Consider the following 60,948-nt stretch of genomic DNA (forward strand, 5'->3'; position numbering starts at 1 on the left):
CTTAGTATATGATCTACCAAAACCATTAACAATGGTTGTCACTGCGTGAGTAGAGTGTTTTGTTTGTTTTGTTGGTGTGGGGTTTGTGCAGGGTTTTGTTTGCTTTGGGGGCCACACCAGAGATACTCAGTGATTTGGCTCTGCACTCAGGAATTAATCCTGGTGGTACTCGGGAGACCATATGAGATGTCAGGGACCAAACCCAGGTCGGCAGGGGCAAGGCAAGTGTCTTTCCTGCTGTGCTATCACTCCGGCCTGTGCATGAATATATGCATAGTTTTTTTCCTTCCTGCTTATTTGTATTTGAATTGTTTTAGCAGTGACCATGTGTGATGAGTATATTAAAAATCAGAATAAAAGAAAAGATAAAAATTTGTGGGCCAAAACAAGAAAGAGTACTAAGTGAATCTGCCCGATAGAAAACAGAATAAAAAAGGAATAAGCTGGTTGTGGGCATTTTTTTTTCTCCCCAAATTAAAAGGAGCTTCAATTTCATTTTTAAAACAGTGATAAAATTTACCATTTCAAGTGTACAGTTCGGTGGCATTTCATGCATTCAGATTATTGTGCTGCCGCCACCACATCCATCTCAGAACGTTTTATCCTCCCAAACTGAACCTCTGGCCCCATTAATAACTCCTCTAGCAATCTCCATTTTACTTCCCATCTCTGTGAATTTGCCTGTTCTTTCTGCTACATCTAAATGGGATCATATATTAGGTTTCCTTTTATGTCTGGTTTATTTCACTTAGCCTGATGTCTTTCAAAGTGTGTCCATGTTATAGTGTAAACCCAATTTATTCCTTTTTTTTTTTTTTTTGCAGGGAGTGATGTTAGTTGTTGCATCACATGTACACATTGCTTGGGCAACTGTGCAGTACCTGGGATGGTACCTGGGGCTCCTACATGCAAAGCAGATGCTCTAGCCCTTTGAATCATCTCCCTGGCCCTTCATCCCCTCTTAAGGCTGGTTAACGTGCTGTTGTATGTCTGCATCATATTTTTTTGCACATTCATCTGTGGTGGGCATTTGGATTTTTTCCATCTTTTTCTCTTGTGACTAGTACTTCTACAGCCTTGGTATTTTATTCACCTTTTCTTCTCTTTCTTTCTTTATTTTTTGTTGTTGTTTTGTGGGGGCTCACACCTGCAGGGCTCCAGTGGTGCTCAGGAGACCATGTGGTACCAGAGATCGAACCAAGGGCTCCTGGCATTCAAAGTACACACTCCAGCCCTTTGAGTCATCTTCCTGACCTTTATCTGAGTTTGGTTTTGGTTTAGTTTGGTTTTGGTTTTGGGACCACACTCGGTGGGGTTCAAGGTTCACTCCTGGCTTAACCCTAGCTCTTCACTCAGGTATCACCCCTAGCAGACTTGGGGGACCATTTGGGATGCCAGGGATAGAACCCAGATTGGCCACGTGCAAGGCAAGCACCCTGCCAGCTGTATTATTCCTCAGTGACACACACACCCGCCCTCCACGACTCAATAGTCAATGAGTAGTTTTGAGCTCCCAGAATGAGGCTAAGTACTTTCAAGACATTTTTTTATGTGAAAACAACCTATAAGTGAAGTAGGTACAAGTGTCCCCATTTTACCAATCATACTTAGACAAGTCATGGAATTATCAGAGGCAGAATGGGATAAGTATTCTTTAATAGCAAATGACCCAAAATCTCAGAAACTACTTTTTACTCCATTGAGGAACATTTATTCCTCACTTAGGTTTTGTAGTTTCCTCCAGGCTGAACAATCCTCTTAAGGCTACTTCTAGATGCAAGGTAGAGAGCAAAAAAGAAGATAATGGGGACCAGAGTGATAGTACAGTGGGGAGGGCGTTTACCTTGCATGCGGCGAACCTGAATTCAATCCCTGGCATCCTATATGGCCCCCCAAGCACCGCCAGGAGTAAGTCCTGGGTGCAGAGCCAGGAGTAACCCCTGAGCATCACTGGGTGTGACCCAAAAAAGCAAAAATAAGTAAAAAAAAAAAAAGAAGATAACAATTCACATCTGGCCTCTAAAACAGGGGTTAAGGCGATGGTGTGCAAGCAGCCACTGCCTTAACCACAGGACCCCACCCCGTACCACAGACACCTGGGCAGCACCAGGTGTAGCCTGGGAGGGCCCCAGCACGACGGGGTGTGTCCCAGTGGTTCCTGAGCACCACGGGGTGACTGCAAGGCCCAAGCAGCACCTCAGGCCCAACCTTTGAACCACCCATCTATGTGGTCGAGAATTGCCCAGGGAGGGGCCCTGGGCCCCCTGAACACCATTTTAGAGATTTTCCCAAAAAAAGTGAATCTTAGAGATTTTAAATACCAGATTATTGTATCTTAACCTTTAAAATTAATAATGAGTTCTTTTTAAATTGTTCTTTTTTCTCTGTTGAAAAAAATTAGGACTCTTCGGGTTTTCTATTTTATCTTGGGTAAGTTCTGGTAGTTCGGAGATTTCAAGGAATAGGCTTATCTTGTCCAAGGTTTTAAATGGTGTCCTTGGTGCTTCCTTGTGATCCATCTAATATGGGGGCAGGGGGGAGTCTATAATAAAAATTCTTTCATTTTAACTTCTCGTTCTGATATTTTGTCTCATCTCTCTTTTTCCCTTTTTCAGCATGAGTTCAGTTTTCAGTTAGAGATTTATCAAGTTTATTGACCTTCAAAAATCTTGTTTTCATTGATCTTGTTATTGTTTTTCTGTTTTCAGTGTTGTAGATTTCTGCTCTTACATGCCCCATTTCATGATTCTGCTGAAGTGGAGTTTATTGTACTTTTCATTTTCTAGATTATTTACTTTATTAAGAAACATGAATGAAGACAGACAGATAGTATGTTCCTCAAAATAAAGGAAGAGAAATTATGCTTCCTCAAGCTGGGATGTGGCTAACTCCAGAATAGAGTGCACCAAGAATATTCTTTTCTTAAAAAATAAAAAGGCCCTCCCGTTGATCGTCGATTTGCTCGAGTGGGCCCAGTAACGTCTCCATTGGAGACTTTGTTGTTACTGTGTCTGGCATATCGAATACTCTCGGTAGCTTGCCGGGCTCTCCGAGAGGGGCGGAGGAATCAAACTCGGGTCGGCCATGTTGGCCGCTTGTAAGGCGAACGCCCTACCGGCTGTGCTATAAAAGTATTTATGGGGTTGGGGAGAGAGCTCAAAGGACTGGAACACATACTTTGCATGCAAAAGACCCTGGTGCAATTTCCAGCACTGCATGGTCCCCTGAGCACTGCCATGAGTGACACAAAACAAAAAGCAAATATTTAATTTTTAAATATTTAATACAAATATTTAATACTATCACAATAATAGTAGTAATATCTGGGTTTGTATATTTAATAATTTTAATACTTGGTTTTATAGTATTTAGTTCAGTAGTTAAAGATAAATTTTAATTAAACATTTAATACTATGTATTTTGTTTCTAAACATTTTGTTCCAAATATTTTCTAATTCTAAATTTGGGGGACCTTGGGGTTTGGTCTATTGTAATGTTACAATAATACAAATAGACAAAACGCCATACATAGTCAAGGGACTGTGAAGTGCCAGGGATTGTATCAGGGATTGAACTGGGGTGAGCTGCATGCGAAATAAATGCTTTAATTCCTGTTTCCTCTATATTTTAAGCCCTTTAAACTCCGTCATTCCCCGTCCCCGGATTCAGGGATCAAACCCAGGCTTCATGCAGGCAAGACATGAATTTTGCTGTTGAGTTATATCCCTGACAACTTAATGAACAATTTTTCTTCTTTTGCCCATGGGATAGAAGTGTATTCTGTCTTGGGCCAGAGCAATAGTACAGCACGTAGAGCGCTTGCCTTGTGTGTAGTCAACCCAGGTTTGGTTCTCAGCACCCCTTATACTCCCCCAAGTCCGGCCAGGAGTAAGCTCTAAAACAAACAGGCAAAAGTATATTATTTCATTAAGAAGCAGTCAAAAAATTGTGTGGTATTTTTCTGTTATAGAATTACAGTTTAATTCTATTATGACTAAAGAATATACTTCTTATGAATTAACTTCAGAAAAATGGGGCAAGGGAAATTGCTCAAAGGGAATGACTGAGTTTATGATTTGCATGTGGGTGTCCTGGGTTCAATTTCCAGCACCACGTAGGCTTGATCACACATGGAGCTGTCCTCTGAGCACTGATTCAGGAATAACCCTCTCGCTCCCCAGCAATGGCCCCAAAACCAAACAAATTGGGACCTTTGGGGACATAGAGGCTTTTGTGTCTCTCCCAGAGAGGTCTCCTGAGGGACCCTGCAATCACAAGGCTCTGGGTGTGTCTGAAACCCGAAGGTGGGAGAACTGGGCCCCACCAACTCCTGTCATGTAGAAAAGGCAAGTCGGTGTGTGCCGGGCATGTCACTGACAAAAACCAGGATGGCCTTGCATTGCTCAGCCTGTTTCACAGAGGGAAATGGGAGGGAGGTCAGCAGGGAGAATGTTCGTCCATCGATTCATCCATCTTCACAGTTACATTTACACACTTTATACATACATACTCATGTTCTATCTCTACATTTGTGAATTGCATATGTATAATTTATAAATATTTATATACAATTTCTTTCCCTGCATATGTATACATATGCAAATATAGGTTTAGTTTTCAAGCCTTACTCAGCTATGCTCAGGGCTTACTACTGGCTCTACACTCAGGGATCACCTGGCAGGGCTCAGAGGACATATAGGATGCAGAGGCTTGAACCCAGGTCTGCTGCATGCAAGGCAAACACCTTACTTCCTCCTGTACTCCCTCTCTGGCCCCTTTGCCTGCCTATATGTTATAGAAATATATATGATATAGGTATGTTATATATCACATGTAAATATATGCTATCTTACATGTGTGTATAAATATATATTTATATGTTATTTTAGGCATGTATATACATGTATGTGTGTCATTATATATAAAATGTGGGCAGACAAGATCACAGAAAGATCAAAAGTATTCTTTTTCTGGTGAATCATAAATGTTTTATTTTTTTCAGTGATTTTTCTGATCTGCACCAGCATGTATCAATATATAATTAAGAAAAAATTATTAAAAATTAAAGCAATCAAGGTTGCAGAGAGATGGCTCAAAGGGCTCATGCATATGCTTTGCATGCAGAGAGCGGGTTTGATCCCTAATTCCACACAAGCCCCCAGCACCAAGCTGGGAGAAGCCCCCAGGCACTGCCAACCATGGCCCCTAGACAGACAAAAATCTTTTTTAAACAATCTTATAAAATTCGTGGCTGTGAGGCTGCCACACAAGAATCCATCTTTCTGGGATTTTCAGGCCAGGCGCCATGCAGGAGTCGGGCTTGGTCACGGGGTAGCAGCCACAGCCCCAGTGGCTGGAGGAGCAGACACGGACATGTCCTCACGGGGCTCAGATGGGCAGGAAGAATATGAATGAGGGAATTCCAGAAAGTGCTATGAGAGTAGTTAAGAGCTTTTCTCAGAATTGCCCAGTGGCCAGGGGTCTATACATCAAACACGGTGTTCAAGAGCAATGGCTTCAGACATGAGTTCAGAATCCTCATTCTCCTCAGTTGTGTGGCCTCCTCCACTCCACCAGCAAATTCTTCAGGCCTCCTGACTCAGTTTTCCTCTGGTAAAATGGGCTTTTGTAAGATTAACTGGGATAACACATAGAGAATCCTGAGCTTGGGTGCTGGAGATAGAGTGAGTTGCTAATATTTGCTCATACCAAGTTGCTGATATCCAGACTCCCAAATCTGTGCTCACTGCTCCCCACCGCCCTGTCTGACTCCACCACGAGGGGCTCCCTGCCCTGGTGATAAGGCCATTGTGACAGAATAATGACTGGCAAGAAACAGACTAGAGAGAAAGCTCCAAGGGTAGGGGATGGGGAGTTGCATAAGGTTTCCAAACTGTTGGTCAAAATCATTTGTTCAATACTGCAAAAATGAACATTTTTTTTCAGGGGTGTGTGCTCAGAGTTCACTCCTGGCTTTGAACTCAGGAATCACTCCTGGTGTGCTTGGGGAACCTCACAGTGTGCTAAGGCTCAAACCCAGGTCATTCATCTTCAAGACAAGAAAAGCCTGACCTGCTGTACTGTTTCTCGGGCACCATGAAATGATTTTAGTCATTTGAGTTATGAACAATAATTCCCTCACTGGGGAGCTCTTTTTCCCTCAAAGTTTAGTCTAAGGAATGAAGTTCCAATGAATTCGTGAATCACAATGTCTAGGATGAGGACCAAAGGGTCTGCTCAGCTCACTCCTAATTAGCTCCTGTGCAATTCCCTCTCTTCTTAAGTTCTGGGGATCACACTCAAGGCTTCATACACTCAAGGTCCGCACCCTCCCTCTGAGTCATATCCCAGACCTCCAGGAATTTCTAGAGAGTATTCAGTGGGGGAAATTGTTTTAGTTTTGTGTTTGAGCGATACCTGATCATGCTTGAGGGCTACTCCTTGCACAGTGCTCATGACTCAGCCCCCTTCCTGGTAATTATTGAACCCTTTGGCATATCTGTTACTGAGAAATGTTATCTTCCTCCAGTCTAATTCACCAAGCTCCTACTAACAGCTGGATGGGCCGAGAAAATCCACCTGTAACTTTGTCCTGATTTACTGTGCGAGAGGCAGTTATTCAACCTGTCATTTCAGTGTCCTGCCAACACCAGTAGCACATCCTGCCCAACTGGTTAAATACATCATGAAACATTGAGGGTTTTTTTTTCACAATATTTGATTACATTTAATATTCAAATACCAATCCCACCACCATTACACCTTCCCACCATGATATTTCAGGTGTTTCCATCCTGAACCCCAAACCCTGCCCCAAAGCAGAACCAGAATAACATAATATTTCCCTCTAAGATTGGTTGCCTCCTACTTTGAATCCCATCAAATGTGGTGCGGTGCTCTCGGAGTGTGGATAGGATGTGTCCTGTTGTGGGGCCGAGAAAGCCACCAGATGGTCCAGGGAAAGGTTCACTCGTGGGTGAGGCTTGACCTGAGCATGAGGAGAGTGGCCATGGGCATGGTGGTGGTTGAATCCTGGAGGTTTTCAGCTGCCAGGGCTGGGTCCCTTGGGGCAGGAGGGGTCTCACCTGCCCTCCTCTGGGGCGCCCCGAGTGAAACAGCCTGGAGTGGGGTCTGGTGACATGATTATGTCAACATTGATTTTTTAAAATAAAAAAATGAGCAGAATCTTTCATTCTGCACTGAATGGTAAGACCTGGAAAGTGGAAACGTTGAGGTGTCCAATAATGTGTCCAATAATGTGTCTATTAGTACTTATGTAAAAAGTGCTACACACACACACACAAATATACACATACACAGCACACAAATATACACATACACAGAGAGAGAAAGAGAGAGAGAGCGCGCACTACCTGCATCTGTGCAGATCTCGGCATATGTAAATGTCTGGAAGAATATACAAGGAATGGGGGTGGGGAGTTATTGTTGTGTTTGGGGAGAGGAAGTTGGTGATTCAGAGCACAGGTAAAGGGAATATTTTCAAGTCCTGTATACCCAACCCAGTTCTTGAATTTTGAGCCATCTGAATTCACTTTTTTTTTTTCCAGAAATAAATCAAGCCCAAACATAAGAGCGCACTGCCGGGGAGAGCTTGTCTGAATGCGCTGGCCTCTTTCTCGGCTCTTCCCTGTGGTGCCCCCTTCCTTGGGCTGTCTTTTTATCTAAGACTCTCCTGCCACGGAGTCAATCACTGACCTTGTCTGTCCACAGCTTATTTTGATCAGACTGTTAAGTCAGACAACTCCACCGGCACTTAACATTCTGGTCAGAGCAGCAGAGGCACACTGGCGAAGGATTCCAGGTTTGAGACTTTGGCAAGAAGCAAGAGGTCAGGACGCTTATGTAAGCAGACACTGCTGCTCCAGGGGGATGTGCTCGGAAGGGGTGGGAGAGGGGGCTGGCGGCCTCCTGCAGCTACGACATTTGCACAGCACCAGAGGCAGCACCTAGGGCGCCCGATGAGAGGGATGTGAAGCTCAGTCCTGCAGAGGGACCCGGACCACATCGATTAGCTTCCACAGAAAGGAAAAGCAGATGATTAAGAATAACAGAAGGAGGACATATGACCCAGCCATTCCTCTCCCAACTATTTACCTAAGAGAAAAAGAAATATTATGCCTCGACCAAGGCTTATTCAAGAATGTCCATAGCAGCTTTATTTGCAATAATCCCAAAGCTGGAAACGGCCCATCAGCCCAAACAACCACATGTCCATCAAAAGAGAATACACAAAGAATGGTATATATCCATCCAGCAGAGCACTGCCCCGCCCAAAACACAAGCAAACCGGATCCCTGCAAGATCAAATAAATAGACCAAGTGGGAAAAACAACCCCTCCAAACCTAAAACCAGGACACCCACTGTATGACTCCACTTGTAGAAATCTCTAGAACATATAGGTTCGTCTGTGGATTAACAAAGTGGATTAACGGTTTCCCAGGAACTGGAGCAGACAGGACAGACTCCCAAGGGTCAGGAGGAACCCTTTGGGGGTGGAACAGTTGTTCGGTATCTCAGTTGTGGCCATGGTTTCATGAATACACATGAGGCCCTGAACACAGAGTTATTTCTATGTTAGACACCCCCCCCCCAAAAAAAATGTTTCCACTTCCCCAAAATCCTAGAGCATCGTGTGGCCCTATAAGACACAGGCTCTGTGTTTGCATGTGAAGAAAAAAACACATTTTTTGTTTTGTTTTGGTTAGACAGTTTAACATGTTTGTTAAAGCTCATCAGACTGCACACTTGAAATCAGTGATTTTTGCTGCCTCTAAGTTATGCCTCAATGGAATTGATTTTTAACAAATGGGACCGATTCCTGGGGACACATACACTCACAGGGAGTAGGCTGGCAGCTGGATCCTGGGAACCTGCAGCTCTGCAGATGTTCTTCTCTCTCCCTGTCTCCTTCCCTGGAGACCAACGTCACCCTCCCTTCGAGTCTCAGGCCCAAAAGGCTGAATGCTTAGCTGCCTCTGCTTTTGGGGAGAGCCACACCCAGCGGTGCTCAGAGCTTGCTCCTGGCTTCATGCTAAGGTAGCATTCCTGGCTGACTCAGGGAACCATATAGGAAGCCAGGGATCAACCCTGGATGCAGAGCTGAGCTCTCCTGAGTTCCTCTTGGGAAACACCTCCCCCCGAACCTTCCCACCCCCAAATACTCTACCCGCTGTGCTATCGCTCCAGCACCCAGCTGCCTCTACTACCTGAGCTTTGTGAGTGTGTTTTGTTTTTGGCTTTTTGGGTCATACCTGGCGATGCACAGGGGTTACTCCTGACTTTGCTCTCAGGAATTACTCCGGGCAGTGTTCAGGGAACCATATGGGATGTTGGGAATCAAACCCAGGTTGGCTACGTGCAAGTCAAGCGCCCTATCTGCTGTACTCTCTCTCCAACCCCTAACCCCTATGTTAACGCTATAGCCTCCCCCCAAAAAAGGAACTTCTCGGACACCGGAGCAGTAGTACAGTACAGTGGGTAAAGTGCTTATATTGCACTCCATACGGTCCCCAGAGCACCACCAGGAGTAATTCCTGAATGCAGAGCCAGAAGTAAACCCTGAAATTAAAGGGTATGACTGGAAACACAGCAAAACAACAACCAAACAAACTAAAAATGAGGGGGAAGGAACTTCTCTCTGAGTCAAGTTGCAATATTCATAAGGAAGTATCTGGATTGATTTGTTTGGGGGTGTCTGGTGGACTTCCATTCACATATTCAAAAAATAAATATTGACCAGGGACCAGAGATGTCGCTCAGTGTCTAACACATGCTTCCCAAGGATGAGGTGCTGAGTAGATAAAGGGATATACACGATTACCTGCCAGCACTTGCATTGCAAACCATAATGCCAAGAAGGAGGGAGGGGGAGAGAGAGAGAGAGAGAGAGAGAGAGAGAGAGAGAGAGAGAGAGTAAAAGAGGAGGGAGAAAGTGCGCGCAGCATTTGCAGGCTTTATGTGCACCGCAGGACCTGGTGGAGAATGAGACCAGCGCTATCTCTGTCCTGATGCAGTTTACAGCCTAGTGAGGGACAGTGATGGAGCAGACAAATCCCTACTTCAAATAGCGGCGACTATTGTAAAGCACAAAAACTAGAGTGGAGGGATAGAGAGTGGGCGGGCAGGGGCTGTTTTAAAGAAGCTGGCCAGGTCCGCTTGAATATGCATGAAGGTCGGGTCCCGCTCTCCAGACAAGGGCTAATGAGGGAAAGGCGGTCCGGGCAGCAGGAGGGCAGGCGTGGGGCCTGTGTGACTCAGCACACAGAGGCGGAGAGGAGGCAGCACGTGGCAGGGGAGGTCAGCAAGGGGATTGTGCACATTGTTCCCAGTGTCTTGGGAGGCCTCTGGTACTGAGGAGGAGAAGGATTGGCTTGAAAGGGCTTTAAAAAGGAAACAAACAAAACAACTCCTTTGGGCAAGAGACAGAGCACAGGGGTTAAGGCGCATGCAACCAACCCCCATTCAATCTCTGGAACCATATGGCCCCCCAAGCAGCATTGTGGGGTGCACCCTGGAGGCCGGATATCTCTGCACCCAGCACCGCAGACTCCAGTCCTCACATTGAACTACTGGTTGTCTGACTCTCTGGGGAAGGGTGGCAGCTCTCCTGAGCCCCTCTTGGGAGACATCTCCCCCCGTACCCACCCCCCAAATACAAATCTCCTTTGGCTTCACTTGGAAGAGGGTGAAGGGGAACAAACCAGGGAGCAGGCACCCAGGATGCCCCAACAGTGGTCCGTGTTGAAGGTCCTGCCAACTTACCAGGGGACTGGGAGTCGGGGGAGGAGAGGAGAGGAAAGTGGACCATGTGAGGGCAGAAGCAGGGGCCCACTGGGTGAGACTGAACAGGGTGCTCACTAACTGGGCCTGCTGCAGGGTGCGACCTGCATGATCAAGCAGACAAAGAGAGGTTGCAGTGCACAAGGGGACGATTCCCCTGAGCCCCAGTCTCCTGGTCTGGAAAAGGAGATGGACTCACAGGGTAAATGGTGACATTTCAGAGAGGGGCAGGGATTCTAGATATCAGAAGCAGACAGGCCATCCCCGCGGAAAAGGAGGGCGGGGACCGCATCCAAAGTCCCCGCTGCATGATAGGAGGTGAAAAGCCTGTAAAGTTCTCTGAGTCTGGAACCAAACTCTATTTTAGGTTATTTTATTGCGGGGATGTGTGGAGAGCACACTTGGTGATGCTCAGGGCTTACTTTCTCCAGGCTCTGTACTTAGGGATCACTCCTAGCAGGGCCCAGGGGGCCATGTGGAGGGCCAGGGATCAAATCCAGGTCAGCTGCATGCAAGGCAAACACCCTACCCACTGCAGAGTTTGTGCCATCTCTGCAGCCTCAAACTCCATTTTATATACAAACATGGCTTTAAAACGTTTGTTTCTTGGGGGTTAGAGAAATAGTACAGTGGGTGGGGCATTTGCCTTGCATGCAGCTGACATGGGTTCTATCCTCGGCATCCCATATGGTCCCCCAAACATCTCCAGGCATAATTCCTGAGTGCACAGCCAGGAGTACCACTTGGGCATTGCCAGGTGTTACCCAAAATAAATAAATAAATAAAATATATGTCTTAGAGAGGACATTGAAATGATAAGTAATTTGATCTGTTTTTGTTTGGTTGTTTGTTTGGGGACCGCACCCAGCAATGCTCAGGGGTTACTCCTGGCTCTGTGCTCAGGGATCATTCCTAGTGCTGCTCAAGGGACCATATAGGATGTTGGGGATTGAACCCAGATCAGGTGCACGCAAGGCAAGCATCTCACCCAATGTACTGTCACTCTGCTCCCCTGATTTGATGTTTTGAGAGTTGCCAAAAAATTGATTTTGGAAAAACACATCACTAATAACAACTCAGCGTTGTTGAGAACAACAACCCCTTATTAGCCTTTATTTCTAGCTGCAGCATCTGGGATAATTCTATGCACTGGTATAAATATCTATTTCAGTTTCTTCTTGTGTAATCATCCCTAAGAGTTAGAATTTCTAATTTATAAATTTGGTGGTGAGTGGATACTTCTGGTGGTGTTCAGGCAGAGTTCAGGGCCACCAGGACCACACCTGGCAGTGCTAGGCATAGGAACCTGTGGTATTGGGGGCCAAATCTAGGGTCTTACACGTATGACACAGGTGCTTTACCACCTGAGTCACATCTCAACATCCCTAGTATTTCTATATTTCAAATGTATACATTGTAAATTACTTTTCTTTTTCCCCCCAATTGAGATTATAATCCTACAGTTCACATATATAAACTCATTTAAACCTCAAAGCAAGTCTATGGCATTAGGCATTGCCATTGGCCTCATTTTAGTGATGAAGAAACTGAGGTGCAGAGTGGTATCCAGTTCACATAGGTACAAAGCAGAACAGGAATTCACACTCAGGGCGATCACTCCAATCTCCGTATTGTCTGAAGATCTACATTTTTTCCTATAGGTTCCTCGTGACTGTCTATCCCTCCAAGACAGTGAGACTGTTACCGAGTGTTGTTCAGATCGGATGTTCAGACTCAATGCTTCAGTGCTCTCTTGGTCTCCCAGTCCTAAATTCCCTTTTCTCTGGCCGTTTCTCACCCAGCACTTCTCATTCCATTTAACCTTAGGATCAAAGGAAAGCATGAGAAATATCCCCAAAGAGGACAAGTATTGTGTCAAATTAGGAAAGTTTTTTTGTGGTTGGTTTTTTCACTTCCAAAACCAAGTCTAATAAAGACTCAACATGGACTCTCTCAAAGATATCCAGTGATTGCCCACATCAGGGGACTCTGACTTCACTTCAGAACATCTTTCCTGGGAAAACATATTTCAACGTTGGTGAAATACAAATAAGGTTACAATTTACCATCTTAACCATTTTCACTATGAGCATCATTTATTACATTCATCACATTTATTTCGGGGGTGGGTATTTTGGGGGGATGGGGGCTTGGGGGACACACCTGGCCATACTCAGGGCTTCCTCCTGGCTCTGCACTCAGGAATCGCTCCTGGTGTTGCTCAGGGTACCATATGGGATGTTGGAGATAGATCAGCCGCATGCCAGGCAAATGCCCTCCCTTCTGTACTCCAGTCCTCGTTCTTTACATTAATTACATTTATCACATTCACTCTGTGTGAGCCTTCATAACCCTCTAGTTTTAGGACATTTCACTGCCCCGAAAAGAACCCGTGTGTCCATCCCGTGGTCCTGCTGAGTGCCCCCTAATCTGCTCCGTAAATTTGTTTCTGCTGCATAATTTATAGAAATACAATCAAACAACATGTGAGCTTCTAGGTCTGACTGCTTTCACTTCGATAATAGGTTTCTGATTCACTCATGTTGAGACATGTGACTCCTTGTTTCTTCATTCCTCTTTTTACTTTGATTTTCTCATTGAGACAAAGTTCAGATAACATAGAGCGAAGCATTTTCAAGTGTGCAATTCAGCAACACTTAGTACATTCACCATCCTGTGCAGCTACCACTGTAATTCCCAAGCGGGTCATCTCCAAATCAAATCCTCAACCGCTAAGTACCCCTGTGTCTGCCCTGCCCTGGCAGATACCCATCTGCCTCTGTCTCCAAGGCGCATCTGTTGTGGATATTGCCTCTCCATGGAGTCCTACACTAGTGACTTTTGGTGTCTGACTATTTTTCACTTCAGGTTCTCCCACCGTGTAGTATGTGTACCTTTTTGTGGCTGAGTAATGCACCAACTGTATGGATATCCCAGTTTCTGGCTATGCTTTGATCTGCTAATGGATATTGGCTTATTCTCACTTTGTACCGCTTGTGAAGAGCTCAGCTCTGGGAGTCACGTTCAAACTGCTCACTTAACACCCATTTTCAGTTCTTTGGACTCTGTCTAAAAGTAGAATTTCTGGGTCATCTGGCATATTCACCTTGTTTGAAATGTAGCTTTCTTTTGACCCCTTCCCTCTGTGGTTATGATAACAGGGGCAGGGGATTACATACACATCTGGTGCTCACCAGGGGTCGCAGATACAACTGCTGTGCTGGAATCCTTGGCTGTGTGCTTGCGGGGAAGGAAGGTGAGAAGGAAGGAAATAAGGGAGAGAAGGAGGGAGGGAGGGAGGAAGGAAGGAAGGAAGGAAGGAAGGAAGGAAGGAAGGAAGGAAGGAAGGAAAGAAAGGAGGGAGGGAGGGAGGGAAGAAGGAAGGGAGGGAGGGAGAAAGGAAGGAAGGAAGGGAGGGAGGGAGAAAGGAAGGAAGAAAGGGAGGGAGGGAGGAAAAGGAGAGAGGGAGGGAGGGAGGAAGGGAGGGAGGAAAGGAAGGAGAGAGGGAGAGTGGGAGGGAGGGAGGGAGGGAGGGAAGATAGCATCAACAGAGGACAAGGGAGAAAACAATCAATTTGACAAAGATACAAGAGTTGATGTTCTTAAAAAAGTTCCCCGTAGCTGAAGAGATAGCACAGTGGGGAGGGCATTTGCCTTGCACGTGGCCGACCCGGGTTCAATTCCCAGAATCCCATATTGTCCCCTGAGCACCACCAGGGGTGATTCCTGAGTGCAGAGCCAGGAGTAACCCCTGAGCATCGCCAGGTGTGACCCAAAAAGAAAAAAAAAGCTCCCAATTGCTGAATGCAAGGGGAATGTAGACCAGGGACATGATCACGGTCTCTGGCAGGCAGTTCAGGTCAGAATTCTGCCTCTGGGGACTGGAGAGATAGTACAATACTTAAGGCACTTGCTTTGCACTCGGGTTCGATTCCCTGCACCCTATCTGGTCCCCCAAGTCCCTCCAGGAGTGACCCCTGAGCATAAAGCCAATAGTAAATCCTGAGTACCACCAGTGCACCCCCCAAACAAACAAAACTCTCATCTTCTTATCCTCTCTGAGCTTTCATATCCTAAGCTATAAAATGGAGGAATATACCACTCAAAGAGTAAAGTGATTAAAATACTAAGTCAAGGGGCCGGAGCAACAGCACAGCGGGTAGGGCATTTGCTTTGCATGCAGCCAACCCGGGTTCAATCCCCGGCATCCCATATGGTCCCCCAAGCACCGCCAGGAGTAATTCCTGAGTGCAAAGCCAAGAGTAACCCCTGAACATTGCTGGGTGTGATCAAAAAAGCAAAAAAAAAAAATTCAAGTTGCATGGAATGTACTAAACTTTCGATCAATTGCAAGTCATTGTGGCTAATAAGAAAAAAGGTAAGATGCATAACTTATGTGATATATAACTATATACTTATATATTAAATTATAATCACATTGGGACTGAGCTGGGAGGTGATCTAAGTTAGTAGCAGTTGTCCCTGAAAGGAAAGACTATTTTTCCTTCACGTCCTCTGTATCCTCCAAAACTGCTGCAATTAGCATTTTTATAATTTACAATTTTCACTTTAATTTTGGAAATATATACACTACTTAAGGAAAGGAGAATACATAGAAGAAAAATATTTATTTAAAAGGCCAAGGGGCCGGAGCGATAGCACAGCGGGTAGGGCGTGTTTGCCTTGCATGTGGTCGACCTGAGTTCAATCCCCAGCATCCCATATGATCCCACAAGCACCACCAGGAGTAATTCCTGAGTGCAGAGCCAGGAGTAACCCCTGAGCATCACCGATGACCCAAAAAGCAAAAGAAAAGAAAAGAAAAAACTAAGGACCAGAGATAGTACTGCAGGTAGGAGGCTTGCCTTGTACACAGCTGATTCAGGTTTGATCCCCAGTTCCCCATACGGTCACGCCATGCACCAGCAGGAGTGATCCTTGAGTGCAGAGCCAGAAGTAAGCCCTGAACACTGCCAATTGCATATGGTTTGAACCCTGCCATTGCATGTGGTACCCCAAGCACCACCCAGAGTGGTTCCTGAGTAGAGGCAGGAGTAAGCCCTAACACAGTTGGGTGTGGTCCCTACCCCACCACCAAATTGTTATAGTCAGGAGCCAAAGAGATAGCACAGGACTTAAAGTGCTTGCCTTGCATGTGGCTGACCCAGTTCAATCCCCCTGAACCATAAAGTCACCCAAGAAAAGATCCAGGAATAGCCCCCAAGTATTGCCGGGTATGGTCCCAAGAACCAAAAGACTTCTCACTTATTTTCCGCCTCATTCTATGGTTTTTAGATTTCAAACAAACTTGAAAAAATGAATAAGCATGCTATAAATTTGAATGGGATCCCAATATTTACGTATTCATTAAAGTTTTACCTGTTATCAATCTCAGGGCTTCAGGTGTTAATGGCAACTCTAAACTTAATCATTTGCATAAAAGCACTAGATAATTAATTTGTATTTTCGTGTAGTTGTGATCTATTCTGCAGTTCTAGAGCTGGAAATTTTTTTTTTATTAAAAACAATTCCCTATGCTAATCCCACGAAATTGTAGAACAGCCTCATTTTCCATACAGTCAGCAATATGTACAACATTTTTATTACTGGGATCACATTTCATATTTCCTGATTTTAAAATGCATTACAATTGTGCATTCCCCCAAATTAGACTGATTTACACCCCAGTCCTTATAGATCGTGTTTTGTTCCAACAGAAAGATAGAGGTTAAACCAACTTATATTAACAAATTCCCATTTGTGTGCGTTAGCATGACTTGGAGGAATATATTCCAATTTCATGGGGCCTATACTTTAGGTATCTTAAAATAAGTTACAGGACAGAGGTAGAAAAACGTTTTCAGAAAAGTGATTTATTTTTGCTGACTAAAAGCTAAAGCACAGGCAGCTCAGATCCAGTTACGATAGCTAAAGCATGTCCAGACTGGTTATCTAAGGCCTCTGCAGGAATTTAGGCCACGCATTAATGCACTGAAGATAAAATCAATTTGAAAATTTTTAAAATCAAATACCAATCCTGGAGTAATATCCTATGTAGAGGAGAACCAGCCAAGAGTAATAGAAAGCCAATTATAAACTAAAAACCGCTCTGCTCAAATATCCTGGACTCTAACTGGTACCTGTATGTACACACACATACATGTACAAGGTAACATCCTGAATATAACTGGCATGTATACACACACAAATATTCTAAATATAAACACCTTTCCATGGTACTACAGAAAATACGGGGCTTTGGTGTGTGTGTGTGTGTGTGTGTGTGTGTGTGTGTGTGTGTGTGTGTGTGTGTGGAGAGAGAGAGAGAGAGAGAGAGAGAGTGTGTACAGCAGGTAGGGTGCTTGCCTCACATGCAGCAGACCCAAGTTCAATCCCCAGTAGCACATGTGGTCCCCAAACCCCGCCAGGAGTGATCCCTGAGCACAGAGCCAAGAATAAGCTCTGAACACCGCTGAGTGTGCCCCCCACCCCCCAAAGAAAGGGAAAAAAAAACACAGATGATAGTGGGTCAGAGCAATAGCACAGAGGGAAGGGCATTTGCCTTGCATATGGCTGACCTAAGTTCGATTCCCAGCATCCTATATGGTTTCAAGCACTATCAGGAGTGATTCCTGAGAGCAGAGCCAGGAATAACCTCTAAGCATCGCTGCAAGTGATCCAAAAAGCCAAAAAAAGAAAAAGAAAAAAGAAAACACAGGTGGTACACTTTAGGACTTCCATCCATGTTAGTGATGTATTCCAGAGCTCAACTTCAATGTAAAGGGAAACAAATGCCAACAATAAATAAGACACAGTAAGATGGGGTTAGCAATGAGTTAGCCTGCGATCACATTCTGAGCATACCCACACCCGGCAAGCTACTGAGAATATCTTGCCCACATGGCAAAGCCAGGCAAGCTCCCCGTGACGTATTCGATATGCCAAACACTGTAACAACAAGCCTCACAATGGAGACATTACTGGGCCCGCTCAAGCAAATAGATGAACAACGGGAGGACAGTTCTATAGTGCTACCCACACTTACGAGATGCTGGCTCTTTTCCTCTCGACCCTCCACTTTGATGACTGCCCGGACCAAAATAACAAAGGGAAAAAAAGAAAGTGGTTTTTGCACTGCTGTCTTAAGAGATCTCAGACTCATAGGGTTGCAGTTCCAAATGAGGTACAATTGCTTTCATTTACATGATCTACTAAGAAAATCAGAGGTGAGGGGCCTGATAATACAGTGGGTAGAGCACTTGTCTTGCATGCAGCTGACACAGGTTTGATTGCCGGCACCCCATACGGTCCCCTGAGCACCACCAGGAGTAATTTCTAAGTGCAAAGCCAGGAGTAACCCCTGAACACTGCCAGATGTGGCCAAAAACAAACAACGATAACAGAAAAAAAAAAGGTCAGAAATAGGACAGCTTCATAAATCTTCCCCATGACCACATCCACTTGATGTAAATTTCTTGAAATACAAATGCACATAATACTAGTCATTTTTTCTTTTACCCAGTTCCTCTAATGTTTAATATGTATATAATCAAATGTCTGTGATCAACCATCAAGCCACCATCCATAAATGATCTCTCAGCTTCTACTTTCCAAATCATTAAGTCAACTGATACTCAGTGCATTTATAGTCTTAAGTCTTAAGCACTGTCCTCCCGTTGTTCATCGATTTCCTCGAGTGGGCCCAGTAACGTCTCCATCGTGAGACTCGTTGTTACTGTGTTTGGCATATCGAATACTTCACAGGTCGCTTGCCAGGCTTTGCTGTGCGGGCGAGATACTCTCGATAGCTTGCCGGGATTTTATAGTAGTATTTTCATTGACAGGTGTAGATTTAGTTGAAGGAACTTCTTAAATAACCTATTTAAACAGATCTAACTATGTAACTACTATGTATTTACCAAGTATGTTTCCCCTTAAACAAATTACCAGCTTGAAATGATAAGGGTGGTGCCTGGACATGGGCTGGTTTTTTGCTTGTTATTTTGGGCCACATCCAGCGTGGATATTACTCCTCGTTTTGTACTCAGGGTTCATGCATTAGCAGGCTCAGACCACATAGGGTGTTGGTCATGTGCAAAGCAAACATCCGACCCGCTGTACTTTCTCTTGGGCCCTTTTAAGTTTATAATTGTTTTCAAGGAGACAGAAAAATGTGGACGTCTCCTCTGATGGCAATAGGTCCACTTGAGGTGATGATTTTAAGCAGGAGCCAAGTAATGGGCATACTCAGTTGCGTGAGTATGGAGTAGGTAGCAATGAACTTAACCAAACGTGGAGTTTTGTCAGGCAAATATAATGAAGCGATAAGGTAGTCAATAGCAATTTATGATGTAGTCAGGAGAGACTGAAACTAGCTCAGAAGCTAAACTGGGTTATGAAACAAACAGGTGGGAAATTCAAGACAAATGAAAGGATCAATGAATTCTAAGTCACACACAATTATAACCAGTTTCTATGTCCACACATCTAACTCCTTCTATACGGAGATCCTCTGAAGTGGGAAGTTTCTTTTTTTCATTCGTAGTGCCTAAAGCACGTAAACTTGTGACCTCAATGAATACATGCTGACCCATGGCTTGAGAAATCTCTACTCAATTTCTTATATGTAATCCTCCTACATTCCTTCCACTGTTCTTTAGGGTCTAAATAAAAAGTTGCAAAAAAAAAAGTTGAAATGCTTCATCAAAACCTACAGCCTACAACCCTCTGCAGTGAAATCAGTCAGGAGGAGGACAGACACAGAATGACGAGGTCTGCACTCATTTGTGGGATATAAAAAAAAAAATAGTATCTAATATCCAAGGCCAGATAAAACAGGGGCCAAGAGAACTGGTCAATGGTTGGAAGCTTGCCACAACTGTCTGTGGGGCAAAGGACAGTTAGGATAGACAAGGGACCAGTACGACAATAATAGAAATGATCACTAACAAGAACTGAGTGTTGAAAGGAGGTAAAAAGATACACATAACTTTATCTCTCAGTATCTGAACTGCAAACCATAATGCCCAAAAACTGTGGGCAGGAGATGGTGGGGGAGAGAGGGAGAGTAGGGGGAAGGAGGAGGGAGAGAGAGAGAGAGAGAGAGAGAGAGAGAGAGAGAGAGAGAGAGAGAGAGAGAGAGAGAGAGAGAGAGGAGGGAAAAGAAAGAGGGAGAGAACTGGCCTGCCATGGAAGGAGGGGAAGGAAAGTAGGAACATTTGATTGGTGGTGGTGGTGGTGGTATGGAAAATGTACCCTGGTAAAGGGATGGGTATTGAAACATTGAATAACTGAAACCCAGTCATGAACAACCTGGAATTGTGTATCTCACTGTAATTCAACTTTTAAAAAAGAAAAAACAAAACCGTTTTCAGAGTAGAGAGATACCTCCCAAGCACAGCTTGGAGCATGCAGGAGGCCCAGGTTAGCCCCCAGCATCACACAGTCCCCTGAAGATTCCCAGGAGCAGCTCCTGAGCACTACAAGGTATAAGTGCTCCCCCACAAAAACTAAATAGTATGATTTTTTAAAAGACAAACAAGTTAATAAATAAATGCACAGACTAAGAGCATGTAAAATATGTTTTATTGTTCTTTAAAAGGGTTTGGGGTTTGGTTTTAAATCAGGCTGCACACCTTTCATCAGTCTGACATCTCTCACCATGTCAAACTGGCTTCAGCTAGCAATACTTCATTATATCCAAAAGAAAAAGAACTTTTAATTTTGAGGAAAAAAATCCAGTTCTAAGAATAATTATTAACATTAGTCTGCAATTTAAAACAAAATGAGGGCTAATGGTTCATGTTGCTTTATACAACCTTCTCATACAGAACCAGGAATGTAATTTTCCTAACGCAGGCAGGCACTGATATTGGTGGATGCTATGTGCAGATGCAAACACACAAGACACAAACACACGCAGACACACACTCTCATTCCCTCCCAGTGAGCAACAATAATAAGAGTTTGACAAGGAAAAGGTTCGTTATGGAACTGATCAAAACCCTTGGAGTCAACAGTCTAACTGATCTTAGAAGATAAGCTGTTTTGATCTTTGGGCCTATGTTAATGGAATCTACTGTCATGTTCTAAAATAAAGAACTTTGGATAGTACCATCATTTTTTATTTTAAAACCTAGAAACAATTTCAAAAAGCATTATTTTGTTTTCTGGGATGAGGGAGGAGAGAATCTATAGGTATTATTTAGTTAAAAATCAAAACTACTCCAGCATAGGAAATAGGCAGTTCACAAAGCCAGCCAATGTCTGAGGTATCATCAGTGTGAGACAAGGTCCTGGTCCAATTCTTACTCGCCTACCTGATCCTAACAAAATGGAAAGTTTATGGCTCTGCATACTTAATCCAGCAGGACAAGCCTTTATTCAAATCAGAGAACTATGTAATAGGTGAATGAAGAATGCAAGAGCCCCTAATCTGCTTAGTCAATACGGCCTATTCACAACTGCCAAGGAGCAGACAACAGCTTTACAAGACTGAACCCAGCAAAGAGTCTGCAAGGATAGTCTACCACTTCACTAGAAAGGCAGTCCCTCTGCTAGTCAGGTCGCTCTGATTCGCTTCTACCCTGTGATGGCCTGTGGACACATACTCACTAGGCATTGTTGGTTTTGAACCAGTGATTTTTCTTTTTAAAATCTCACATAGAACCTAGTATGAAAATAACAAGGCAATCAGTGGTTAAACTGAACTGTACATATAGGGGGGAGTTTGGAAAATACCCATCATAGGCATTTCTCAAGTCCAAAATAGTCTTTGCTGCTACACCTCTGAATGCTACCGAAAATTCAAAATACAAGACCTAACAAAAATTTTTAACTACCAGCATTCTCTTACATTATTAGAAAATCAGAGTAATGCTACAGCACACAATTCTACAAGGTATAGAAAGTGTACTAATTTCTGCCTAGATGCATCCTTAGTGATGAGCTGGTATGGCCCCTACCCTGGCCTGGGAAAATGTTTCTGGGCTATCCATTTAACTTCATTGGTTGGAAAAAGAGAAGAACTCGACTCCCAGCTAAGTTCAATGAGAAAAGAGACTCCTCTGAAAATGCTATTTCCCTCGCTAATTTACCAAAACAAAAGGCTCTTGGCTACTTCGCCTAATGTTGACTAAAAACTAACATGACAATTCCATCATCGGTAAAGTCTAAAAAAACAACCTGGATGATATATATGCCACAGCTTTTTGAGTCCCCCCCCCCACCCCTACCCTTAAAAGTGCCCACATGGGCTTAAGGCTGCCAGACTGTCCTCTCATCTACAGTAACAAGGGCTTCTCCTAGACCTACTTATTCCAGCAACAAGGGGGTCTCCTATTCCACCTTCCACCTACAACTTGTATTGGGGGGGAGGGGAGAGTCAGGAAAATAATAAAAATATGCACCCTCCCCCCTCAAAAAAAGAAAGAAAAAGGAAATCCCCCAACAGAGGGGGTCTATGTGCCAGGCATAATGGAAGACTGTGCTCCCCAAACAGATGGTTTTGCACAGGCTAATGTTCTGCTGGTTTTCCTTAGAGACCTACTTTGAAAATCTAACACAACAGGAGACTTTGAAATAATTCAATCTGGCAAAACTTCACACTCCCAACTCTAGGAGAAAATGATCCTTCACTAAATTAATCCCTTTTTTTCTTTCTCTTTTTCTTTTCTTAAACATTTTATTTGTGTTATTCAAGGATTTTTTTGTTTGTTTGCATCCAATCATTAGAAAAGTGATTGAGGAGTATTGAATCCATCACTACTTAGATGACACAGTAAAGATTCCAGATTCACATTTCCAGGTACCAAGAGTTCCCTCTAAATGCCACAATCAAGTCAGCCTTCGTTTATATTCTTTCTACTGAACACAGCAATGCCCATTGGTATCTCTGAAGCGCAATCGCATCTTAGGTCTGTATTTCTCCAGGTAAAGCAGCTGTTTGGAATTGAATGCTCCCCTTCTTTTTCTGAAAATACAAAAATGACAAACTATCATGTAAAAAAAGTATATGACTCACTAGAGTGCATAACTTATAGTATTACATTCCTCTGACATCAAACAATTGAAAACCAGCATATTTCCTATACAGAGCTATTTCTTTTTAATTTTTTTTCTTTTTGGTCACACCTGGCACCAGGGGTTACTCCTGACTCTGCACTCAGGAATTACTCCTGGAAGCGCATAGGGATCCATATAGGATGCCAGGAATCCTACCCAGGTTGGCCACATGCAAGGGAAATGCCCTACCCACTGTATTATCACTCCAGTCCCCAGAGTTACTGGACTTAATGGAAGGACTGAGTTTAAACAAATTTTTATGACTTCCTAGAACAAATTTTGATTCTTATTATTAATCATTTAATAAAGATCAGAATGATTTGTCCAGAAATATGACTTCCCACTTTGATTCATATATTCTTCGGAGCAGAATTGGTACCCATTTAGAATGAATGACCAAGTATTTAAAAGGAGCAGCAGACACAGACAGCACTCCTTGAAATATGTCACCTTCCCATTCTTCCAAACTATGCCAACTTTCTGTCAAGACACTACCATCTTGATCTTGTGCCTGTTACACAACAGACCTAGGTGATTCACTGCTCCACTAGATTCTTTCTTACCTCCTGGTCATAAAGTTGCATTTGGAAGGTATTTTAGACATCTGCTAAAAGAGACACTACATCAATAAGACTCTACTGCCTTGCTATTCATTTAAAATGTTCCTAAATAAGCTAGAATATCTTTCTACCTGGGAGCCAATAGTATAAGTCTCTCTAGCATATGCTCTTTTTCTTAAACAATACTTTAAGTCAAATTAAGCATATATTTCATTGTCAAAGGGATTTTTTTCTTCATATAGTCTTGGAGGTATTTTGTTATTTATTTTTAGCTTATTCTCTGTGATTTACAAATCTGTTGATAACAGTTCTGGGAAATCAATGTTCTACCTCCAAACCCATGACTATTGTCCGTGTTCTTTCACCAAAGAATGACCCAAAATTCTATCCCTCTTCCCCACCCAACCTCCTCTTAATATAATACTGTCTTTTATATGTTTCTGAAAATAAACCTTTATACTCACTGTCTTATAAACTGAACTGCATCTTCATACTTCATTCCACATTCAATTAAAGCAAGTGCAACAAGCACAGGTGCCCTGCATAGAAAAACTCACTTATTAAATTATTTACAAGACTCCAGGATTAATTTGTTTGGGGACCACACCCAAGGTGCTCAGGGATCACTCTAACTTTTGTGTGCTCAGGGGATCATGTCCTGTGCCCAGAACAGGGGTCAAGGAGCATGCAAGGTAACCAGAGGGCTCTCTGTTGGACATCAAAAAAAGATTATTTTACTCCAAATTACTTATTACCAAAGCAAAACAATGCTTAAGTTTTGTGAGATAAAATATCTAATATTTTTATATTAGATAAAAATATCTGCAAGGTGAATGGGAAAGGATATTCACCAACTACACATCTGATAAGTGGTTAATTTCAAGGATATACAAAATACTGGTTCAACTCCACAAAAAGAAAACATTCAATCCCATCAAAAAATGGGGAGATGAAATGAATAGAAACTTTGACAAAGAAGAAATCCGAATGGCTAAAAGACACATGAGAAAATGTTCCACATCATTAATCATCAGGGAGATGCAGATCAAAACCACAATGAGATATCACTTCACACCACAGAGACTGGCCCACATCCACAAGAACAAAAGCAATCGGTGCTGGCGCGGATGTGGTGAGAAAGGGACACTCCTTCACTGTTGGTGGGAATGCCAACTGGTTCAACCCTTTTGGAAAACAGTATGGATGATTCTCAAAAAATTAGAAATTGAGGCTCCCATTTGACCCAGCAATACCACTCCTGGGAATATATCCCAGAGAGGAAAAAAAGTATAGCCGAAGTGACATCTGCAATTGTCTGTTTATTGCAGCACTCTTTACAATAGCCAGAATCTGGAAAAAACCTGAGTGCCCGAGAACAGATGACTGGTTAAAGAAACTCTGGTACATTTACACAATGGAGTACTATGTAGCTGTTAGAAAAGACGAAGTCATGAAATTTACATACAAGTGGTACTACATGGAAAGTATCATGTTAAGCGAAATGACTCTGAAAGAAAGGGATAGACATAGAAAGATTGCATTCATCTGGGGAACATAAAGTAACAAAATAGGAAACTAACACCCAAGAATGGCAGAGATTAGTACCAGGAATTTTACTCAATGACCTGGAGGCCAACCACACATGTTAGGGGAAAAGGGAGCTCAGAAAGAGAAGGGAACACCAAATAAAGGGTGTTGGGAGGATCCTCCCAGGATGGGAGAAGCATGCTGAAAATAGACTATTGACCAAACATGATTGCCACTCAATGCCTCTTTTGCAAACCACAGCACTCAAAAGGAGAGAGAGGGAAATACCCTGCCACAGAGGCAGGGTGGGATGGGGGCTGGGGGGTGGGAGGGATACTGGGATCCGTGGTGGTGGGAAATGCGCACTGGTGGAGGGATGGGTGTTTGGTCATTGTATAATTGAAACCCAAGCACAAAAACGTGTAAGTCTGGAAAAAAAATAAATAAAATGTTTTTTAGTGGGAAAAAAAATATCTGCAAGGTAAAATATCTAATATTTTTCTATAAAGTTTCTTTAGTACTACTGATTACAATTTATTTAAAAAACAAGAAAAAAACATGGACAGCAGAGATGGCTCTAAGGTCCGGAGCACACACAAAGCTTATGGGAGCCCTGAGTTTATTTGTCAGCATGGCATGATCCCCTGAGCTTCACATCAGTAGGAGTCCCAAGCACTGCTGGGTAAAGTTCCAAAAGAAACAACAGTACAACTTATTGTCTACCTAGCACACTAAACCTTAAACATTTTTTTGGCCACACACACCAGTGCTCAAGTTTTACCGCTGACTCTGTACTCAGGAATCACTCTTGGTGGGTTTAGATGACCATATGGGGTGCGAAGAATCGAACTCAGGTTGGCCATGTGCAAGGCAAGCTCCTGACTCACTGTATTATCCCTCTGTTCCCCAATTTTAAATCTTTATCAAGAAAGCTTTACTCTTTGAAACATCTTTACACTATCAAATTTTTACACCAGAATTCTTCTTTTTTAAAAATTTAAATTTATTTATTTTGAATACCCATCCCTCCACCAGTAACCATTTCCCTCCACCACGGATCCTAGTAACCCTCCCATCCCGCACCCCCCCATCCCACCCTGCCTCTGTGTCAGGGCATTCCCTTTTGTTCTCTCTTTCCTAAAAATATGGAACGCTTCACAAATCTGCGTGTCATCCTTGCGCAGGGGCCATGCTAATCTTCTCTGTATATGTGCTGCCAAAGCAAGCACTACACCAGAATTCTTCATTGAGCACCTACCTTTCAAACATGTGGTCCCAAATTCAATCCCCAGCATCACCCCTAATATGCCTCCAGCAGTACTGCCCTTTGGTATCTCCAACCACAGTTAAGTGAGCAATGTACAGAACACTGGAGCTAAACATGTGCAAGCCCCAGCAAGCATTGCGACAAAGTAGGTCACCCCCAGCAAGAAGCTGCAATAAAAGAGTGAGCAGGTTGCAGCAATAGTACAGTGGGGAAGGCACTTGCCTTGCACGGAGCCAACCCAGGTTCAATCCTGTCATCCCATGTAGTCCCTCAACCCTTCCTGACAGGAGTGATCCTGAGTGCAGACCAAGGAGTAAACCCCAAGCATTGCTGGGTGGCCCCCAATTTTGGGTGCCCCAAAATAACCAATGTGAGTACTAAGTAACAGTCACAACAAAACGGAAGGAAAAGGGGAAATAAATGCTATGGAGATTTTAAAAAGATATTTTCATAAATCTTAAACCATTACTATAGTAAAATTAATAACATTAATTGTATTAGTAAAATGTATTCTTTTGAGTGCCTTAGAATTTTTACTTCAAATTGATTTTTTTTTAAATTTTTATTAGTGAGACATCATGAGGTACAGTTGTAGACTTACAAATTTTTGTGCTTGGGTTTCAATTATACAATGATCAAATACCCATCCCTCCACCAGTGCCTATTTCCCACCACCACGGATCCCAGTATCCCTCCCGCCCACCATCCCCTCAAATTGATTTTAACATCACATTTCATAAATTCTAAAATAGGTGAAAGAATTCAAGAAAATCATTTTCCTAAGCTAGGAGAACTGATATTTAGGAACAGTTCTCTAAATACAATTTTTTTTTCATCTAACAAAGAAAACATGTTTTTGTTTAGAGTCACACCTGGCAGTGTTTGGAGCTTTCTCCTGGTGCTCAGGGATCACTTTTGAGAGGGTTCAAGGACCATTTGTGCTGTTCTGGATAGAACCTGGGTTAGCTGCATGCAAGGCAAGTGCCCTACACGCTGTAACGATCTCTCCAGGCCCAGAAAACTTTTTAAATTACATTACATGTTGGGGCTAACGAGATATTTCAATGGAAGAGAGTACCTGCTTTACAAAGTTCAATCCCTGACACTGCACGGTCCCCTGAGCATTGAATCAGGAGTAGACCCCCACACACAAAAGTGTGAAACAGAATAGTCCGTTACCTTGGGCCAGGGAGATAGCTCAAAGTGTATATGCCTGAAAATGTTGAGGCTCCAGGTTCAATCCCCATATACCTCATGGCCCTCCTAAGTACTTCCAGGTGTAACACTAGTGTCTGAGCACTTAACAATAGAGCCTATTTGGCAAAGTATACAGGAATGGGAGGCCTTCTACCCCTAAGATCAAGTTCATCACAGGACACCAACTTTGAACTATCTAACAATTAATTACTGCACCAGATCAAATTAGAGTAATTTGGGGACAGAATAAGTTGTGGGCAGAGAGATAGTACAGGGATAAAGGTGCTTGATCCCTTTCAGGTCTAAGAGAAACTACCCTAAAGCGTAAAAAAGAAAATTATGAGCCAAAGGCATGAGCAAATGTTAACAGTCTTGAGTCACTAGCACGAGGCTCTGAGAGCAGCCTGTATATACTGATGTTGAGTGAAATGCAGATTATAAATTGGCATTTAATCTTCTGATGATGTTTGCAACACCATTCCAAGTAACACTTGAGGAATAAAATCAAAGTCAATTTTCATTCTTCACAGATATCCTTTCAGCCATCTGCTCTCCATCTATTAACTTCCCATTCACTGCAAGTCAAAATTAACCACGTATAGAGTCTTAAAATTTTAAATATTGTAATTTTAATTTTGTTGTCTATTTCAGGGCTTGAATCTGTGATTACTTGAAATGGAGAGAAAAAGAAAATAAACTGAAATAAGACTATTTTTAGCTCAAAGATAAATTATATTAAATCAACTTCAAAACAACTTCTGAATCATCACCCAGAGGCTAGTATAGTCTCAGATCTAGACAACCAATGACACTAAAAAACCACTGAGAAATCAATAACCAGTTTCACTCTCATTTTTTCCCCTTCTGAAATTTAATATTTGCTGTAATAAATGCAAATTTCTACCAAAGTAAAATTTTCAACTTGCTTACTTAAGACAAAAGGTAGGAACTTACCTTCCCAATCCTGCAACACAATGCACTGCAACACAGCAACCTGGCTCTTCACGAAATTTGGTTTTTAATAGGTTTAGCCAATCATCAACTATCTGATTAGGGGGTGGTGCTCCATCATCAAAAGGCCAATCCTGAAAAGGCAATATATTTTAAACTGATAACCTTCTCCATAACTAACATTCTAATGCAAATAGCTGCATAGGAAGTACACAGGACCGGTACAACTGAACTAAATATACGTAACTTATTTATAATATCACGATTCTGATATTATTGAAAAATGATCCAAGATGACTTGGCCATCTCAATGAAGTATAATCAGTGCTGTGTCTAATTTTATTTTATGGAAATCAGCTGCTATATGCTTTTACTCTTACTTAATCAGAGGACAATCATGATGTCTTAATTAAAAATAAAAATATATAATTAAAAAAGAATAAAAATGGGCCAGAGAAATAGTACAGTGGGTAGGGCTTTTGCCTTGCATGCAGCTGTCCTGGGTTCGATCCCATTTGGTCCCCAAGCAACACCAGGAGTAATTCCTGAGTGCAGAGTCAGGAGTAATCCCTAAGCATTGCCAAGTGTGACCCAAAAAAGCCAAAAAATTTTAAAAATAAAAATATGAACGAAAGCTTGGTATTACTAAAAGAAAAGAAATCCAATTAAAATATTAAGAATGGTTGTGCTCATTGTCAAAATGGCAATACTCCCCAAAGCATTGTACAGATTCAATGTGATCCCTATAAGGATACCTATGACATTCTTCAAAGAAATGGAGCACACACTCCTGAAATTCATATGGAACAGTAAGCCCATTTAGAATTACTAAAACAATCCTTGAGAAAAAGAAGATGGGTATCACCTTCCCCAACCTCAAACTCTACTACAAAGCGGTAATAATTAAAACCGCATGGTACTGGAACTAAGGCAGAGCCACAGACCAATGGAACAGGGTTAAATATCCTGACACACACCCTCAAAAATATGATCATCTAAATCTTTGATAATGGAGCAAGAAATGTGAAGTGGAGCAAGGAAAGCCTCTATAATGAATGGTGCTGGCAAAACTGGACAGCTACATGCAAAAAAATGGGCTCAGATCTCTACCTAACACCGTGTACAAAAATCAGATCAAAATGGATTAAAGACCTCAACATCAGACCAGAATCCATAAAATACACTGAAGATAAGGTTAGAAAAACACTCCACGACATTGAAGCTAACGGTATCTTCAAAGATGACACGCCACTGGCCAAGTAAGTTGAAAGAGAGATAAACAAATGGGACTATCTTAAACTAAGAAGCTTCTGCACCTAAAAAAGAAAAAGTGACCAAAACACAAAGACAGTCTACAGAATGGGAAAGGATATTTATTCAATTGGGCTGGAACGATAGCACAGTGGGTAAGGCATTTGCCTTGCATGCAGTCAACATGGCCTACCTGAGTTTGATTCTTCTGCCCCTCTCAGAGAGCCCGGCAAGCTACCGAGAGTATCTCGCCCGCATGGCAAAGCCTAGCAAGCTACCTGTGACGTATTCAATATGCCGAACACAGTTAACAGTCTCTCAATGTCACTGGGCCCGCTCGATCAAATCAATGAACAGGAGGACAGTGACAGTGACATTGACCCATTGGAAAAGGGGTTGATACCAAGGATATACAAGACACTGGTTGAACTCTACAAAAATAAGACATCCAATCCCATCAGAAAATGGGGTGATGAAATAACAAACTTTCTCAAAGAAGATATCTGAATAGCCAAAAGGCACATGAAAAAAATGTTCTTTATCACTAATCATTAGGGAGATGCAGCTCAAAATAACAATGAGATATTATCTCACACCACAAAGACTGGCCCACATCCAAAAGAACAAAAGCAACATGGGTGTTGGCGCGGATGTGGGGAGAAAGGGACTCTCCTTCACTGCTGGTGGTCAGCCCTTTTGGAAAACAGTATGGACGATTCTCAAAAAATTAGAAATTGAGCTCCCAATTAACCCAACAATACCACTTCTGAGAATATATCCTGGAGGCGAAAGAGTATAGTGGAAATCTGCACTTGTATGTTCATTGCTGCACTGTTTACAACAGCCAAAGTCTGGAAAAAAGCTCTATTGCCCAAGAACAGATGACTGGTTAAAGAAACTTTGGTACATCTACACAATGGAATACTATGCAGCTGTTAGAAAAGATGAAGTCATGAAATTTGCATATAGGTGGATCAACATGGAAAGTATCATGTTAAGTAAAATGAGTAAGAAAGAGAGGGACAGGCATACAAAGACTGCAGTCATCTATGGAATATAAAGTAACAGAATGGGAGATTAACACCCAAGAATAGTAGAGATAAGGACCAGGAGGTTTACTCTATGGCTTGGAAGCCAGCCTCAAATGCTGGGGCAGCTCAAATAGAGAAGGGAACACCAAATAAAGGGTGTTTGGAGGACCCGCTAGGGTTGGGAGATGCATACTAAAGATTGAAAACAATGGCTATTCAAAGCCTCTCTTGCAAACTACACCATCCAAAAGGAAAGAGAGAACAAAAGGGAATGGGATGGGGTGGTGTGAGGGATACTGGGATCATTGGTGGTGGAGAATGGGCACTGGTGGAGGGATGGGTACTTGATCATTATATGAATGAAACGCAAGCACGAAAGTTTCTAAGTATGTAACTGTACCTCACGGTGATTCACACACACACAAAAAAAGAATGGTTATGCTGCACACCATAAAATTAAAGTCTAAATATTAAATGCTTTGTTTCAAATGGTTAAAAGTAAATAAATGGCAGTAAAATCAGAAAGTATCCTAGTCAAGAGCTTACTTCACCTAGTATTCCCTGAAATGTACCTAGTTAAGAAATATAAAACATATTTCACTTATTAACTGGGTTTTTTTTTTTTTAATTTTTGGTTTGGGGCCATACCTGGGGATGCTCAGGCTTACTCCTGCCTTTGAACTGTACTCTCTTCAGTCCTTCACTAAGCATTTTCTATCAAAACTCACTGAATTAAACTTCAACCTGACAGAGCTGATTGAATTTACTTATCCTTTTCTAATGTGGGCTGGAGCGACAGCATAGTGGATCGGGCATTTATTTGCCTTGTACGCAGCTGAACGGGTTCGGTTCCTCTGCCCCTCTTGGAGAGCCCCGCATGGAAAGCCTGGCAAGATACCCGTGACGTATTCGATATGCCAAAAACAGTAACAAGTCTCACAATGGATATTTTACTGGTGCCTGCTCGAACAAATCGATGAACAACGGGAGGACAGTGCTACAGTGCTTTCTAATGTGCCTTGTAAGAGCACTGTTTCACAAGATTAAAAGGTCTTACTTAGGGATAACTGCTTAGAAAGCATTCCCAAACCAACTTAGTAAATTATCCATATTAAAATTGCTGGGGGGGGAGGGGCTGGAGCGATAGCACAGAGGGTAGGGCATTTGCCTTGCACGCAGCCGACCTGGGTTCGATCCCATATGGTCCCCCAAGCACCACCAGGAGTAATTCCTGAGTGCAAGCCAGTAATAATCCCTGAGCATCGCTGGGCGTGACCCAAAAAGCAAAAATAAATAAATAAAATTGCTGGGGGCCGGAACAATATATATAGCAGTATAGCAGGCAGGGTAACTTGCTTTCCAAGTGGCTGACCTGAGTTCAATCTCCAGGATCCCATATGGAGTGATCCCTGAGCACCATCGGGTATAGCCAGAAAAAGAAAAAACTTGCTGTGTCTATGAAAAGAAATCCCAAGCTTGGGCCAGAGAGTATGGTAAGGCGCTTACCTTGCACATGTGAGGGTGGAGGAAGAGAAGAGGATAGAGAGGAAAGGAGAGAGAAACCCCAAGCCTAATTCTAAATGTCTTTCCCACTTTTTTTTGGTGCCAGATACTGAACCTAGGTTTCCTGCATCCAAAGCATCTATCTACTCTGCTACTGAGCCACATCCCTCAACCTTATATTGTTTTTTTTCAGGCTTAAATTAGACCTTTATCTGATCAAAGCTACTTAATTTTGTAATCTGGGGCCACACCCAGTTGTGCTCAGGGCTTACTCCTGGCTCTTCTCGGGAATCATTCCTGGTAGTGCTCAGGGAACCATATGGGGTACCAGGCATTCAAACCAGGCTGACCGTGTACAAGACAAGCAACCTACCCGCTATTCTACTGCTCTGGCCAGTCAACACAGCTGTTTAAAACAAAAACAAAATTAACAAAACCCTAGGTTTAAAGACATGTAATAAATCTCAGACCTACTTTTATCTTTGACAACTAGTCAAATCTAGTTCCTTTGTATTTTGTGAACATGTTTACCAACAATACAGATACAAACTTGGTCAATCCAGTTCATTTTCTCACTCTGGTACATGTCAAAACAAATGACTTCTCATCTACACACTAAAAAACATATTCACAATACAGAGGGTGTATTCAGCCTACTTTCCAAAATTAAATTTTTGCCTTTTTTAAAAAATACATGGCTACAATTTAGACATTTTACACCTATTTTCAGAGATCTCCAGGCAAAAGACATTAAAAGTTATTTGCAAATGGAAAGGCAAACTATTATAAAATACAATAAAACATTTTCAAAATGTTTTTGATTTAGTTCTTCATGTTTTCACTAAAACAGAAGGAAAAAAATTGGATTGTATGAGACAACTCTTACCAACAAGACATTTTTCTTTTGGTTTTGGGGTCACATCTGGCAATACTAAGGGCTTACTCCTGGCTCTGCACTTCCCTGAGTGCAGGCAAGCTTAGAGGACCACATGAGTGCATTCCAGGGATCAAACCCAAGTCAGCCACTCATAAGACAAGCACCTTACCTTCTGCACAATCTGTCTGGCCCAGTTTATTTATTTTCTTGCATGAAATGCATCTTAACTACTGACCAAGGCAATAAGGATTATGGAATTTCCTCCTAATAGGAAGTAGGAAAATATCCTTATACCATTATCTTCACTATTACTTTCTTCATACAAAATTACATAAAAAAAAAAAAAGCGGACCAATGACTAGTTTAGCAGTACATTGTCTGCTTTGCAAGCCTGAGGCCAGTGAGGCCATGATACTGATCCATGGCACATATCCACATGTAATCCCAGCAGTTCTGCTGTTTGGACTCTTCCAGTGCCACAACAAAGTGTGTGATCTCCACCACACTACAAAAAAAGAGTGTGCAACCACCACAACTAAATGTGCAATTTCCATCAAGTACTACAGCCAAACCACCCACCACCCACCCCAGTCATCATAGAGAATAATCACGACAAAGGATGAAAATTTTTTTTAATCCAATTGTTTTCTTACTACACTGTCTTACCACAATCACATCAAATAACTAAGTCATTTCATTACATACTGTCTTGTGACTTATCCAACTATTCAGAGAAGAAAATATAAAATTTTACCTAACCAGACTGTCCTGTATCTAATAACAAAATAGCAGATTTAGGGGTTAAGAAGGAAATTTAGCTTAACTCCAATTACTTTATGCTCAAACTGAACTTAAGTCTAATCAAGGGGGTGGGGGGCAGGCAGAGAGATAGTACAGCGGGTAAAGTGCTGGACTTGCACACAGCTGACCCAGGTTCAATTCTCGATATCATATATGGTCCTCTGGGCACCGCCAAGAGGAAATCCCCTTAGCATCACCAGGTGTGGCCCAAATCCACCACTCCCGCCTCCAAAGAAAGAAAGAAAGGTGATTACTGCAGAAATAATGGGAATGAATGATGCTTGAAGAGCCCATTCAGGATGGGAGATGTGTGCTGAAAGTAGACTATAGACCAAACATGTTGGCCACTTAATATCAATACACGTTTGTGTCTTGGAAACCACAAACCCAAAAGAGGAGAGAGAGAGCAAAAGGGAATGCGCCTGCCACTGGTGGAGGGATGGATACTCAGTCATTGTATGACTGAAACATAAGCACGAAAGTTTGTAAGTCTGTAACTGTACCTCACGGTGATATATCAAAAAATAAATTAAATAAAGAAAAAAAAGAAATAATGGGAATGCATGAAATGGAAGGCCCAACAAATGCTACCAAAAAGGAAAAGCCCAACAAATGCTACCATGGCAAAACTAAACAGTCTACAATGTTTTCCTGTATGCTACTGGCATTATTGTAAACAAACCAGGGCAAGATTCTGGTAAGAGAATTAATGTTTGTATTAAAGTCCATTAAGCACTTCGTGAAATAACTTTCTGAAGTATGTGAAAGGACGGAGAGAGGGGAAAAGTCAGAGAACGGTACTTAGGTTCAACTAAATTATCAGTTTGCTCCACCCAGAAAAGCTCACTGTTTGAGAACCAATGGAAAGGAGCCGAACCCATTCCCTATGAATTCAAGGCATAAGGAGGAAATTATAATCAAGCCAGTAGCCTAGAAACAAAAGATAAATATTTTATTAATTTTCTAAACAAACAAAACGCAAATTACCATTTTCTTGAAGTAGATGCCTTACGGTTTACTTTCTATTTGCTGAAAATGCTCTGCATGTGTAAACTTAAAGGTCACAAATTGCCAACCCAAAGGAATCTTAAAAAATTACTATAAACACTGTATATCTATTACAAGCTTCTGATGCAACATGGTGTTGCTAGTGAAAACTAAAAACACAACACACTCACTAGGACATAGATTCCTTCCTTTTCCACTGGAGCTTTATCATATGTAGCATCACAAACTCGAACCAAAGTTGTCACTCCATACTTCTTAAGTTCCTTTAAAGAAAATCAAAGAAATTTGCTTTTAGAATCTGTATCCAAAGCACATTTAAGAATGTACTATATAGAGTTGGAGATGTTGGTCAGTGGTAAAATGCATCCCTTACATATGTCAAGTTCAGAGTTTGGTCCTTAGCATCACAAAAACAGTAAAAATAGAATAATTAAGTCATAATTCTTAGATAAAAAATCAAAATCATTCTCATTATAGCATCTTATATAATAACCGTTCCTATACTCTCAGAAGAAGCATCATTCTCCTTTTATAAAGGGTAGTCTGATAGTGTAAAAAACTTTAAGAGGGCAAATACATCTTTTTCTAGAAATTCTACTCCTGGGAATTTACGTTAACAAAATTATAGACACAAAGATTTAAATATACACAACCTCAGCACAGACTGTCAGAATGGTGAGTAGTTGAAACATTAATGGCTTGAACCAGGAGCCAGAGAAAGCCCTGAGCTCCAGCCAAGATTGATCTCTGAAAACAGAACAGGAAGTAAGCCCTCAGCACAGAGCAGGAAGTAAACCCTGAGTATCACTGGCTATGGCCCAAAAACAGGAGAGGGGGAGGGGGGATTAAGAGGGGAGTTCCATTCAGCGGACAAGGAGACAGTTCAGCAGTCAAGAGTGCATGTTTGAATGTTGGCACCACATGGCTCCCCAAGCACATCTGGTATATATAATCCCAGAGGCACTACCTTAGTAGTTTCCAAACATCACTAGAATCACCCTGGTGGAGGATGAGGAGCATCCTTAGAATTGGACGATTCAGCCCAGTTGGACAAGTCATCACTGGAAGTGGCCCCTGAGACCCGAGCAATGTGTGGGAATGTGTGAGAAGGAGCATCACCCCCCAAATAAAGAGCTATGTTTTTTTTCATGTTTGTTGAATGAGTTTTTCTACCAGTACAAAAAGGAGAAAAAGAGGGCTCTGACATGAAAATACTACCAATAGGACTGGGAGACAACTCAAAATGTCAAACATTTCTTTTTATGTGGGAAGTTTGGGTTTAATCCCCAGCACCACAGTCTCTTCCCTCACCCTCCAACACTGCCACTATGGCCCAAAGCAAAAACAAAAAGAAAAAGATAGGGAGATCAGACAGCAGGTAGAGTGCTTGCCCTGCAAGCAGCCAAGCCAGGTTCGATCCCTAGCATCCTGTAAGCATCCTCCAAGCCCACCAGGAGTGATACCTGAGTGTAGAGCCAGGAGTAAGCCTTGAGCACCACCAGGTGTGGCCCCAAAACAAACAAAAAGATAATATATAGAATCCTTTTCTTAATGGATATGTTTTAGGTGATTACTATTGCTAACAGTTCAAGCATCTTTTCAATAAAAACTGTTAGAATGTTTGAAGTAGATAAGGGTTTTAATGTCAGAGACAGTTCTAACTGTATTATGTACCATCAGGCAAATTATTAATCACTGTATCCCTGTCATGCAGTTGTTCATCAATTTACTCGAGCAGGTGCCAGTAACGTCTCCATTTGTCCCAGCCCTGAGATTTTAGCAGCCTCTCCTTACTTGTCTTTCCCAATGCTGCCATATTAAAGGCTCTTTCTGAATCAGGGAAATGAGACCTGACAGTTACTGTTTTTGGCATATCAAATACGCCATGGGTAGCTTGCGAGGCTCTGATCTAAAATTCCTCTTCCTCATCTGTAAGTAAATATGGTACCTACGTTTCACAGAGATGTTTGTGAGGAATAAATGATATAAAGCATGAAAGTTTTTTGTAATGCTGGGTACTGAAATGTTCAATACTAGTTCACTTTTATTATTAGAAATATGACAAAAGACCTACTGTTAAGTATAAGAACGGTTCTAATCTACATGGTCTCCTCAAATTCCATAAACGTGCTTTTAAAATTCTATTGCTGCTAATTTAATCAAAGAATGGTAAGATGATCATCCCTATACAAATTAAAGAAATAAAATGGCTTTGTGATCAGACATTTCTTTCTAATGGTATGAATTTTTACAGTATTCTACCTCTACAGAAAAAAATCAATCCCAAATCTAGATCATGATATACTCTTACCTCTGTGAACTTGTTGAGGGTTGCATTGGTAGGATTGTGAGTTATCAGAAAACGCATATTCTCATAGGAGATCTCCACAGGGGCTGGACGGTTCATTATGGCAAAAAAAAAAAGTGAGCGTGCGTGTGTGTGTGTGTGATGGGGAAAATGAAAAATAAAAATTAATAAATCTTGAAATGTTTCACAGCAGAAAACATTAAAAAGATCACTAAAATGCCTGTTATCAGTGTTTTTCTCTATTCAACTTGCTTATTCTTTAAGAAGCTTCGTTCTTCAATATAAGCAGATGTATTTAGAATCCACTTGAATCCAAATTCAACTTGGGCCTCAATGTCTGCAGATGAATACCTTCAGACTCCAAAAAAAAAAAAAATCCTACTACATATAAAATTTATGCAGCCTTTACTACATTTAGGCACTAGTGAAACAAGTTTAAAGTGTAGGTCGCGTTTCACTTTTATTTACTTGATGCTTAATTTTACTGGAGTCATTAAAAGAAATATGCTTTGCAATTAAAAAAAAAAAAAGCCAACTGTTTCTGAGGCCAGTCTCGGTGTCCAGAGTCTTCAAGGCAATGTTAACTATGGCACATAGGACCCTCAACTCAAGTTCACTTGTCAGCGAAAACGCTGTGCTGAGCCTGGCAGAAGTCTGCCCTCACGCTCAGAATCGCCATAAATGTGCAACGTTTATTCCAACGAAAAACCTGGGGGGGAGGGGAAATAAAGCATAAGTAAAACGAACTGGAAGTTGGCAGTATAATAAGTACAAAACTCAAGTCAAAATTACAATTTTTTAGTCCTAAGTCATCTAAAGTGTCAGCACTTATAAATTGCTGCCAACTATAAGTAAAATAAAAGTGCATAACAAGAGTAAACTCTTAAGTGATTCCAAAGCAAAGTCTTTCTATGCTAGTTAAGATTGCATCTAACAAGTCATTTGTTAATTGCTCAATTTTTACATTCACAATATACCACTTTTTAAATGACTAGAAGCCAGAAAAATAGCTCAAAGGGCTAAATGCATGCTTTTGTATGCAGGAGGTCATAGTCTAATACCTGACATAACATAGTCAGCCCCAACACACACTAGGAACAGCTTCTCAGCTCAAAACCCCCCAATTAAAAAAAAAAAGATAATAAAGTAATAAATGATAAAATAATAATAAAATGATAATAAAATCACTGGAAAAAATACTTTTTGTGCTTGCCTTGCACACGACACATGGCCTGCCAACCCAGGTTCATTCCCTGAGCTTCACCAGAAGTGATTCCCTGAGTGCAGAGCCAGAAGTAAACCCTGAGCAACAACAGGGTATAACCTCCCCCGCCCCCAAAAAAATCATCCTGGAGTTATATACAGAGGGTAAGTGTTACACTCAGTTGATCCAGGGTCAAATTCTAGTTCCAGGAAAGGTCCCTGAGAACAAAACCAGGAGTAAACCCTGAGCACCACTGGATGTCATCCCCCCTCCACACCCCCCCAATAAAACTTCCCTTCATAAACTCCATAAAGATCACAATGATATCCTTATTTTCATAATTTGATCATTAAACCCTTCACATATACTTTTGCTTAAAATAAGCTGTATCTGTGATTAAGTGCCAAAATTCCATACTGAGGATTAGTTTTTCTATACAAACTATTCACACTGATCCCCAATTATACCAGTCCATAAAGCATCAAAACATCTTTTATTCACTACTTTGACTGGTTGTTACTACCTATGAAGAATGAAAATAAAGAATCAACAAGGTGAAACGACTTTTTTAAAGTGAATTAATGAGGGGTCAGAGATGTGACTCAAGTAATGGTCCATGTCGCTTGCATATGAAAGGTTCTAGGTTGGTCCCTGGTCCCAAATTCACTCTAGCACCACTAGGGTCAACCCCCCAACCACTGAGTGGCCCCCACAACAATAAAATAAAAATAAAACCAACTTTTAGTTTTGTTTTTTGGGTCACACCTGGTGATGCCCAGGGTTTACTTCTGGCTCTGCACTCAGAAATTACTCCTGACAGGCCTGGGGGACCGTATAGGGTGCTGGGGATCAAACCTGAGTCACCCGCGAGCAAAACAAAACACCTTACCCTTGCCAGTGTACAAGACGAACACTGTACTATTGCTCTGGCCTGTACTATTGTTCTGTTTCTATCAATGTACCATAATGCCAGATGAGTCACTAATATTTAATTCCATCTTCTCATTAAAAGATCACTGATTTGTGGGGCTGGAGAGATAGCACAGCGGGTAGGGCATTTGCTTTGCACGTGGCCGACCAGGGTTCAATTCCCAGCATCCCATATGGTCCCCTGAGCACCGCCAGGAATAACTCCTGAGTGCAGAGCCAGGAGTAACCCCTGTGCATCACCGGGTGTGACCCAAAAAAGCAAAAATATATATATATATAAATAAAAAAAGATCACTGATTACAAACAGTATTCTCCTGACCAAAAACAAGTGAGATAGAATAACTTAAAGAATTTATTATTTTAGGCCTGCAGTTCTAAAACAGTAATATTAATAGCTAGCTCAAAGTATCAACATAATCATAAATTCCTCTGGAAACAGGGACATGGTCAAGTCCTTTCACTTGCCCAGTCACTGATAAGAGCTTACTTAAAAATCTCTAAAAAAAGGTTACTGTGGCTAGATAGAAAAGAACATGAAAGATAACTACAGAACCATTTTCAATAAGAAACAAATACATAAGAAATCTAGAGAGCTTCAAACTTTCCAGCCCTTTCTTCTACCTTCAAGCAGACTATGATATTTTCAATGTATTTCATTTTATGTTACAACCCTGTGGTTATATTGTTTGTGGACACAAACATAAAACTAAAACATTACTAACATATAAAATATCAAAACAATTAAGAACAGCTTTTACCTCAGCAGTTATCCACTGCAATAAAAATACAAAACTGCTACAAACAAAAACCATAGAAGAAAGAACAGACCAGTCTCCTACACTCATAATTCTAACTGAAACCATAAAATGCCACTACCTATTATTATATCATTGTATTCTAAAGGAATTTTAAGAGAAACAGAGATCAGAGATCACCTTCTGACCTACCAAATATTTGGGATCTAGAGGTTAAAATAACCTAACTAGGGACCAGAGGTAGTACGGTGTTAAGGTGCTTGCCTTGCACGCACCCAACCCAGCTAGCTTCAATCTCTGACACCACATAAGGTCCTCACAAGCTTCATCAGGGATCACCAGGAGTGATCCCTGGGCACAGAATCTGGAGTAAACCTTGAGCACAGCCAGATGTGGCACACACCTTTCCCCTCCAAAAAATATTTTTTTAATTCTAAAAATAAAATAGTCTAACTAGGGGCCAGAGAGATAGTTCAAAGGGTAAGGTGCTTTATCTTGCAGCAGACCTGTTCAATCCTTGTTATCTGAGTACCACCAAGAGTAATTCCTGAGCACAGAGTCAGGAGGAGCCTCTGAGTACCACTAAGTGTAGCCAGGCCTTTCCTGTGCCCCCTCTACCTACATTAGAATTAACACTGTGGCCAAAGCAATAGAACAGAGGATAGGGCGTTTGCCTTGCACACAGCTGACCTGGGTTCGATCCCTGGCTTCCCATATGGTCCCTTAAGCACCACCAAGAACAATTCCCAAGTGCCTCGAGTAACTGCTGAGCACCACCAGGTGTGAGCTGGAGAAAAAAAAAAAGACAACATTGTTGAAGCCTGAGCAATAGTAATAGTGGATAGGGCATTTGCCTTGCACATTGTCAACTGGGTTCAATCCCAGGAGTCCCATACGGTCCTCCAAGCACTACCAGAGTCATTCCTGAACTCAGAGACAGAAGCAAGCCCTGAGCATCACAGGTTGTGGTCCCAAAACAAACAAACAAACAAACAAAAACAAACAAAAGGCACTATTAATTTGTAGCAAGAACAAAAACTCAAATCTTCTAAGACCCCACTTAATTTTGTAACTAAAAGAAGTAAATTATTTTTTTCAAAGTCATTATTTTCAGGTAAGCATAACTTTTTCTGAAAGTTTACTTGAATGTTCATCTGCAACATTGAGTTTGTAAAAGGGGGAAAAAACATTAGCTAAGTAACTACACAGCAGTGCGAACAAAACACAAGACATTCTAACCAGTCTTCAATGATGTTATCACAGCTAAAATGTGTGTTAGCTCAGTGTAAAGGAACTGAAAAACCATCACTGTAATGACAGCAGGCTTAAAGTTATATAGCTGCAGTATTATTTTCTACATCATCTCCAATTTGTCCAGCAAATAAACTTTATCACACCTTATTCTTCCAAGATCATTTAAGAAGCACACATCTAGGGATAAGGATAGTTTATTATTAGATTTTCAATTCTTGACACTAAACTGAGATCCCAGCAAAGAAATTTCTGCCAAATAAAACAGTACTTTTTTTTGTTAACACATGGAAGATAAACTTCTGTTCTGTCCCCTCCCCCAAGAGTTCCACATCAACAGTTAAAAGTTCTGCACCTGCCAATTCAGATAAACTACTATGCTAACTACTGTGACATACATAAGAATTCAAAGCAACAGTCAAATAAACTATTGCAGTAAGAAATACCCAAAAATTACAGAACCCTACATCTAAGCAAAAATCCAGCACCTGTTCATAATACAGAAAAATTTTCTTCTGTCTTGTTTTTTTGGGTTTGGGGAACACAACCAGATTCACTCAGGGCTGACTCCTGGCTGTGCTAAGAGGTACTGTGTGTGGTGCCAGGATGGAACAGGCATCGACTGCGTGCACAGCAAGCACCTTAGCCCCTGTACTATCCCCCAGTCCTTGAAAACTTTCTTCTAAAGAAAGCCCCTCTCAACTTAATTCTGCTCTACTTAAAATTTTATCAGATGCAAAAGACACAACAGCAGTCAAATTCAACTGAATACACAAGTGTTCTCTCCACCTTTTATCTTTAATAGAAGCTACTTTTTAAAATGTTGAACTTGGAGCTGGGGAGATAGCAGAGCGGGTAGGGTCTTTGCCTTGCACGCGGCCAACCAGGGTTCGATTCCCACCATCCCATATGGTCCCCTGAGCACCACTAGGAGTAACTCCTGAGTGCAGAGCCAGGAGTAACCCCTGTGCATCGCCAGGTGTGACCCAAAAAGCAAAAAAATAAAATAAAATAATAAAATAAAATGTTGGACTGGAGGTAGGGAACTTTCAAATTTCGTTAAACAATATTTCAGTTTTCGTCAGTGGAGGGTTGTCACGACCAGTGTGTTCAGGGCTTACTCTTGGCTCTGTGCTAAGGGATCAGTCCTGGCAGGGAAGAAGGGACCACATAGTGATAGGGATTAAACCCTGGTCCTACACATGCTAGGCTACTACCTTACCTTATGTACTATCTCTCAGACAGCAGTATTGCCATTTTTAACAGAACAAAACTTCACTGAAGCACTAGAAGACAGTCAGTGACAGGAATCTTTTTAAACTAAGAAAGAAAAGAAAGGGGCTAAAGCGATAGCACAGCAGGGAGGGCATTTGCCATGCATGCAGCCGACCCGGGTTCGATTCCCAGCATCCCATATGGTCACCTGAGCACCTCCAGGAGAGATTCCTGAGTGCAGAGCCAGGAGTAACCCCTGTGCATCGCCAGGTGTGACCCAAAAAGAAAAAAAACGGAAGTTACCTGCAGGGTGGGCAGTACTGGAAGTTAGAAACCAGTGAAGTATGATTTACTTCATAACAATTTATATCTCGGCACTGCTTGAATCCCCCCCGCCCCCCGTGTACATATATTACCTTAAAATTTGTTTAACTCTGGGGTGATAAAAATAATAATAATAATAAACCCTTTACAATGATGTAAAATTTAACTGTTTTTTGGGGGGAGGTGGGGGGGGGGGTGCTACACCAGGCATTGCGCAGAGGTTAGTCCTGGCTCTGCACTCAGGAATTACTTCTGGCGGTGCTCAGAGACCACATGAGATGCCAAGAATCAAACCTGGGTCAGTCGCATGCAAGGCAAATGCCCTACCTGCTGTACTATCTCTCCGGAATAGTACATGATAAAAATAAGAATTTAACTGCATTCTTAAAAGTCCTATAACCACAGAATTACAAAAAGCCTCAACAAGGCTAGTCTCGGGTAGGTTTGTACTTACACAATTCCAGAAAAAGTTGTTTTCTTGACTAAAGTTACTAACTAGAGGCCTGAGCAACAGTATAGCAGGTAAGGAGTTAGCCTTGCAGCAACTCTTCTATTTTTGTTTGGGGGCTACACCTGGCTGTGCTCAGCGCTTTACCTGGTTCTGCGCTCAAGGATCACTCCTGATAGGCTCAGGGGACCATACGGAGTGTGGGGATCTAACCCAGGTTGGACATGTGCAAGACAAGAAAATATACTACCTGCAGTACCATCTCCAGCCCCTTGCCGTACAGCAATTGACCAGGGCACCTCATCTGGTTCCCTGAGCAGAGAACCAGGAGTAAGTTCTGAACACAGCAGGTAATACCAAAAAGAACAAAAACAATTTAAATATAGGTACTATAGGACTGGAGCGATAGCACAGCGGTAAGGCATTCGCCTTACAAGCGGCCAACATGGCCGACCCGAGTTCGATTCCTCCGCCCCTCTCGGAGAGCCCGGCAAGCTACCGAGAGTATTCGATATGCCAGACACAGTAACAACAAAGTCTCCAATGGAGACGTTACTGGGCCCGCTCTAGCAAATCGACGATCAACGGGAGGGCCTTTACCTTTACCTTTACCTATACTGAATAAAACTCAGATTCTGATTTTGGCAACTGTAATTCTAAACTAAAATATAAATATGGAGAATTTAAGAGTGTGAGGGACCTTTGCAAAATCAGCCATTTTTCCCCTGGAATATTAATTTACCCTATTAATTTAATCTTAATACTGGAATACTGATAATATTAAATTATATTTAATATTAACTAATGTGTAAATTATGTGAATTAATGTTTAAGTTAATTAATTTTTATTACGTAATAATGTATGTTAATTATTAATTTAATAGTATCTCTTCCTTTTGACATCTTATTTCCCTCCCCCCAACCCCTTTCTCAGATAACAGTTTTGTTATCAATGTCCATTGGCTTATCTTTGTTTTATTCACCAATTTAACACCCTTCTATTGCATACGTAGGTGAAATCAGCTAATACTTGTCTTTTTCCTTCTGGTTTACTACACTTTACATTATTCTCTCAAGTTCCTTCCATTTTGTAGTGAATAGTGAGTTTTCCTCTTTTTTTAAAAAAAATAGTTGAATAGTATTTCGTTGAATAAATATGCATCTTTATCCAATCATCTACTGACAGGTACTCTGGCTGCCTCCAAATTTTAGCTATTGTAAATAAATGCAAAATCAGTTTCACTGAATGTAACACAAATTTACTAAGCATTCTTTTAAAAAAAATTCTGTCAATCCACTCATAGGCTTTACACTGAGAAATTACCTCTACTCCTAAATTAAAGCAAATGATATAATTAACCTTTTCATTTGATGGCTTCTGCAAGTATTCACCAAATCCTAAAACACATTATAATATAAATGCACAATAAAGAATCAAGAAAATAGAAAGAAAAGGCAAAGATCTAAAGAAGCAAGCATACATTTGCTGTTACTTTTTTTTACCAAAAACCTCTACTGAGAGTCAAGCAAATCTGAGTAAGTGGTTTCTATGAACAAGCAACATGAAAGCACAATAATGTACACATAAGACTAAAACCTTGCAACATTTTTCTTTGATAAAACATTCATATCAGGAGCATGAGTGTGGCTCAGTGATAAAAGTACATGACTCTTGCATATAGAAGACTTGGGTTCAACCCTGACACCACTAAAAATAAATGTATCCTTAAATTTCAATGAAGACAGCTGCACTAGTCCTTAAAAGGTGAATAAAGCCAGAGAGATAGTAAAGAGGGTAGGGCATTTGCCTTGTGTGCAACCAACTAGGCTTAGATCCCAGGCACCATATGTGGTCCGATTTGGACAGAAGTGACCTAAGAGTGCAGAACCAGGAGTAAACTTAAGCACTGCCAGGTGTGCTTCCCCCACATTCACAAAAAAAGTGAATGTCAACAGTAAAGAACTAGTTCTCATGAATAAATAATTTCTCTGCCAATTGACTAGCTATACACGTACCAATTCAAAGACTTGCTGGATACATACTATGTGCCACAAATGCTTATATGTGCAGTATGGGAAGTAAACAAAACAAAAATTCCTCTCAAGAGGATCTTCTATTTACTAAGCAGAAAAAAAAGACAAAACAGGCCACTGTAATGGAGAAAAATGCAATGCTGAGGAAGCACAGCCAGAAGGAAGGGGGAATTCCAATTTTAAATATAATTATCAGGAAAAGGCTTACTGGAAAGAGTGACGTTTCACCCAGGACCTGGAGATAGGAACCAAGCCGGTATCTGAAGGCGCACTCTAGACAGAGGGATTAGCTTTATAATGAAAACACACACACATACACACATATTTGGAGTGTTAGGGATAGCAAGGGGGCCAGTGCTTCAGGGGCAGAAAGGATAAGGGAATGAACAGGGTCAGAAAAATAAAAGATTTTTATAGGTCACTATTAAGTATTTGGCTTATATTCAGAGAAAAATTACATTTTAAGAGACATCTTATGCTTAAAAGGGCCAGAGAGATAGTAAAAGGGTGGTGCTTGTCTTCCATGTGGCCAACCCTGGTTGGATCCCTGCATATGGACCCCTACGCACAACCAGGAGAGATCCCTGAGCAGAGCCAGGAGTTAAGTCCTGAGTACTGCTAGGTGTAGTGAAAAAAATAAATAGATAAATAAAAGGATCACACCCAAGGAGTCAGAGAGATGGTGGTACAGCAGGAAGGGCACCTGCCTTGCACACATCATGATGACCCAGGTTTGATCCCCAGCATCTCATATGGTCCTTGAGTCCATCCAGGAATGAGTCCTGTGCACAGAGTCAGAAGTAAGCTTTGAGCACCACCAGGTGTGGCCCCAAAACAAAAGATCACATGTAAGGACCCAGGGATAGATCAATAGTGGAGCCTAAAACTCTAGGGATGGTAAAGCCTGAAGTTCAATCCCTGGCACCAACCTACAAGACCCAAGTGTGATTACCAAGAGCTGGGCTGTTTGGGACCCCAGGTCCCCACAACGAAATATGTGATCATCATATCATGCCACAACCAAGTCTGAGGAAGCAACACAACCAGGTTGTAATCTCCATTCATTAAACAAACAACAGGGGCTGGAAAGATAGTTCAATTGGCTGGAGTGCATGTTTGGCATGCAAGAGGCCTGGACTAGCTCTCCAGCTCTGCCAGGAATGGACCCTGAGCTCTGAGCCAGGAGCGGTCAGATGTTGTAAGGTTCCCCCAACCCTGCCTACCACCGTATGGAAAAAATAAAAAGCAGCAAAAAAGAACTGAATCAGAGAGATAGCAAGCTGATTAGTTGTTTGCCTCGCATACACCCAATCCACACTCCATCTCTGGCATCTCCTAGGGTTCTTAGCCCCCAAGAACCGCCAGGAGTGACCCCTGGGTACAGAGCCAGGAGCACTCTGAGCACCACCAGATGTGGGAAAGGAAGGCAGGGATGGAGGGAAGATTTAAGAAATTAAACTGAAAAATTTCGTTATCTAGCTGCTATGTGAATTCAGATTATATAGTATAGGTGGAAACAGGGAGATCCCTTAGGAGCCTGCTATAATTAGGAGAAAACACAATACTGCATAAACAGGATAGTAGCCATAGAGAGGATAAGAAGAGATCTGTTTCAAGATACACGCTGAAGCAGAACCCAAAAGGATTTGTTCTCGGTTGAGATATGAGGTCTTCAAGATGTCAATGCTCTGAGAAACTTGTAGAAGCCTAAGTGAATATCCAGACAATTCAGACAACAGACCATAAAATCTCAACCATAAAAGAACATAGGGAAGTTTTTTTTATACATAAAGAACTACTATCGGTGAGGCCGGAGCAATAGCAAGGGTAGGGCCTTTGCCTTGCACATAGCCAACCCGGGTTCTATCCCTAGCACCTCATTTGGTCGCCCAAGCCTGCCAGGAGTGATCTCAAAGAATAGAGCTAAGAATGAGCCCTGAGTACCACTGTGTCTCCCCAAAACTCCTGCTGCCACCCAAGAAAGTACTATAGAGCCAGAGAGATAGTACATTAGGAAGGGTCAATGTAGTACAGTATGATTGTCTCAGGTTCAATCCATATCCTGAGCACCCCCGGAGTAATTCCTGAGTACAGAGCCAGGAGTAAGTCCTAAGTATCGCTGGATATAAGCCCCAAATCAAAATAAAACAGAAAACTACTATATCTACTGCATTCTGATGGGGGAGGGGAGCAGGGAAAGATTATCATAAGACTTGGAAACTAAAGAGAATCTTGTTAATTAAATATTTAAACTGGCTAACATTTTTAACAGTAAAATTGGAATGTTACTCATCTTTCATGACTCCTCACAAACTCATCAAAGGTCTGTAGAAAAACTGCTCTAGTCTGTGTGCTATTTATCTCTGTGCTACTTTTATCTTTGACCATCCCTGTATTGCTGCATTTATCAAACTAAAACTGAATACATCTGACCAGCACTATGAAGTTTCAACAACAGAATTTAATGTAAGCTATCATTCCCAACTGTCTACAGTCCTGAAGAAGTACTAAGGGAAAGGGATATCTATTAAATAATTAGGATTAAAAGTACTGTAATGGAGGCCGGAGAGACAATACAGAGTGTAGGGTGTTTGTCTTGCACGTGGCCGACCCAGGTTCAATCCCGGATATCCTATAACATCCCCCTGCAATGTCAGGAATGATTCTTGAGTGCAGAGCCAGGACCCTTCCCTCCAAAAAAAATACTCTTACTAAGCCAAATACAGCAATATTTTTAACAGTGGGGGAGGATCACACCCAGCAGTGCTCAGGGCTTACTCCTGACTCTGTGCTCAGATATCACTCCCAGTGGGATTCAGCAGATGAGATGAAACAGAACCAGCGTTGGCTGTATGCAAGGCGAATGCTTTAACTACATACTATCTCTCTGGCCAGACTGCAAGATGCTTTTTCATTGGTAAAAAAAATTTCATAGTTTACTCCCTTGGTTATTCCAACTTTCCCACTTCCTCATTTAAGGAGGAAACTAGAGAATCAACTTCCAGTACTGATTTCAACAATCAGTCCTATAAAAAGAATGTATGACCTTTATGGTGGGAAAACAACATTTCAAACAGAAATACATAGCCTGCCACTTAAAAAGGAAAGCAACTAACCAGTAATCACACCTGCTTCTGAGAAGAGCGAGTTATTTAGAGTTGTTCTGGGGGCCCACTCAAGTGAAAAGGGAGTACTTTCTAAATTTGTATTTGCCATGGTGATTAGAAGTAGCTGGCCTTTTCTGTAATTACTAACCTCTATATGCTACTCTAAGACTACATCTTTATGCCACTCAAAAATATTTGCTTTTCCATTTGTACTCTACTGTTTCTCCAAAAATTAGCAATTTGGGCTGGTGAGAGGATATAGAGCAGGTCTTGCTTCCATACACATACTCAACCTGGGTTTGGTCCCTGAGCACCTGACATGGTCCCTGAGCAGAGCCAGCAGTTTGCTCCATGTATGGCCAAAAAAAAAAAAAATTTGAATTGGCAATTTTTTCAGCTGAATTTCCAGTCCAAAAATGTTTTTTATACTTTTCTAAATAAAATTGAAAATTTTTAAAAATTATGACCAATCTTACTTTATAAAACTTTTAATACCAGTAACACTGAAATTCCTGAGCCAGGGACTGAAGAGATAGTACAGAGGATAAGGTAGCTTGCCTTGCACACAGCAGACCAAGATTCAGTTCCTGATACTCCATATGACCCCAAGAGCCCACCAAAATTAATTAATCACTAAGCACAGAACCAGGAATATGCCCTGAGCAGAGTCAGGAGTGGCCTAAAAACCAAAATTAATTAAAATGCTGAGTCCTAGATTTCATCACATACTAAAAAAATCTTAACACAATTTTTTTTTTTAATTAAAAACACCATGATTTACAAAGGCGTTCATTATATAGTCATTTCGGGTGTTTAGTGTTCCAACACCACCATTGCGACCTTCCCTCCACCAATGTCCCCATTTTCCCTCCCCTCCCCAAACTGCCCCCTTAGGTATGTAACAAACTGACTTCATATTATTTGTTCCAATAAAACTTTAAAAAATGGCAAACAGAATGATCAGAAAATAAATCAGTAAGAGTCAATTTGGGATAAGAGTCATAACAGATTTCAACAAAACAGAAATAATCTTAATGTTTTCAGTTGAGTCTGTTAAAAATTTGGTTAAATATATCAAACTGGTTTATCAGGGCTGGAGTGATAGCACAGCGGGTAGGGCATTTTTGCCTTGCACGCGGCCAACCCGGGTTCGATTCCCAGCATCCCATATGGTCCCCTGAGCACCGCCAGGAGTAATAACTGAGTAATATCTGAGTGCATGAACCAGGAGCAACCCCTGTTCATCGCCAGGTGTGACCCAAAAAGCAAAAAAAAAAAAAAAAAAAAAACTGGTTTATCAGTTGATTTTTCCACTCCAGGCCAATATATCATAGCTACTAGGTAATTTTGCACCTGTTTATGCCATATTCTCTTCCCATATGTGATCCTATTTGATTTAACAATTCTTCTATGTCTAGTTACCTTATTTTCATTTTTAAAAAAATATATATCAAAGCTATTCTCTCGAAAAGCTTTATATTAAAGACTATATATATGTATTTTAAAGAAACTAAACCTGTGTATTATAAAGCTTAAGCACATTCTTTTTCTAAATAACTAATCACTTTCTTCAATACAGTAACAATTATATCAAATCTCAGCTGCATTTCCAAAAATTAAATCCCAGTATTTGTTTTCTTCTTTCCTTTCATTCTTTAAACTCAAAAGAATAATTTTTTTGAAGAAAAATTTTAATTATTTTAACTTAAGTATCTAAAAATCAAGGGCTGGAGCGATAGCACAGCGGGTAGGGCGTTTGCCTTGCACGCAACCAACATGGTCGACACAGGTTCGATTCCCAGCATCCCATATGGTCCCCCGAGCACCACCAGGAGCAATTCCTGAGTGCATGAGCCAGGAGTAACCCCTGGGTATCGCCAGGTGTGACCCAAAAAGAAAAAAAAAAAGAATCTAAAATCAGGGACTGGAGCGATATGTGGGCATTTGTCTTGCACGCAACCGACCCAGGCTCAATCCTTGGCATCCCATATGGTCCCCGGAGCACCAACAGAAATAATTCCTGAATGCCCCCCCAAACAAACAAACAAAAAAGTCCAAAATCACTGTATATACATATTTTAACCCATAAACCACTACTCCATTAGATTTTTTCAATGTATTTGGGATTCTATATGTTTTGTTTTCTATTTCAGGGTCATTCCTCACAGTGTGCAGGACTTACTCATGGTTTTGTACTCAGGGATCAGTGCTTGGGCAACCAGATATGTGATGTCAGGAATGGAACTGGGTAAGACAAACACCTTAATCCCTGAACTAGTTCTCTGGTCCCTGTTTTGTTTTTTTTACTTTGTTTTGTTTTTGAGGAAAATAGTTTCTATTAAAAAAAATTAGATGTGAAGGGAGAGAAAGAGAGATACACGTTCAAGAGCGAACATGGACTTCTCCAGAGAGGAGAAAACTTCTAAGTCCCCATTTTTTAGAGTCTAATTTCGGTTTCAACAAAATAGATTTGGTTGACACAAAAAGACACCTGGATTCAACCTTTCAACAGTACTCTCAATGTTTCCTGAGCTATATCAGGATAGTTAGAATGACTGTGACATCTGCAAGCTCCCTGAGGTTGCAAAACAGATACTTGGGAAAAGGTTATTTGAATCAACTTTCAAAATAACCTACAGTATAGAAGCAGCATGCAAAGCAAAACCTTCCAGGCTATTGTTAGCATTATTTAAAATGTACCATGTTTCAGGCTGAGCAGTTTATGGGTCAGTTTAACTCTTTCATTTCCCCATTTTGCCAAATGTACTGCACATATGTAAAGTGTAAAGGTCCTTTTTCAATTATACACCACAAAAGAAGTGGGTTGCAGGGTGGGAAAAGGAAACTATGTATACGGAATAAAAAAACACTCCAAAATTTATGGAGTCAGCATAATTTCTTTTTTTTCCCCTTAAGCCTCAGAAATTTTTCTGCTGGTAGGGCATTTTGGTTCAAGTTTCCCCTACAAGTGGGTAAATTACAATTTACTTCCTCTCCTAAACTTGCATTTCTACAAATTTTATTACAATAACATAGTCATAGTCATCCTTTTGTTTACAGAGTTTATAATAAAAGATAGCCAAGAACCCAAATCATTCCTATTGGAGTTCCTAGTGGCCTTTTAAAATATACTGTCTACCTGCTTATAGCCCAATATAGATTAATGTCTATTTTCATAAAACACAACATTCACAATATTTAAAAACTATAAAGTGGAAGGATCAGGTTTGACCCCAAGCACTGAGTAGTACCTGCCAGGTATGGCCCTCAAACAAAAACATACAGTGAAATCAATTATATTACATACTAATGCAGAATAAAAATGGAGAAAGATCTCTCTAACGATATGTCAAGGAGTTATTCTTTGCCAGATACTTTGATGTAAGTTTAGCCTTCCTTCTACATATAAAGTACAAAACTTATATGGTGCTTGTCTAGTACACAGCCAATCCTGGTTTGTTTCCAAGTTGTGCCTATGGTCCCCTGAGCACAGAATTAAGAGAAAGTCCTAAGCACTGTGGAAGGTGCATTCCCCCGCCAAAAAAAAAAAAAATTAATCTTTTTTTATCCTCTTTCCTCCAAATGCTCACTATAACATGAAGGATAATGTGCCATAATGTACCACTTTTGAATTACACTACAGCACATTCTGGGGCCAAAGAGATAGTACAGTAAGATGTTTGTGTTGCACATTGCAATCCCAGGTTTGATCCTTGGCACCCATATGGCTCTCCAAAGCAGACCAGGAGTGATCTGAGAGCAGAGCCAGGAATAAACCCTGAACAACACCAGGTATGGCGAAAAAAGAAAAAAAAATATTTAAAACAACACATTCTTACATTCTTAGAATCAACATTTGTGGAACTCCACATACACCACTTAAACTCTACATAGAAGGCAGGAAAGACAGCTCATCAGTCTGAGTACATGCTTAATGCATGCAGGAGGCCCTGGATTGATCCTCAGCACTTGACCCCTGAGCATAGGGCAGGGAGTAGCCTCCAATCCACTGAGCACTGCAAGATTTTACCTGAAAACAAAAACTTCTACCTAGGATCAAGATTCTTGAAGAATATGGGTGAAAATTTTTCGATGTGCATCAAAATGTCATATAAGCACTACAAACTTCAAAGATGCAACAGGAGAATAAGGAGAGCATGAACAGGATCGAGATTTCTGAGGAAAGTTAGTATTTTGACTTATGACAAAGGTCTGGTAGAAACAATTAAGGGCCAACGTAGTTTGATCCAAGAAAGAAGTTACATCTGTTAGATAACTTAATCATCCTGAGAATTGCAGACCAATTAAAAAGTCATAAAAAGCTCTTAGAAATTTAGAAGAAAAATAGAGCCAGAATAAGTTATCAAGTGGTAGAGTCCCAGAGTGGGTTTAAGGCCCAACAATCCACCATGGCCTGGAGCATTGAAGGGAGTCCTGGTCTTCGATGCCTTCTTTCCTCATGCACTCACTGAAGCTAACAAAAATAGCAGTCAAGAAGCAACTCTGCTCACTGAAGAAAAAAAATATATAATCATACTGGCGGGCATCTATTCTGATCTATTGAGCAGCTCCATAATTACCAGAAAGTTTCATCAAAATTTACTCTCAATTTAACAAATCTTGAGAGTTGAATTATTTTTCCTAGAAAACAAATGATGAGCTCAACTAAATTCTACTTGTTGACCTCCATGATTTCATCTTATTAGGAAAAGAACCTAGTGCAATCTATAACTTAAGTTTGAAGTGTTCTATAAATAACAATACTCCTACATAAAAAAAACCCTGAAGTGTTCTTCACCCAAATAAATCTAAATTATTTGAGTAATTTAAACAAATCACCAAAAGGAAACTTGTTTGTAACCACGTGTAGAATAAAGAATAATGTCACTAGATTATTGTTTCTCCATCATATCCTTCTTAATTTGCTGACAAATCGTGTTGATGACTCATATCCTTCTGCACCATCCCATCACTATTCACTCATGATAGGCTTTTCACCAATCATGGAAAGTAAAAAAATATTCATTTATTTTGGTACTAAGCCAGTAAACATCAACATATGTACATAACTCCAATTTAAGAGATAATTTAGTGGTACAATCTAGTGATTTTACTCTTTCTTTGTTAAGTTATGTTCTGGGACTGAAAAGACAGTGCAGTAGGTAGGACATTTGCCTCACAGGCAGCTGAGCCAGGTCCAATCCCCAACACAACACATGGTCCCCAAGCCTCTCCAGGAGTGATCCCTGAGCACTTAGCCAGAAATAAGATCTAAGCACCACCAGATATGCCCCGCACCCACAAAAAAATAAAAAGTTATGTTCAAACCCCAACTATAATGAAAGGCAGAAGAAAGCAGAACTGACAAGTGAATTTGAATTCTTGTCAAACAATACATTAGTTAAGAGCCAACAATTTTGACTACTGCAGATATAAAAATATAAAGTAACTTATCTGATCTGCTAAAGCAAATATATCATGTGTGCACTCTATGCCAAAAGAATTAACATTTTCTGAGAAGAATGAAGTTTCAACCCAAAAATACTATAAAAGAAATTAAATACATCAATTCTCTAAAGATAAAGACTGTTCTAATGGTCAAAGGATTTTTCCAAAACAAGCTCAACTAGCAAAGACAGGGTCACATAAAAAGCTAATCTTAAAACTCTCAGCAGCTTAAAAAGTCAACGTTGTGCAATGTAAATTTATATTCAAATGACAAAATTTCATTGTTAGGCCACCTGAAGTGAATGCTGTTACAAAACCTATGGGTAAAGAAATGAGTGCAAGCAAGCAAAAATGGCATTCAAGTCACATAAAAATTGTTGGTATAATTTGTTAATATTCTGTGCCCTTTAAATCTATACTGTTTAAATAAGACAGAACAGAAAAAGTGAACTTAAAATATGGAGATGGTAAAAAAATTTTTAAAATATCACGGTGATTCACTAATAAATTTTTTAAAAACTATGGAGATGGGTGGTACTAAGCCATAATACAGTGGATAGGGTGCTTGCCTGTGCATAGATAACCCAGGTTTAATCTACTGCACTCACTATGGTCCCCTGAGCCCGCCATAAGCACCCGTGGGCATCACAGAGTGAGTGACCCAAAATAAAAAATGAAATACGGAGATGGGTCTTTTTCGCGCCTGAGACATGAGCAACCTCCACTTAGTAACAGAGCAAAGTGGTCAGAAAATACGGTACTGCACAGCTTCTTATCAGAGGGCAAAAGTAATGTGATTCTGGCTCAGTCTAGTTTCTTGTACTGTGGATCTTAATCCGATGTGGGGCTGCATAAAATTTTTTTACGCATATATGTTTTTTTAAATATATCTCTCTAGTGTTTATTATCTGTATTTTCCTGTTTGGTTTTCACTTAAGGCTGAGGAGTGGGGAAGAGTGGTGTAATCAAATCAGGCCTCCTACATACAATGCATTCACACCAGCCCCCCAAAATGCTTTATTTATATACCTATATGCCTGAGATTACAAATGGTAAGAATTTAGGCAGCCCTCACCTAGACTACAACTCCAAGGGGCAAAATATTTTCAAAGAAAGTTCACTTGAGATCTACACAAAGCAATCTTATGAGGGGTTCAAGTTCCAGAAGAGCAGCCAGAGTCACCAGAAAGTCAAAGGAGCTACAGAATGTGATTCGGTCAATCAACCTGAAGAAAGCCAAATACCTCTACACACAAATACTAGTTCTGAAGTTGAAGAGGAATAAAAAGCTTTCTATTCTGTTAAGCAATACAATAAAAGATTCCTGGCACTTCAAAACAACAACAAAAAAAAAGCTTTCTAATAATCCAAATTAACAGACTCAAATACCATTTCTCTAATAATTATGATTATCAGCCACACACCAACTGTAACATCTTGTTCTATAAACTTAATTATCTATACTGTAACAACTTGTTTTACTTAAAAAATAATTATTTGGGCTGAAGCAATAGGACAGCTGCAGGGCTTGCCTTACACAGGGCTCATCTGGGTATGACCCCCAGAGCCCCTTGTGATCCCATCCCCAGCACTCCGTATGGTCTGTGCCGAGCCCTGTCAGGAGTGATCCCTAAGCACAGAGCCAGGAGTGATCAAAAACAACAAACACGAACAAACAAAAATAATCATTAGTTTTTATACAGCACATAGGGTAGGGCGTTCGCCTTACAAGCGGCCAACATGGCCGACCCGAGTTCGATTCCTCCGCCCCTCTCGGAGAGCCCGGCAAGCTACCGAGAGTATTCGATATGCCAGACACAGTAACAACAAAGTCTCCAATGGAGACGTTACTGGGCCCGCTCGAGCAAATCGACGATCAACGGGAGGGCCTCATCCTTTTATACAAGTAAAAACAAACCAAAAAAAAGTAATACTTCCCAAGGGGGGGGGGAGTATAAAAGTATGTAACATTAAGTATCTTTTAAAAATAAGAACTGGGGCCAGAGCAAGAGTGCAGTGGGTAGGGCAATTGCCTTGCACATGGCTGACCCAGGTTTGACCCCCAGCATTCTATTTGGTCCCCTAAATACTACCAGGAGTTAATTCCTGAGTACAGAGCCAGGAGTAAACCCCTGAAAGGCAGCACAGCAGGTAAGGTGCTAGCCTTGTATGCAGTCAACCCGGGTTTGAACCGCAACACCCCATATGGGTCCCCTAAAAACCACCAGGAGTGATTCCTGGAGTGCAAAACCAGGAGGATTATTGCCTGTGCACTGCAGGGTATGTCCTCTCCCGCTCCAAAAACCCAAAATGTAAGCAACAAAAGCTAACTCTTTGATTCCCACCTAAACCCTCCATTCTACAGTTTGTGTGAAATAGAGTGAAGTGGGGTGGGAGGAGAAGGGAAAGACTTAGCTAAAAAAAATAACTTGGAAGAGGAGAGAAGAGGGGAATCATCCCCTGTCATCTAGTTACTGATACTCTAACTTGGTCTCCAAAACTTGAACATCAAAAAATAAACTATAAATCAATTTCCTTATCTACAAAATTGAGAGTTTCACTCAGTGTTATTTAACATCAAGATTCTCAAGGAATTGTTTACACATCAAGCATAAATGTTGGATTTCACGAGTATCCCAACAAATTACTTAATAAACTCAATCTGCCATGTTAAAACTGGATCCCGATAATCCTGCTGCTCAAAAAAATTCAAAGATTCCCACCTCGTCAAGAAGTGATGGCACATCACCTGAAAAATTCAACAGTGGCTTCACTCTAACTGGAGTTTCCCTCTTCCAAGAGCAACAGCTCAAAATTTATGTGCTGCTCTTGTGTCTTACTTAAACTGCTTTTTCTAGAGGCTTCACTGGTTCCAATAAAAAAGGTAGAAGTATTTCCTATAAAGCAAATCTCTACTAAATTTAACTTTGTGTCTTAAAACCATATTTTGTAACTACTCATACATAAATACTACCTTTTAAAGACAAAAATAAGTAAAAATTCTAAAATAAATCTAATTCTGGGTCAGAGAATATGGGGCTTAAGATGCTTTTCTTGCCATGTGGCTGACCAGGATTCAATCCCTAGCCCATTTGGTCCCCCAGGAGTGATCACTGAGCAGAGATTATCACCAGGTGTGGCCCAACCCATCTCCAAACGTAATTCATCTTGTTCACACAAAGGTCTGTTCAAGTTAAATATCGATATGGAACTTCTAGAGTTTTTATATTCTGTGCAAAGGGCTCAAATGTTCACTCTTCCCTAGTGCCACAAAAAATTCAATGGTGCTGTAAATAGTTTCTGCCTGTGGAGTTGGTTGGTTCAAATTAAGTATTACTTGACTGATTCATGAAGGGAGTGCTTGCATTTTTGCTATTCTGAGTCAGAATATATCTAGTTCAGTAGTTCTAAACAATTTTATTTGTGAAGGTGTTCTGACATACTAGACTCTTCCAGCTTCTAACTATAACAATTATACTACTGCCTTAGTAAAAGTCTTAGTATTAATAACTTTTGAGTCTATAGCTCAACTTGTTGTTTTTTTGGTTTTGGACCCACACCAGTACTCTTTTTTTTTTTATTAGTGAAACACCATGAGGTACAGTTGTAGACTTACAAGTTGTGCTTGGGTTTCAATGATCGAGTACCCATCCCACCACCAGTGCCCATTCTCCACCCCCACCAGTCCCAGTATCCCTCCCACCCCCCCCATCCCCCATTCCACCCTGCCTCTGTGGCAGGGCACTCCCTTTTGTTCTATCTCTCCTTTTGGGTGCTGTGGTCTGCAGAAGAGACGTTGGGTGGCAATCATGTTCTGTCTACAGACTACTTTCAGCATGCATCTCCCATCCTGGGCGGATTTCCCAGCACCCTTTATTTGGTGCTCCCTTCTCTATCTGAGCTGCCTTTGCCCCTAGAGTATGCGGCTGGCCTCTAAGCCATGGAGTGAACAACCTGGTATTTATCACAGCTGTTCTTTACACACCAGTACTCTTAACTCTGCACCTCAAGGATCATTCCAGGTGAGGTCAGGGACCATTATGTGGTGCTGGATATTGAGCCCAGGTAGGCTACATGCAAATCAAGCACTCTCTCAGATGTACTAACTCTTCAATCACACATACAGTACAACTAATTATTAAAAAAAAAAAAAGTAAAGGTGTTCTGATATATATTCTCACTGAATCTTCAACAATCTCTTGAGGTAAATATCCCACACAGTTAAACACAAAAACTACCGGAGACAACTGATTAACTCTTGGCCCCAATAAACATACTCTTCCTCTTTCCCCAAAAATAAAAAACATAAAGGCAGTTCGGTTTCTTTAATCAGGCTTTCCTCTCCAAGACTGATCCCAGGTGTCTCATAAAAACTGTCTCAAAGCACACACCCTGGGGCCCCAAGAGTGTTTCAAGGCAGAATCTCCACCCACATAAATGCCTAGCTTAGGCCCCAGAGCCTCAAGTCAGCATCTCCTGTGATCCCCAGCCTCCAGCCCTTCACTCTCTCCCACTGACTTCAATAGTTCTCACCTGCAAAAGCTGCCAGATCACTATACTGAAACCTCAAAATGAGACAACTTATTTCAGGCGTAGTAACAGTGTAATGGAAAAATCAAGGACCTTGGAGTAGACAGAGGGTTTTTAATCTAGCACCAATTCTTATTATCCTGTGGCCTGGGACAAGTTGCTTAAACTCTCTGATGCAAACAAGGATTCCTACCCCCTTTATGGAAGCTGTGAGAATTAAATGACAGTATAAAAAGCACCTGGTGAGCAGCAGACACTTAATACTGATTAATCCTGTTCCCCACTGAACAGAAACAATGTCATTTACTATTTCTGAAAGCAGAGAGCATGAGTGATTCAGAAAAAGTACACTCTAAGAAAATTATGTCCTAAAAAAAAGTTCTCATTTTTAATCACCTATCAGTGCTTTTGCTTGTGAATCTACTATCAAATGACTCATTCTAGTCTTTATTTATTATATTTAAGGATTCCCAACTTCTAAAAGGCTTCCCATCACTACCGTGTAAAATCATTACCAAAGTACTTTTATCAAGATTGCCTATTTTGACACTCAACAAACTGGGGGAAATCCATGGAAATAATTAGCACATTCACTAGTACACACCACTTTCAAGTATCAGAATCAGAATACTGGCAGTTTCTCATCATCCTCACCAACAGAATAGTGGTATGCTAGTGCTTCAAAACTATTAATGGTGGTTCTTGCCTAGTTTCTTTGCACACACTGAAGGAGGCATTAACTTCATTCATTTCCTGTCTGAAACTACTCTAACACAGAGCGCATCGACAAAAAACTACCATAATCTAATCCAGTAGCAGTTGCTGTCTGGCGACTCCAAACACAGAAGCACTTGTGGCATCCTTATCGCGACGCTAGAACTGCTGTACATTTTCTGTTTCTTGACAGATCATAGGAAACAATAAAACGGCCTCTGGTTCTCCTTCACCACAGTTACGCTATTATTCTCTAAAAAGTTATTCTCCAGGGACTGATGTCTGCACGCATTCAGACCCAGGTTCCATCCTCAGCACCCCATATCGTCCCGAGCCCCGCCAGGAATGATCCCTGAATACAGAGCTGAGAGTAAACCCAGAGCACGGTCAGGTGTGCCCCCCCCCACCAAAAAAAATAAATGAATTTCTCCAGATGGTAGAGTCGCAACCAGGGCTAAGGCTGAAGAGAGAGCACAGCGGGTAGGGCGCTTGATCCTCGGCATCCCATATGGTCCCCTGAGCCCCGTCACGAGTAATTCCTGAGCGCAGAGCCTGAAGGAACCCCTGAGCACCGCTGGGTCTGCACCCCCCACCAAAAAAAGAAAGTTGCAACCTAAATATATATTAAAAAACCTCGAACTTTATAATACAGAGTTTACATTCATACAACTTCATGTATTACTTTAACTTTAAAGACTAAATGTCTTTCACCTACATGGCAGTACTTTAAAAGACTTATACTTCGAAATCACAAAGGCAAGAACTTGGGATCCTTGATAGACACGCTGGTTTTACTTAGCTCGGAGCCCCAGACTAGGGTGGGGACAGATGGGCAACTGACAAACCGGGAAGTAATTTAAGCCCATGTCACCCCGGGGTTGAGGAGTGATCTAGGAGATTCAGAGAAGGGGGGAAAAGGAGGAAAAAGAAGAAAAAAACCCACACACTGCAGGGCGGTGGGGGAGGGCCACCAAACCCCGAGAAGTGCCGCCGGAACGGGCTCCTGCTCCTGTTCCTGGGCTTTGAGCAAAGCCCAGGGTCCCGCTCCTGGAAGGACTCGGGGGCGCGGCGCCCCCCACGGCGGGGGGAGCCTCCGAGCTCCCCGGGCTCCCGTCCCCGCCCGCCCCTCCCCGGCACCCGGTCCCCGCACTCCCCTCCCAGCGGCGCTCCCCGCCTCCCGCACGCACGCCCCTTCCCGGTCCCGCGGCCGGCGCGCGGGCCCCGCCGCCCGCACCCACGGCGGCCGGCCCGGCCCGGCCCGGCCCGGCCCTCGGCTCCTTCCGGGGACGTGTCTCGGGCCTGCACTAATGGCTGCGGCGCCGCCCGCCTCCCCGGCCCCGCAGCCCCCCGGGAGCGGCGCACTCACGCTGGCGAGCTGGGGACTGGGCATTGAAGTCCGGCGGCGGCGGGAGCGCGGAGGCGCCTCTCTCCTCAGTCACCTCGGCGGCGGCGGCGGCGGCAGCGGTGGCGGCGGCGGCGGCGGCGACGACTCCCCCCCAGCCTCGGCGCGCGACACCCGGCCCGGCCCGGCGGCGGCGGCGGCGGCGGCGCGTGTCCACGAGTCCGTCTTGCTGCTGCTGCTGCGGCCGCCGCTGCGTCTCCTGCTGCCGCCTTGGCCCCCGCTGCCGCCGCTGCCCTGTGGCGTCGCCTCGCGCCGTGCCCGGCCGCCGCTGCCGCTCCAGCCGCTACCGGACGCACGACGGTTACTGCCCGGCCGATCGCGCCGCCGCCACCACCGCTGCGCGCGCAGCCGGAACCAGCTCCCGCCGCCGCCCCTCAGGGGGCGCTGCGGGGCGCGGCGCGCGCGCCCGCCGGCCCGCCCCCCGCGCCCGCTCACTGGCT

At 41.9% G+C, this 60,948-nt stretch overlaps 1 protein-coding gene and 1 pseudogene across 1 annotated transcript; both read right to left on the reverse strand.

The window, feature by feature from the left end:
* Positions 1-20,364: 20,364 nt before the first annotated feature.
* Positions 20,365-60,611, reverse strand: PTP4A2 (protein tyrosine phosphatase 4A2). The gene is made up of 6 exons (XM_056123090.1): positions 60,473-60,611; positions 37,149-37,854; positions 35,008-35,100; positions 28,370-28,500; positions 23,889-23,963; positions 20,365-22,772 (listed from the first exon to the last, which is right to left on the reverse strand). The coding sequence occupies exons 2-6, from the start codon at positions 37,242-37,244 to the stop codon at positions 22,664-22,666; spliced, it is 504 nt and encodes a 167-aa protein (XP_055979065.1). The 5' UTR covers positions 37,245-37,854; positions 60,473-60,611; the 3' UTR covers positions 20,365-22,663.
* On the reverse strand, positions 26,091-26,180 carry LOC130032186 (uncharacterized; annotated as a pseudogene).
* Positions 60,612-60,948: the final 337 nt, after the last annotated feature.

This window comes from Sorex fumeus, unplaced genomic scaffold (assembly GCF_029834395.1).
Source record: "Sorex fumeus unplaced genomic scaffold, SorFum_2.1 ptg000047l, whole genome shotgun sequence".
Taxonomy (NCBI): domain Eukaryota; kingdom Metazoa; phylum Chordata; class Mammalia; order Eulipotyphla; family Soricidae; genus Sorex; species Sorex fumeus.

Excerpts from the sequence above, each read along its gene's own strand:
- PTP4A2 (XM_056123090.1), bottom strand. The coding sequence starts at position 37,244 with ATGAACCGTCCAGCCCCTGTGGAGATCTCCTATGAGAATATGCGTTTT. Across the intron at positions 28,501-35,007 it reads AGGAAGGAATCTATGTCCTA|GATTGGCCTTTTGATGATGG; the intron begins GTGAGTGTGTTG and ends TTGCCTTTTCAG. Across the intron at positions 22,773-23,888 it reads GCAGTTCAGTTTATAAGACA|AAAAAGAAGGGGAGCATTCA; the intron begins GTGAGTATAAAG and ends TTGTATTTTCAG.